The sequence below is a fragment of the Prenolepis imparis genome, unplaced genomic scaffold (assembly GCF_030444845.1).
Source record: "Prenolepis imparis isolate NDT839.2.m4 unplaced genomic scaffold, iyPreImpa1.0 SCAF_181, whole genome shotgun sequence".
NCBI lineage: Eukaryota > Metazoa > Arthropoda > Insecta > Hymenoptera > Formicidae > Prenolepis > Prenolepis imparis.
Genome location: NW_028141339.1, coordinates 1,128 through 73,216, shown reverse-complemented (window position 1 = coordinate 73,216; position 72,089 = coordinate 1,128). Strand labels below are relative to the sequence as shown.

General features: G+C 29.8%; 3 protein-coding genes, 1 non-coding gene and 2 pseudogenes across 4 annotated transcripts; 4 read left to right on the top strand and 2 right to left on the bottom strand.

Annotated features, from left to right (window-relative positions):
• Nucleotides 1-3,239: 3,239 nt before the first annotated feature.
• On the bottom strand, nt 3,240-6,243 carry LOC145947899 (uncharacterized; annotated as a pseudogene).
• A 13,518-nt stretch (nt 6,244-19,761) lies between these two features.
• Nucleotides 19,762-22,226, top strand: LOC145947903 (glutamyl aminopeptidase-like). Its single transcript, XM_083057673.1, has 4 exons — nt 19,762-19,777; nt 19,879-20,083; nt 21,475-21,664; nt 22,110-22,226. The coding sequence occupies exons 1-4, from the start codon at nt 19,762-19,764 to the stop codon at nt 22,224-22,226; spliced, it is 528 nt and encodes a 175-aa protein (XP_082913799.1).
• Nucleotides 20,338-20,411, bottom strand: Trnaa-ggc (transfer RNA alanine (anticodon GGC)). The gene has a single exon. It is a non-coding gene; the product is annotated as a tRNA-Ala (tRNA).
• Nucleotides 22,227-23,952: 1,726 nt separating the features above from the next.
• LOC145947902 (aminopeptidase N-like) lies at nt 23,953-28,041 on the top strand. Its single transcript, XM_083057672.1, has 5 exons — nt 23,953-24,229; nt 24,692-24,978; nt 25,480-25,679; nt 27,436-27,454; nt 27,997-28,041. Exons 1-5 carry the CDS (start codon nt 23,953-23,955, stop codon nt 28,039-28,041), a joined length of 828 nt encoding a protein of 275 aa, XP_082913798.1.
• Nucleotides 28,042-40,420: 12,379 nt separating this feature from the next.
• LOC145947901 (uncharacterized) lies at nt 40,421-41,130 on the top strand (annotated as a pseudogene).
• A 374-nt stretch (nt 41,131-41,504) lies between these two features.
• LOC145947900 (uncharacterized) lies at nt 41,505-42,284 on the top strand. The gene has a single exon (XM_083057671.1). The coding sequence runs from the start codon at nt 41,505-41,507 to the stop codon at nt 42,282-42,284; it is 780 nt and encodes a 259-aa protein (XP_082913797.1).
• Nucleotides 42,285-72,089: the final 29,805 nt, after the last annotated feature.

Genomic DNA, 72,089 nt, shown 5'->3' with positions numbered 1-72,089 from the left:
CAATATATGTTGAAATCTAAATCTGCAAAATATTCACGTAACTTATACATATATTTCTAAATGTTTTAAAATTAAATTCTGCCTTTCAAGCGAACATATACAATGGACATTCAAAATTGTTATTTACATTTTTCACCGTTAAGTGGAAAATTTTGTTAATTTTTTCAATTCAAAAAATTTGAAAATTAATTCGAATATAACTGATCATGAAGAAATTAACATTACCCGATCACGGCGAAAAGGCCACAAGCATGTTCGATGTAAACAAAGATTAAGCAGTCGTGCGCGGCTAATCCAGTCAGACCTATTTCCGCAGTAACAAACATATGGCAAAAAATATAATAGAAATATTGCTCCTCGTTAACAAAGTAATACGCCGGATATGGTAGCATTATTGGATGGGAAGTGTTCGAAGAAAATATGATGTCCAAGATGCGTGGTACGCAACCGGTTAATGAAAACATATGGCAATAGTTATATAAACAATATCTACAACGACAAAAAAATGAAATTCATCAAAAACAAAACTGAAAAACATTTCTTACATCTCTTTTTATATAATATTACTTTTCAAAAAATACATTATAAAATATTTTGCCAAAAGTCTAGATCTCTTTATTATACAACAGTCAAACAAAATAGCTGGCAAATTAAATTGTTTCATAACAAAATTAATTTTTAATCTTAAAACATATTAATTTACAGAGACATAATCTTCAAAAATAAAAATTTTTTTTTATGTATTAAATTTAAACTGGATTGTAAGATAATATGATTTATTTATACTTGAATACCAATTAAAATACATTAACAGCATATTTTTTAACATTAGAGAGAAAAAAGTTTCAAAATTACAAATTATTAAGTTCGAAGCATGAATTAAAAATACAAGAGATCCATCGTGTTTATATACCGAGAGATCCTCACACATAATAGTATTAATCCAGATTCTGCAATATTCAGTTATAAAAATATATTTAAATTCAGAAAAAAAGGATTACTTACAAGTATATGACAACGCGTACCATTTGCCAGTTTCAGCATATTTTTTCATTATTTTGCGTTCTTCATTCTCGAGCATAGCCCAGTTTATAAACAAGCGATCCGTAAGATCTTTAACCTGTAAATGTATCGACACACACACACAAGCGCGCGCGCGAGCAGTATAATTATAATATATATAGTATTTTATATATATGTATATACAGTAGATAATTAAAAGATCTGTGAACTCTTTTAAGAACAAAAAAATTATTAAAAATCACTAAAAATACGGTTTTTTGTTAATTTAGGGGTCGCGCATCATTTCAAAAAATCTGAAAAAATTTGTGTGTGAAAATTGAAATTACCAAAATATATTATTCACAAAAAAAATTAGGACCGAAACCCTTTCAAACACAAAAATACAATTGTTCACATTTAGGATTTTTTTTTTTAATAAAAAGGTCTCTCTCTCTCCCTCTCCCCCCCCCCCCTCTCTCTTTAAACGTTGAAAAATTTGTATTAATGCAGTTTTATTATATTTACAGACTCAATTTGTTTTATAATTTTTTCTTAGATAGAATTGGAGAAAAAAAATTTATTCATTGTGTTTGTGTGCAATTCGTACCTTCTGTTCATTATAATGCAATGTGAAATATTTCACCAATAACATTATTACTAACATGTGTGGAGATATAGTTTTATACATACACTCCATGTCTTTGCATATGAAAAATTGTGCCACCTGAGAAAGTGAAGTTATTCGCGTGAGAAAGAATGAAAATTGACAAAATACATTATCTTAAAAATTTGATAAATTGATTTATAGTTCGTTGTATGATATCAAACATATATGATATAAAACATAAGTCTCAAAAGTTTTTTTTAATAATAATTACCTGTGGTAACGTTCCGTTAGCTACAACTATGAGCGTGAAGATAAAGATAAACCGTTTCTCCTTCGGCTTTTGATACGGCCATTGACCGACAAACGACAACAATTTTCTATTGATCTCATAATAACCTATATTAGTGGATACCATACTTTGCGAAATAGTTTCCCTTCGACGCACAAATATCGTTTGAATATCCGAGAGAACCTTATCCTCGAAATTTTCCTCGGAGTAAAAAAAAGAATAAATTAATATTTTAATATTACTGTCTGTATTTTTGTACTTTTCTCTCTTTTCCGGAACGTCCGATATAACAATTGGACGGATTGCCGTGACTAACAGATAATTACGTGTCTCGAGATAAGTAAACCGTAGGTTTCCGGATTGATTGATTGTGACGAGCTGACCCTTTGAGAAATGTTTCTCAATTTGAATACAAGTATATTGAACAAGAGATGTGTTATATATTAATGCAACGAATAGTAGTAATTGAATCGAATAGTTAAATGATACTATATACTGACCCTGTAAATTCATAATACTTTTTTTTTTCTTTTTTTTTTTTTACAAAAGTACAGTGTGTTTACACATAGTAAAGTTCTGTGATAGACTTTGGCATATAGCTATTTCACTTTCAATCAAGTAATTCTGAATTTTATAAAAGTTTAGTGCACAACGTCGACTTCTATACTTATAAAGGCAGGTGGTGATTCATTAATTTAATTAATTTCTAGCAACTTACAAGTAAACCTACTCAAGTGTTACACTCAGATTTTTTTCAAATTTGGCACAAATGTAGTACTACCAAAAATATTTTACCCATATTTTTTTATTTGTGCCCATAAGCAATTTTACGGGTAGTTCATACACCTTCAATATTCAACCCTCTACCTTTATAAGTATAACAAAAATGCATAAGAAACAAAATTTAATGCAAAATATAGAAGCTTTTTGGATCGCTAATTATGAATGTGAAGTAAAATTTCTAAAATTATTTGTTTAAATAACAAATATTGAGATAAATTAGAGGGGACAAGTAGAGAGTTGAATATTGAAGGTGTATGAACTACCCGTAAAACTGCTTATGGGCACAAATAAAAAAATATGGGTCAAATATTTTTGGTAGTACTACATTTGTGCCAGAAAAAAATCGGAGTGTAACACTTGGGTAGGGTAGGTTTACTTGGTTTAGTAGTATATGCAAAATAAAACAAATATATATATATATATATAATTAATATTTATTTAATTAGCTTTAGATGATTTATATAATTCTTAACAAAATTTAGGACAAAATATTTTTATTTCGCATAATAGCGAAAAAATACATTTAAAAAATTAAAATATCTACACACATATAAAATAAATATCAGGATATACACATACAGTAGGACACATGCAGCATTATAAAATTATAAATATATATTTCTTGAATTCCGTTAACGATCGTCTGAAATAAGTCATATTTCATTATATTTTATACAAAAATTATTTTAAATTAGACAAAGTAATTCTTATAGATTTTTGGATGCAGAAAACAATGCCGCAAACAAATTTCACTAGCACGTCAGATTTCCAAAATAATTGAAGTTTAATGTGTAAAAAATGACTTTTTCCAGATAACGTTAACCTTTTTCACAAAAAAATCTCAAATATCGCCAAAAATGCCATTTTTTACACATCAAATTATTTTGGAAACCTGACGTGTTGATAAAAATTGACTTACGGCATCGTTTTCAATACTTATAATTCTATAAGAAACATCTTGTCTGATTTAAAATAATGAAAAAAATATTTTTTTGTAAATTAGTGTTATTATTATTATTTAAAAGATAATGTAAAAATTCTATCACAAATATCAAACATTGTTCATTATTTGTTATTAAGACTAATAAAGAAGACAACATAATTTTATTACTCACTTACTGCAAGACTCTTCGATGAGCGTGAATCGAAAACATAATATGTTTGCTATACACGTCATCCTGATGATTGTCATCATATTTTTTACATTATTATGTTTATAAAATATATGTTCAAATCGAAATCTGCAAATATTCGTGCAACTTATACACTTCTAAATTTTTTAAAATTAATTTGTATCTTTCAAGCAATCAGAAGCTTTAAAATTGTTGTTACGTTTCTTTTTTACTCTTTTTCACAGTGAGAAAAGAATTTTATTAATTATCTTAATTAATACAAAATTAGTTTTATTGCAATATAAATGTTCGGCAAAAAGATTACCCAATCACGACGAAAGGCCGCAAACGTGTTCTATGTAAACAAAGAGCATGCAGTCATGCGCGACTAATCCAGTCATACTTAATGCGGCAGTAATTAACATATGGCAAAAAATATAGTAGAAATATCGGTCCTCGTTAATGAAGAAATATGCCGGATATGCTAACATTATCGGACGAGAATTGTTCAAAGGGAACATGATGTCCAAGATGCGTGGCACGAGAGCGGTTGTTGTAAAAAAATTGTACTTATATATACATAGGCTATAACAAGAACAAAATGTATTAAAAACGGATATGTGCTTTAGAGCTCCGGGATCCTCGCCGCGGCCATGTTAGATTGTGACGTCAGAGGTGAGAAAGCACACGCCAAAATAAATGCCATTTTTAAATAAAAAGATATTTCGATGAAACACTATTTCAGATGGCTTTAGCACACTTTTAAAATACCTCGAAAACTATCATTTTCCCTTTATAATCAATCAACAGCTGTATAATGACTGTAATATGAGGCCCAGTCCATTTAATCTTTGCACATGCGCAATCATTCCGCATGACAAAGTCTGATATCACGATCATTTTACGGTTGTTGATTGACTGTCAAAGACTGTGCTGTTTCTTCAAAATATCTTTTTATTTTGAAATGGCATCTAAGAATTTTTACATCTGTTTTCTCGCCTCTGACGTCACAATCTAATAAGGCCGCGGCGAGGATTTAAGACTCAAAACAAATTTCTTACACATCTCTATTTGTAATATTTACTTTCCAAAAAATTTTGCTAAATTATTTCGTACTTTATTATCACACGCATGTGTTTATTTTTTTCAGGATATAACAGTTAAATAAAACAAAATCGACAAATTCAATTTTTTCATAAGAAAATGAATTTTTATCTTTACAGATTTCGACTTGCTATATGTATATTATCTTCAGAAAATAAATATTTTGTTGCAATATCAAATTTAAGTAAATTGTAAGATAATATAATTTTTTTATATTTGGCTGTAAGTTAATATGTATTAAGGCTCCTGGCTCCTTGCCGACCATGTCGAAATCGTGACGTCAGAGGCGAGAAAACACACGCTAAAATTTCTTAGATGCTATTTCGAAATAAAAATATATTTCGATGAAATAGCACTTCAGATGGCTTTAGCACACTCTTAAAAAACCCCGAAAACTATCCTTTCCCCTTTATAATCAATCAACAGCTATAAAATGTAATATTATGAAGCCCAATCCGTCTGGTCTTTGCACATGCGCAGTCATTCCGCATGTCAAAGTCTGATATCTGGATCATTTTACAGCTGTTGATTGATTATAAAGGGAAAAGGATAGTTTTCGGGGTTTTTTAGGAGTGTGCTAAAACCATCTGAAGTGTTGTTTAATCGAAATATCTTTTCATTAAAAAATGGCATCTAAGAATTTTCAGCGTGTGCTTTCTTGCTTCTGACATCACAATCCAATATGGCCGCGGTGAGCACCCAGGAGTCTTAACAGCATATTTGTGTTATTAGCAATGTCAAAAATGCTGAAAAATTATAAAAGTTATCAGAAGAATATATATACTTCATCAAGGATTATGCAAAATAAGAAATTATTTGATATAATTCGAAAAATATATACATTAAACTGACAATGACATAGTTTAAGAATTTTTTGACTAATTGTAAGTTCTCTAATATTAAGAAAACAGAAGAAGATAGATTTGAAAGAAGTAATGCGAGTTTAAGTCCGAGGCATGATTTTAAAATATAATAGATGCATATTGCATTTAACGGGGCAATATTTGATATATTATTTGATATATGCAGATTTAAAAAGACATAAGCAAATTTGTTTCTACAAAGATAGGCATAATAACATTAATCTCGATTCTAATATTTTTGACTATAAAATATATGTTTCAACTATAAAATGGAAAAAAATATATTTAAAAAATATATTTTAAAAAATATTTTATATATTATATAAATGTATTTAAAAAATATATATTACTTACAAGCGTATATTAATGTCAACCACCTGCCAGTCTCAGCTTATCTCTTCATAATCTCACGTTCATCTTCATTCACGAACATATCCCAGCCTATATGAATAAACGATCTGTAAGGATTTTAATCTGCAAGTATATTACCGATATATATAAAATCTCGGATACAGAATCAATATTGCCATAACAATATTTTAAGTTGAAATTTTGCAGGAAAATTTGGTTCATATACTGTCGCGCCTCGGTATAAATAATATTTCCAAATTTACACCGTGGTTTCGTATAGTCACTTTATGTATTGTTCGCGCACAGCCAATGAATAGACACTTGGTATTAATATTTCGATTCATTTATTGTTGATCGTCTTACACGTTTGCAAACACAGTTCGCGAGAGAACAGTTTGATTAATGTCTTTTTTATGTAAACGGCGACTTGGTCGCGCGCTCGGTTCCGTATTACGCCTAGGAGACTATGGCCTCCCAGATAACACAAACACTTTCTATAAACATTCTATAAATATTTGTCGAGAATATTAGAATATTCTTACAATGTACTAGAGGATGTTTTATAAATGTACACAGAACGTTGAAATGAGACCAATTTAAATATTCCAGGTAAGGTTAAAAGAATATTTTTTATCATATTCCAAGAATATTCAAAGAAGATGTTTAGGACAATCTAAATGAATATTTATGGAATATTTCAGAATTAAATTTTAATATTCTAAATATTTATGCAAATACATATGTTGATAGAAAGGAAATAAAAATGAGAGCAACAAAATATGTTTTATCATATATAATAAAAAAATATAATTGTGATATAGGATTATAATTTATATATATATTATATATTTGAGAAAAAATAATTTATCAAATACATATAAATATACATATAATTTTAATCCTCTATTACAATTATATAATAAAACATATTTTGTTGTTCTCATTTTTATTTCCTTTCTATCAACATATGTATTTGCATCTAATCTGATTGATCGATGATATGTAATAATAAAAACTTGTATGCATAATATAAATTTCAACTTTTTATTACATATATTAGTATTTATTACACGTACATGTTAGTATTTATTTCATGTACGTGTTAAACATGTTATTAAAAAAAATTCATACAATAAAAAAAAATTTGTGCAATAAAAAAAAAATTCGTATAATAAAATACCTAAGTATTGCACTTATATAAATGTTTCATAATACTCTATTATAATAATGCTATAATAAATACTAATGTTATAATAATAATTATTATAATAATAGTTTTATAATACTGTTATAATAAAATTTCATATTGCACTTAATATATGTATAGCGCTTATTGATTTGTTGCCTGTTTAGCATTTCTAAATTTTGCTTTTACAAGCCATGCCTTCATAACTGTTTCAATATCGCTTAATGTTATTGTATTGTGTGTTTTTTGCACTGCTTCTGTAAAATAAATTATGATATTATAGTTTTACATATATGTATATATATGCATGTGTATAAATTAAATTAATACTCACTTATTATAGCAGCAGAAATACGTAGTAAGGAAAATTTATTTTTTCCTTTAAATCCTATCCAACTATATTGTTCTGCCACTTCATTAGAAAATAATTGAATCATTATTCTTTTAATAGTATGTTTATACGTAGCTCCACCAATTTTTGATAATTCAATCACCTATTAATGTAAAATAATATATTTATAAAAATATTTATAAAAATTTCATTTTTTTTATTTATTTATTTAAATTCTATTTATACAAGCATATTAGTATTGTTTTCGTCCGTCAAATACTCTTCTATAGCATTTAATTCGCTAATGTTTTTCAAAGGAAAATCAAATTTTTTAAAAATACTATCTTCATCATCTCTTATTAATGTTCTATCCTCTTGTGTTCCAATCTTTCTTAAAATTATTTGCATATCTTCAGACATTTGCGATTATCTTAAATTAATAATATTTAATTGACGTAAGACTTGTCGTTTGAATGCAATATCTAAAAGAATATTTAAAAATGTTAAGTACATATTATAGAAAATGTTCGTCAATTAATAATAGCATTTCGGTTAGTGTATTTTGTGTGTGTGCGCGTGCGTACACGCGTGTGTATGTAAGTACAACAAAAGTTACTAAAAATACTTTACCATTATCAGGTTCATCAATATAACGAATATTTTCCTTAATTGTATCATCCTTAGAATACTGAGTTATATTTTTTTGCAATTTATTTGTGTTACTTGTAACGTTTACAGGTTTTACTGCATTTTCTTTATTGCTATCGCGAATAATTTTTTTTGCATTTGTTCCAAGTGGTTTTGCAGTTATGTACATATTCGCATCTATTTTTAAAATAATATTTAAAAATTTTTATTTTTAAAGATTATATATATTTATTTTTTAAATTATATGTACTTATTTTTAAAGATTATATATATTAATTTATTTATTTATAAAATGTTTTTTTTAATTCTGAATTGAAAAAGTATACCTGTACAATCAGATACAACAGGAAAGTGTGTAGAACATCCATCTTCATTGTTCGATGAAATTTCAGTAAACGATACATTTCGTGCTTCACTTGTACTGATAACAGATTTTTTTTTTGTCTTATTTATTTGTTCCTCGGGATTAGTATCAAAATCCTTTTCTTGTACTTTATTTATTATTTTACATGAAGGTCCTGGATTTATGCGTTTATTGACGTCCCTTTCTAAAACAAAATTATTTTTTTATTTTATTTTTTAAAAATATTTATGAGTGTCTCATAATTCATGCATTACACCATTCATAGACAAATAGAAAGGACTAAATTTAATCAAAAAGTTCTGTAACATTTTGTAATATTTATAATAATTAATGTATGTATTCATTTACAGATCTTTACATATAAATTAATTTCTCGTTAATTATTGCAAAAATTGCAAAATATTTTTCTAGTCAATTTAATCTATGTTTTTTACTGCATGAGTGGTGTGTTATTCCTTTATCAAACACTCTATGTGTACATACACACAGGATGTCTAATGAGATGTGTGTGTGTGTAAAATATTTTTTTCATGGATTTTGAAAACTTACTTGTGTTATCAGAATCAGGTAGAGTAGGAAAATCTGCTGAATTTGTGATTTCATCATCTGATGAACTTTCATTAGTTAATGAACTTCGTGATTCGTCTGTATCATAAAGATATTTTTTCTTTCTCCGAATTCTTTTTCCTTCAGGATCTGATGTCAAATCTGATGTGTCTTCTGCTGTACACGTCTTTGCTCTTGCTTTTACTAAATCAGCTATAACGAAAGAATGCAATATATAGTATGTAATAATTACTTATAAAACAAAAATAAATATTTTATAACAAATTTTATGACAAAAACTAAATGTTTTATAACAAATTAATTCTTTGAATATCACTTACTGTAGGTACGTCCATTCCCCACTTTTCGAATTCTAAATAATGGCCATACACCAAATACTGGTTTTTCACATACTGCGACAGAATGAATTAATTTTTTGCCAGTGTATGGTGGCCAATAACACATATCATCATGCAACCATGCGACCGGTACAGCTTCGACTAAATTTTCTTCTATAAAATGTACTACTATCCACTCCATTGGGCAACTATATATCTTATATTCTTATTGTTAGTCTGCAGTCGAAATAATTACAAAACTCTTTTCATTCTCATTTGGTTAACAAAGCTAAACATGCAACACAATAATACTTAATATACTATAACTACTTATATAATATTTAATATAGATTTCTTCTTAATATCGTATTTACATAAGACATATACATATAATTACATATACAGATACATATATATATACATATATACATTTATACATTTATATTATTAACACAATGTATGAAGGAGAGGAAACACAACATAAGTATTATTATATGGAAAAATTATCATTTTGTTGGAAATATCTTCCACTAGTGACATAGATAATTCTCCGAGTTCATGTACTGAAAATATATCAAAATTTGAAGATTGAAATGGTTCAGAAATAAAACTTGTTACATTAATAAATTTTTTTCCAATTAAGTAGTACTTATTATCTTTAATAGCAAAATTTTCTATCAACACAATACTCTTATCTTTTAAATAACAGCAATTATTTCCAAAATGTGTACTAAATGACATATTATTTACAATCAATTTTTTAAATTGAGCAAAAAAATGTGTGATAGGTAAAGGACCTTCATGATGTTCTTGTACCATTTGCAATTTTATTTTTTTTTTGACGGTTTAGTTATCAATATATTTTGTGACTCATGAATACGCTTTACAAGTTGTGCTAATGGATAATGAGATTTTCTAACTAATCGTTTTAGATATTGCATATAATTTTCAAAAGGAAATGCACTGTAAAGATCTAAAGGTCCAAAAACTCTGCAATCATCAACAACATGAATTAATCCATGCACATTGTGTGAAATGTATTCTGCTCCATAAATGACTTTAAATTGTTTCACAAAATATTTTAATAATGAGCATGCGTATTCTAAATACTTTGTATATAAATTAGCATTAATTAAAATTCTAACAGCAATATGTAAAGGTATAAAATGTAAGTATTTGTCAGATGATAAGATATTTTTTAAAATAACTGGACCACAATACAATAAAAGAAATCTAAACTCAGTTGCTTTCCAGCGTGCAATTTCATTTAAAGACCGGGTTTTTCTTACAAAATCAGGAGGAATACAAGATTTTATTTCAATGAGATAGCTTGAAATAGATTGTATGTTGGTTTTTGATAATCTATGTGAAATAGGTCCAAAAAGCCATATATTTATTAGTTTTTTTACTACGCCAAGGCATACTAAATGCATGTAGTCAAGAGGAAAACTTTTTACCATGTTAATCGAAGGTATTTTTTCTAAAATTGATGTTCCTGTATGGTGTTCAGGTTGAACTCTATTACGGAAATTTTCATCCGTTCTTTCAGAATAATTTATTTCAGGATAACACACTCTAGCTTTTATATATTTTCCTCTTTGCATACATTTTGTACATGCAAAAAATCCAGTGTGACCTTTGCAAGAAGTAATGAGTGATTTTGCTGGAGCATCACATACAAATGCTTTAATTGCAAATGGTATAGCATGATTATTATAAATAAAACCATCTTCTGATAACTTTATAGCTTCAACTGTAAAATCTTCTAAAAACAAATTAACATTATTAGGTTTTTCATAACCATGATAGATACCTATCACAGATACATATTGTGGATATTCAGATATTGAACATAATATTGGATATATCTGACTACTAGAACTTTTGCTTAAAGGCAAACCATCAATATTAATAAATAAATTAATTTTTTCTGGCTGTTTCTCTAACAAATTAATTAAATTTTGAACTGCAAATTGAATTCCCATGTGTACATAAGTGCCTGAACCTACAGATTTGTAGGGTACATGTCGAGGAGTACAAAGTAAAGTTCTGGGATCTTGAGGCAAAGAAATATTTGTTTCTAATTTTAATAAACTTAATAAACTTCGTAAGGCGTTATGTGAAATATTATACGATATTGCCCATGATCGTAATTCATTAATAAAATCATTACTTTGATTATGTAAATTTTGATTTTCTATATTTTGTTGTGATATTGGAGTATCACTTTCAATAACATTATCAGAGTTATCAGAAGATTGGCTATATGAGTCATGTGAAACATTAAAGCAATCTGTATTAAAACAATCCTCTGTTTTATTAGAAGTACTATTACATTGGAAATCTTCTGTATTTTTTGTAATTAAAACATTATCATTTATACAATCATATTTAGAATTATTACAATTCTCCTGTGATAATGTAAAACATGTTGCGCTTCCTCTTTTAACATTTCTATAAAAAGTCGCTTTACTACGACGTTTCATTATATTGTTCTTGGAAAAATTGATGTGAAATTCTTAATGATAAATTAATGATTAAAAGAGCTTGTAAGAAATCAAAGGTTAGAAAATCTATCACTGTAAGCAAATAATACAACGTGAGGAAATGATAATAATATTTATTGTTTTTGATAATAATATATATACTTACCTTCTCAATAAGAGCTTCTTTTTCTGTACAAGCTTACACACTTTTTACTTATCGTACACTATATATATACCATGAACGGACTCAACGGACTGTATACTTATTAATAAAAGCGGAAAAAAGATTGTTGGTTATGGGTAATGAGTGATTGTTCCATCTTTCTGAACGCCATCTACATCTTCAATACATTTGAATATTCTGTGAACATTTATGGAATATATAAACAATATATTCCTATAGCTGATTTTAACATGTTCTAGGTAGATTTATAGATTATTCTTTATAAACAAGGATATTCTATAGAGATGTATAGATGATGTCTTTGAGAATATTCTCAAAAAATATATTTGATGCTACATAGAATATTCATGCAATATTGTGTGTTATCTGGGCTGTTTCTACCAACGTCGGTTAATTTTAACCTACGGTTAAACTATATCTTTGTCTTTTTTCAGCTACGTTTTTAAAAAGAGACAAAGATAGTTTAACCGGAGGTATTAAAGTTAACCGATGTTGGTAGAAATGGGCCTATATGTCTCTGGATCTCGAACCGCGCCTAGGAGACGATGTGTCTGAATCCTTGACTACGCCTAGGAGACTATGTTTCTGGGTTTTGGACCGCGCCTTGGAGACGACGTCCCTGAGTCCTTTAATATTTAACAGATTCACTGTTTGATTTCTCATCGCATTTAAAACGTTTATACAGCACAATTCGCTCGGACGCGATCCGTCAACTAGGACGGTTTGACTTGTACTATGCTACTGTGTCTTTGTCCCTTCGTGCTTTGGAATTAGCAGACCTCGGTTAGGACCGCCTTCGATCTTATTTTATCTCCGAATAGGCGTTCGGCGGGTGATTGAACTCGCGATTCAAGTTGCGAACGCGCCGAAGACTCGAAATCAACAGGAGTGGAATTACGTGCACAATCGAATTCGATCAGTCGACTTCTAATGCGTTTCTGCTCTACAGTTTTCTTATAGTTCATGCTTATTTATCATAGGATTTTTCTCGTCAAAAATCCAATAATAAATAAGCATGAACTAAGAAAACTGTAGAGCAGAAACGCATTAGAAGTCGACTGATCGAATTCGATTGTGCATGTAATTCCACTCCAGAGTCCTCGCACCGCTGCCTTATTACAAAGGGATTGACTGCATGCAGGGAGAGAAAGACAGAAGAGAGAAAAGAGCGATAGAGACTCATGCGTGCGTGCGTGCGTGCGTGTGTGTGTGTGTGTGTGTGTGTGTGTGTGTGTGTGTGTGTGTGTGTGTGTGTGTGTGTGTGTGTGTGTGTATGAATATACGTGTGTGAGTATGTCCGAGCGATCTTATGCTATCGTTCTTATTTCGGTATAATATCGTGCACGACGTTTGAGCTCTGTACGCAACATATACAATAACTTTTGTTTAGACTTAAAAAGACAGTCAATATATATAAAATATTTTGACCAATACCATTATTGCTAACATGTATGGAGGTAAAGTTTGATAAATACACTGCGAATCTTCGCATATGAAAGAATGTGCTACCAGAAAAATAAAGTATTCGTGCGAAAAAGAATGAAAATTGAGAAAATACATTGTCTTCAAAATTTATTAAATCTATTCAGTTCGTTGTATGATACACTGAGAAAAAATTGTTAACTTGACTAAATCGTTCAATTAATTATTATTTTGTTAATTGAACATATAAAAGTATTTAATTTAAATACAACTTATTAAATCTGACATAATGTGTTTTGACTTAAATACTTATATATGTTCAATCAACAAAATAGTAATTAGTTGAATGATTAAGTCAAGTTAACAGTTTTTTTTTCAATGTATCAACGAAACATATATCTCTAAAAAAATTTTTTTAATAATAAATTAACGCTACCTGTGGAAACATCACGTTAGCTAAAAGCACAAGTATTAAAATCAAGAAGAATCTTTTCTCCTTCGGCTTCTGATAAGGCCACTGAACAAGAAACGACAATAATTTCCTATTGGTATAGTAATAGTAATCCACATTAAATTCCATACTTTGAGAGAGAAATAGTTTTTCCTTCGAGGCACAAATATCGTTTGAATGTCCGAGTGAAACCTTACCCTCTCACAATTTTTCTCGCGGTAGAAAATAAATTAATATTTAAATACTACTATCCTCTCTCTCTTTTTTCCTCCCTTTCCTCCCGGAACGTCTGGCATAATAATTGTATGAGTTTTCGTGACTGATAGATAATAATCAATACGTGTCTCGTGTAAGTATAATGTAAACGCGAATTGACAACGTTTCATTGATTGTGACAAGCTGATCCTTTGTAAAATGTTTTTCAATTTAAATATGAGTATATTGAATATGTCGAAAGATGTGTTAGAAGGTGTAACAAATAGTTGTACAAATCGAATCCGTAGACGAACTGTGTTGCAATATATAAATGTAAATTAATTACGAGAATGAAAGAAACCGGACCAAAGTGAGATGTGTAAATGCTGCCTCGAAAGTATTGTTTATTCAATAATATTCATTATTGATTATTAAAATATTGAATATTGACTACAATTAGTGATTTTTCTGGCGAAAAACTATGTGTGACTCAATTTATATATCTACATGTTTTCTTTTTTTTTATTCATCTTACATATCACGATCGATACGTGATTTCATATCAAAAAATAACATTATCAATCTGCTGACAATCTTTTCACTATCACTTTCTTTTTCATTTAAAATAAAATTATCGATAAAGACTATATGTATATATAATATATATATAAATATATACATATATACATACATGACTTTCAAGTGAAACACAGTAACGATAATAAAATATTGATAAACATAACTACAATAAGTCGAAGTCCGGTTATTAAAAGGAATTATTTTATACATTTTTGTGCTTATATACTATGCAAAACAATTAGGGGAGCGCTTTAAAACTACAAAATTTGATGATTTTTAAGAAGCCATATCTCGGCTTAGAAAGGTCGTAGAACAATGTTTCTGGGCGCATTTTAACGGGTGAAGCCTCAACTTTAAAGTGGGTAATATAGCATTATTCGTCTCATCGAACTGTTTTTCGTATGAGGCTTAAAATCAGATGGCGAAAAACTCTGAAAATTTCTTGACTTTGTAGTTGTCCATGGAAAAAGCAGGGATGGAACCATAAATGCCATCACATTGGCTTTGAAGTAGGAACCCTCGCCTTTAAAATGCCGCAAGAAACATTGCTCTATCATGTCTAGGAGCCGAGTTATCGCATTTCAAAGTTACCCCTGCATTTTGCAAGATTTTTAGCAATACCGCCGGCATTCGCGTTATCCAATGTGCACCATGGGGAAGTTGCTCGGTTGGATTTTGCATATCATGTGTATGGTGTATGTGTATGTACGTCAATGTAAGTGCGTGCGTGATGCGTGCGTGTGTATGTGTGTGTGTGTGGAGTCGTTAACTACTGCGAGAGTGACGAACCGTGGGATCTTTATCTCTGCTGACACACACACACCCACAAATACGCACACATACACGCATCACGCACGCACTTAACATTGACGTACACATACACCATACACATGATGTGCAAAATCCAACCGAGCAACCTCCCCGTGGTGCACATTGGATAACGCGAATGCCGGCGGTATTGCTAAAAATCTTGCAAAATGCAGGGGTAACTTTGAAATGCGATAACTCGGCTCCTAGACATGATAGAGCAATGTTTCTTGCGGTATTTTAAAGGCGAGGGTTCCAACTTCAAAGCCAATGTGATGGCATTTATGGTTCCATCCCTGCTTTTTCTATGGACAACTACAAAGTCAAGAAATTTTCAGAGTTTTTTCGCCATCTGATTTTAAGCCTCACACGAAAAACAGTTCGATGAGACGAATAATGCTATATTACCTACTTTAAAGTTGAGGCTTCACCCGTTAAAATGTGCCCAGAAACATTGTTCTACGACCTCTCTAACCCGAGATATGGCTTCTTAAAAATCATCAAATTTTGCTAGTTTTAAAGCGCTCCCCTAATTGTTTTGCGTAGTATATACGGGTGTCCCAGAATTCGCAGACACGGAATGCACAGCGTGATTTTTCGTGCTAAAAGAAACAACTTTTTCCTTTGACAAAATTGTGTCTGAACACTTTTTTTTAATGAGAGCAACTTAAAGCTAACGAATAAGCGGTCCAGATTACGCATAATTCAGGAGCGGTGCACGCACGGCGTGCGTAAACATGTACGTTATTTTACTAAAAATTTTATTAGAACTATTATAAAGTAAGTTATTAAAAAAGCGACATTTAAATATCATACATAATTCTTATAAAATCTTTAGTAAAATAGTAAAATAGCATACACGTTCACGCGTCACGCACGCCGTGTGCATGCCGCTCCTGATTCATGCGTAATCTAGAGCGCATATTCGTTAGCTTTAAGTTGCTCTCGTTTAGAAAATAGTGTTCAGACACAATTTTGTGAGAAGAAAAAGTTGTTTCTTTTAGCACGGACAATCACGCTGTGCATTCCGTATTCGCGAATTCTGGGACACCCTGTATATATATATATATATATATATATATATATATATATATATATTTTTAATTCAACATTTTTTTATGCTGTGTCTATCAACTTGTTTTGTTACGATATTACAATATACAATATGAGAGAAATATATTAAATTTAATTAAATTTAATTAAATTTTTTTATAAATTACACGAAAACAGTTAAAAATTTAGAAAAAAATTAAAAATTAAAACAGGTAAAAATTATAAATTGATTTAGACTCTTGCCCAAACTGAAGTATGTACATGTATTCAAGTTGTCAATTATTGTTACAACATGTAATCTAAATTGTGTATACTTCTACCTTCTTAATTTTCCTGAATTTCGACAATTTCAATGTCAACAGTGTCGATCAATTTATCGCGTAAAGAACGGCTTCTCATTTTAAATTGCTGTAATTACTTTTAATATGTTTTCCCTTTCTCTCACAATTGTTGAAAGTTTTGTGTTTTCTTTGTATTTACACTCTATTCTCTATTTCTATTTTTGTTCTATTTATTTTTATCAAAGAAATATTTTTGCAGATATTTTGCAGAAACAAGAACTGACATAATGTTTCTAAAATTGTCATCGAATGTTGCATTATGTATCGTTGTAATGGCAATGGCATTATCTGCCGATGAAAGTGCGATGATTAAATGGCACAATGCGATTAATTATCGTAGGTTGAACTGTTTGGTACCGCTTCATTATAACTTGAAGCTACAACTGATGCCACTAAGCGCTTACTTGGCGAATCCAATGTTATTATTAATATTAATTGTGCAATACAAAACATAATTTTACATCTATCAACTTATATACATGTAACGGGAATACAATTAAAACCGGCTAACAAGGAAATAATCTATAAACCGAAGAATATATATCATGGAGAGGAAACTCTTATTCTCGATTTCGGCAACCAATTTGAGTCTGTAAATAACTCAGAATATGGAATTTATATTCTGAATGTACATTATGCAAACTGGAACTTCACACTTGGACTACCTGAATATACAAGGAAGATTGCACAAATTATATACACAGACGAGGAAAAATATATCAGGTAAGTAATATAAGAATATACACTTCGCAAAATAATTAAGGGATCAAAGAAAATTGTCTAAAAAATAGGCACATTTTAAATAGCTGTAACTTTATTTCAAAAATGAGAATTTAATTTCTAAAAAAGAATTTCAAAGCTTGAAATCTCTACTTTTGAAAAATCACAGTTTTTTTTTATTTTCTTAAATTCTGGTATTTTTTATGTACAGAAAATGACGAACATGAATTGGAAAATTTTCTTCTTACTTTGTAGACGTGTTGCACAAAAATATTTCTAAAAATTTTTTGATTTTTCACGTTAAAGTCTGAAGTTTACCCTGCAAAATCATTTTTTAAAATTTAAATTTCCATTTTTTCTTATCAAGTTATCGAGAATTGAAAAGAGATGGTCATTTATAACTCCATTAAAAATCATTGTACAGCAATTTTAAAATTGGATTCTCAAAGCTGAATTTTTGCTCTATGATATATTATCCGAATTTTTTTTTACTCGTGAACTTTTTTACAAATAGGTGAATATAACGAAAAAATTCGTGAGTTTTCTCTTTTTTATTTAAATTTTGAAAAAAGTTACGCAAGGTGACTAAAAAAATTTTATGGACTGAAATTTTTGTGTCTCTTAATACCCCAAATTTGACGAAAAATCACAAACTTAATGTTATAACTTCTTTATAGTGTGATCCGTATGTTCAAAATGATTGATGCGTACAATATGTTAAAAAACTTAATTTGCTTTGATAAAAAATAAAAAAAAGTAAAATCTGTGGCAGAAAAATCTTTTCTTCACTTTCTAACATAATTTTTTTAACTTGCTTCAAAATAAAATTTAGAAAATTTAAAGTTGAATATTATTTCCAAAATTACCACCGACATCAGCTTCATCCAAAGCGCAAATCCAATCGTACAACCTCTACATGGTGAACTTTGAGTAAAGCTGATGTCGGTGGTAATTTTGGAAATGATATGCAACTTTAAATTTTCTAAATTTTATGTTGAGGCAAGTTAAAAAATTATGTTAGAAAGTGGAGAAAAGATTTTTCTGCCACAGATTTTACTTTTTTAAATTTTTTATCAAAGCAAATCAAGTTTTTTTAAGTTATTGTACGCATCGATTATTTTAAACATACGGATCACTATAAAAAAATTATCACAGCAAGTCTGTGTCTTTTCGTCAAATTTGGGGTACTAAGAGACAAAAATTTCAGTCCATAAAATTTTTTTTATCACCTTGCGTAATTTTTTTGAAAGTTAAACAAAAATGAGAAAACTCGCAAATTTTTTCGTTATTTTCACCTATTTGTAAAAAAGTTCACGAGTTGGAAAAAAATTTGGCAACTATATCATATTATAGGACAAAGATTCAGCTTTAAGAATCCAGTTTTAAAATTGCTGTACGATGGTTTTTAACGGAGTTATGAACGATCAAAGTAAAAATGATCACTTTCTCTTCAATTTTCGATAACTTGATAAGGAAAAATCAAAATTTAAATTTTAATAAACAATTTTGCAGAGAAAACTTCAGGCTTTAACGTGAAAAAGTCAAAAAAATTTTTCAAATTTTTTTGTGCATGCGACACGTCTACAAAATAAGAAGGAAATTTTTCATTTCGTTTTCGTCGTTTTCTATATATAAAAAATACCAGAATTTAAGAAAATGAAAAACAGATGTGACTTTTCGAAAGTAGAGATTTCAAGCTTTGAAACTCTTTTTTGGAAATTAAATTCTCATTTTTGAAACAAAGTTACAGCTATTTAAAATTTGCCTATTTTTTAGACAATTTTCTTTGATCTCTTAATCATTTTCTGGAGTGTATTAAAAATAAACAATTATGATTATTATTTGAAACATGTTGTTAAAATGTTGTAGGTGTTTGTTCACAAATGTAAACCAGCCGAGAAAAACCCGACAATTGTTTCCTTATCTTGTCGAGCCGAAATTACGTGCCACTTTTGACATTTCCGTAACTCATAATCTACATTACAAAGCTTTATCGAATATGCCGAAACGAGAATGTATCCCTATAAATAATTACGAGATACGTACAGTATTTCATACGACACCACCGATGTCTCCAAACGATGTAGCATATGTGGTATATGTAGGATTCTATCAGTTCTTAATTCTACGGAGAATGTCAATATTTGGTGTAGATCGCACTTGATTCCCTACTTGAGATTCGCTCAATATGTTGCTGAAAATGTGACTGTGTATCTAAGAAGCAAATGGAAGATTTTAAACAGCTTTCCAAAATTGGATTATGTCATTATTCCCAACTTCGAAGAGAGTGTCAAGCAAACTTGGGGTCTTATATTTCACAAGTAATATATATACATTCAAAAAATAATTATATAATAATATTATAATTATAGGTACCTATAATAATAATATAATAATTATAAATAAATAAATATGATGTTTTTAGAAGTCGGCCAATAGAGCCAAGCGCGAAAATTAATTTCTAATTTTTCGGAACAGTATCTCTTGGTTTGAGATCACTGAGTTCCATTGATTAATTATTAATTAACCTCGAACTTACAACGGAAACATAGGCGAGAAAAATATTGGTCCGAAAAGTCGCTGAAGCGGGAATTGAACCCGCGTCTATCGCTTGCCGGGCGACTGCTCTTACCACTAAGCTATTCAGACCCTTTCGATCCTATATTTTTCATTTGCCTTTCTAATAGATGTTAGTAAATAACGTCATGATTAGGCCCAGGCGTAAATAAATATATAACTTAAGAAATATTTCTTAAGTTATATATTTATTTATATATTTCTCGCCTATGTTTCCGTTGTAAGTTCGAGGTTAATTAATAATTAATCAATGGAACTCAGTGATCTCAAACCAAGAGATACTGTTCCGAAAAATTAGAAATTAATTTTCGCGCTTGGCTCTATTGGCCGACTTCTAAAAACATCATATTTATTTATTTATTAATATTAAGAGCCGATTAAAAAAATATTTCTTAAGTTATATAATAATTATAATTATAATTAATTATAATGTAACATTATTTTTAGATTTTAAAAAATCATAAAATACACAAAGATATGTGTGTGTGCTTTTCTTTATGCCTATTGTTAAAATTACATTAATTATAAAGATATATTTCTAACAAACATTTTTTTGAACATTTTAACATTTAAACTTCAGATTAAATTACATAATTCGCAATTTATGCTTATATTGATGCTTCAGTAAATTTTGGATAAATAATTTTAATAAATTTCGATAACAAATGTATTATGTACTAAATATTAGTTTTAATTTATTATTAAGTATTATGTATTAAATATTATAGAATAATAGTATAAAATTATAGAATAATTTACATTTATATTATGTAAAAGCCATTCGTACATTCAAAAACTTGTTTGTTATTATATCAAATCAAGAATTTAAAAAAATTATTAATTGATTTAGCAAAAGTTTTAATGTAAAGAATATAAATGTTTATATTCTTATCATTGATTTCATTAAATAAATTATTATTATTTATTTATCACATTATAAACATGGATCTTTTCATTGTATTAAATTTAATTGATCCATTCTGATGCATATTATAATTCTTTTCAAATTTTTGTTCTACAGTACTTGAACTATCTTCCTCTAATACGTGCAACATATTTAATTTTTTCATAAGTAAACTATGCAAGAGCTTATAACCAAGTGTTTCAATATAATCACATTATTCGTAATTTTCAGGGAAACAGATGATATCTACTATGAAGAATTATATTCTTCTACGTTTAATAAATTTATAATTATGCAATCAGTAACTCATGACATAATGTATCAATGGTTTGGTAATCTCTTCAATACATCTTGTTCACCATCTCAACAATGGTTAAAAGAGGGCTTTAATATGTACCTTGAAACCCATATTATTGACAAGGTAATTTTTCATTTCAAACGATAATTAATAAGAAATTTTTGTTTCGATAAATCGTGATAAGATAAATATTTTTTAAATTGACTTTCCATTTGTTAGAAATAGAAAAAGTGCAATAAATTTTTTTTTTTTTTTTATAATATCTTAACTATTTGAAAAAATATTATGAATTAGATAATTAGTGTGTTTAAATTATGTTATAAAATCTTGAAATTCTATTTTTTGAATAATTTTACTCATTTTTTTTATGTCAAATAATTACACACTAGTAAAAATACTGAATTCTTAATTATGTAGTATAAAAAAATTTTTTTTTTTAAATAGCTAATAACTTCACACATTATTATGTATTGCTAATGCAATCTTCTTTTTTTTATATATTATATATTTATTTATATATTTATAATATATTTATATATTTATTTGGATACATTCAATTTGTCTGCAGGCCTTATCAAACTCTCGGATAATGGATTTGTTCGTAGTTCAAGTTCAACAAGAATATTTTCGTCTAAACACTCATTTTACTATAAAGTATTTTATGGATTATACAAACAAGAACTAAAATTAATTTATATTTTCCATTTTCTTCCATTATAGGTATATATGTAATATATTTAAGCACACACACACACAAATCTCTGCGTAAAAATTTGTATTGTAAATATAATTATATAAACAATATAAACAATATAAACAATAAGTTTCATCAATTGCTACACATAAATATCTAAAACAAATTAAAATTCTTTATATTAAGATATATTTATAAACATCATGCTTTAAAATTTAAAGTACACATATATATAATTACATATATTTTATGTTTTTATTATAGGAGCAATAATGTGGCGAATGTTAGAAAATGTAATTCCCCATAATATATTTTGGATAAGTATCGAAAAATATTTAAATGCGCAGTAAGTAACCTACATTATAATATAATGATTAGATATATGCATATTATAACACACACACGCGCGCGCGCACGCACACACACACACACACACACACACACACACACGCACGCACGCACGCACGCGCGCGCGCGCTTACACATGCAGGAAATTAAATAATAAGAGCTAAGATGTATCCCTAAACAAATTTTAAATAAATTAAAAAACATATCCTAAGTACATGAGGGTGTATCCAATAAGTATACAAATCTGTGTATGTAACAGACAAAAGTTTAAAAAATAAAAAATTGATACATAAAATGTTAAAAAGTTTACTGTTAACAAAAAAGTAAATAAAAACAAATAAGATGAATAATATAATAAAAATGTACACATATACAGGAATATTCAAGTTATTAATAATAAAAGAATAAAAGTAATTAAATTAAGGATTAAAGTTATAGTAGGCATAATATTTATCTTCATTATTTTATTCTATTTATTGATGTGTACTTGATTTTGCAAAATTAAATTTATATACAGTAAAATATATATCAATCGATATAAAATATATTACACATGTTAGCAATATAATATACATCATATTATCAACAACAGCTTTTTCAGTTTTACATTTCAAATAAGTAATAAGTATCTAGAGAATCATTACATATATGACATATTTAATTAAATATTTTGCAATAATATTATCAAAGAAATTTATACGAGGTCTATTCTACATTGCTTTCAATGTGCTTGCAATATGATATCTATATAAATATGTGGTTTCATATGAGTTTGTAATTATTTAACGCAAAATAAGATTTAGTTGTATAGACAAAAATAATTCCTCAACATACACAAAAAATTACAAATCCATCAATGAAATCTTTGTCTACGTTTGAACACACTTAACATCAAAAGCTGCAAACATATAGAATTATTTATTATTATATGTATATATATTATTAATAATATTATTATTATATATAGTAAATATATAATTATAGACTTATATTAAAAACATTGTACAATATTACGGTGTGTAATTGTAAATATTATGGTACATTGTAAATATTATGGTGTATAAATATTAATAGAAAATTATTTCGTATTTTACATCATAATTTTTAAGAAAGTCATCTGTGACTGAAAGTAAAAGTCATATTCAAGCTAAATGCATTAAAATGAATAATTATGATTTTATCTTTCCTGATATGAATCAATTTTATCTATATGTATAGGTATATAGTGTTTATTTTATTGTCTCACAATGTTAAATTTTACAGATTTACTTACTTTAATACCACAATTCCCCATGATATGCGAAACATTATGCAGACTGCCATAAATAAATTGAATCCTAAGGAGTACGATCGGAACATAATACAGATTATGGATAATTGGATTATGCAGGAGCATTGTCCTGTGCTAAATGTGACACGAACTTATACTAGATCTGCTCACAGTTACGTGATGATATCAAAAGTGTTTCGTGACAAATTGGATCAGCAACCATATTTTATACCTGTGACTTATACCGATGAAAAGAACATCAATTTTAACATAACACCACCGAATATTCATCATTGTTTAACGCAGTCACGTCCAACATTGGAAATTGAAGTCAATTATGATTCTAATTGGGTTATTGTTAACATACAACAAATTGGTAAATATCAATAAAATATAATTATGTTTAAATATTTTTATCTTTTTATTACATAAAAATCGATTTTCATTACATATTTTTATTCTCATACTTTTTATAAGAATTAAAATTATATTTCACGTATTTATATTATACAAATAATAATATTGCATTAAATATACTGCAATATTGCCGCTAAAGTTAAGATTAAACATACTTTGCATAAGTATTATTTTTGTAAGTTGTAAAATCAATTTAAATTTAAACAAATTTGTACTTTGTTTAATTTTTCAATTTTTTAAAAATTTGTTTGACGGCGTAATATGATTTTGGAATTAATAATATATAAAAAATACGCTGAATTTTTAATACAATCTATACGTGCTTAAAATATGAAAAAATGAAATACACATATAATTCAAAATATTTCTTATTACATATATTGATAAAAATAATCGATAAAATATATTTATTTAATAATAGGTTATTATCGCGTCAACTATGATCCCGAGAATTGGCAAATTATTGCACGTTATTTAAAGTCTAAAAAATATACAAATATACATGTTCTCAATAGAGCGCAAATAATCGATGACGCCTTCAATCTTGCAATAGAGAAGAAACTTGATTTCTCCATATTCTGGGAACTCGCGAGCTATTTATGGCAAGAGAAAGATTACGTGGCATGGTATCCCATGATTAAAGTTTTTGAATACATAGCAAATATAATTGCATATTCAAAAATTTGGATACATCGTATGCATTTGAAGGTATTGTCTTGCATTGTTTATTATAAAGTTTTTAACATCAAGAAATAACGCATTATTTTTATAGTTATTTACGTTTGATAACAGTAGCGGTGAATATGATACATTTTTTGGTAATTTTCTTACTTAAAAAAATGATACATTTTATATGATAATTTTCTTACTTATAAAACCATTTATTTTATAACATCTTCGTTAACAAATTAAAAATTGTATACCTGTTATTTTCTTTGTGATGATCTAATAAAATGTTGAGTCACATAAGAAATAAACATATTTAAATTCTATGTATTTAAACAACATAAAAAATACTAAATTATCAAAAATTTGAAAATTATCAAAATTGATTAATCCGGAGTATATTTTAATCACTTACGGAAATGAAGTAGTTTTACTTAATAAGAATATATATTTTTTGCATAGGTGTGTGTGTGTGTGTGTTATATTGTATGTATAAATAATTTAATGACTGAACAGAAAAACTTAATTTTTTTTTAATTGTAGGAAGTTTTAGAGAAAATAGAACACCTGATTGAACATATAGAAGAGCTTACGTACGATCAAACGATACCCACCACCAACGATTCTGATAAACATCTAAAACAAGAACTTGCTAAATGGGGATGTCTTTTCGGTAATCCTTTATGCATGAAAATGGCTAAACGTCATTTCAAATTGTATACACAAAGTATTGAAGAAAATAAGTAAGTGTCTTTTAATTATTATATTTCTGAATAGACACTTTTTAAACTCTTGTATTATATTTGACATTACTGGGGAAAAAAAGGAGCCATATATAAATATATGTATATATTTATGTATAAAATATGTCTATATATATATATGGGTGATTGTACAAAAATAGGAATTATTTGATATTATTTTTATCCACATCCTTTTTAATATATTTAATGGATTATAACTGGCATATGATGTGAAACTAGGTATGTTATTATAGTTATAAAAGCGGCCAGTCAATAAAATATGTATTTAAGATTTTATGAGCATTTTTCCAAAACATATGGTCAGGAGACTGGGCAGATTTCCAAGAAACTAAGATTTAAATAAAATAATTAACGAATAAGTATTTAAAAATTTATATTGAAATTAAAAAATCTGGTATCTTTTTACAAAAAAAAATCTACAGTTCACAAAATTTCTTTTATAGGAGAATATTGAATAAGTAAGTAAAATAATAAAATAACTGCCAATAACTTTCAAGAAACAATGCGAAACGCTCTTTAAATACAAAGATACATTCGTTTCAATATACATTTATCAATCTCCCGGTTAGTGCCTAGTCTCCTGTCATATTGTTTTCCAAGGAACTGAGAATATAGGGACTGAAAACCAGGGGACTGAGAACCAGGGGACTGAGAATTTTGAGGTTTATAAATAAAAAATATCTCGTTTGAATTATATAGAGGTTTAAAGTTGAGGAAAACTTAAAAGTTAAACTTATATATAATTTACATTAAATAAAAGTTAATATAAAAACAATAAACTTTTAACATAACACTTACCAAGGGACTGAGAAGTTGACTGACCCAAAACGTATTCATTATAACAAATCACGCGAAATGAAATAAATAAAAATAAAAATAAATAAAAATGACTAACGTACGTTAACTTTACTTCAAACTCATTCATTCGGTACAAATAGCTATTTCGCTGAGACCGTATATGACTTTACAATGCAAATAATTTTAATGTCAGGGGACTGAGAATTAAATCTTGGGACAAAGTTGAATAACGTTGTTTATCAATAAAATAAAATTAAATAACATAAATAATACACAAGGTAGTTAAATTAATCGATCAAACTAGCCATTAAATTTGTCTAAGCTACGACTTTTATTGACCATGTGGTTGTGGTCCTTATAAAGTATAACTTAAAATATTAATTACAAATTTTTTCTTAAGCGAGAAAAATATTGGTCCGAAATAATTTTTCTCGCTTAAGAAAAAATTTGTAATTAATATTTTAAGTTATACTTTATAAGGACCACAACCACATGGTCGATAAAAGTCGTAGCTTAGACAAATTTAATGGCTAGTTTGGTCGATTAATTTAACTACCTTGTTGATTAATATACTAGCGATATAAAAATTAAAAAAAATAAAAAAAAACATATTTATAAATAATACAGTTGTTGATATCAGTGACTAATGTAAATTACAATAGTTATCACTTATCACACATAAAAATTTTATATAATTTTAAAATTATTTTGTGACAATGTATTATAATTTGCATTCTGGGTTTGTGACACACCAGGGAACTGAGAATTTCTTATTTATAAGATAAGTTTTGAAAATAAAAACATTACTTTACCTCTTTTTTATTATATGTCTATATGTATTCAAGTACTATCTTCATTTTAATTCAAAATAAAATCGAATTTAATGTTAATTTAAGTATAAAAATACAAGAGCCTCAAAAAATTCCTATTTTTGTAGAATCACCCATATATACATGGTAAGTCAGAAAAGAAATCGAAACTTGTATTTTCTTTTTAAATTATACTTTATATATTCCGCGTGATTACAAATTTTCACTGTTGTAAATTTTTTTCCCTACATATTTAATCTCATTAATTCTGCCAGATCACATGTTTCTTTTTTTTATACAATTTTTGTCCGTATACATATATGGAATAAATAACACAATGAAAATAATTGAAAAATATATATCATTTATATCTTCTTTTAGATTTCTTAATACTTTAGTTTTTTTTTATAAGAAGTTATAAAACATTTTTCTAATTACTTTTTTATTATTTCTCTTAATTTTTTCATTATTTTTTCTGTATATGCGGACAAAAACTATGCAAGAGAAAGAAAACATATACATACATATTTTATATATAATATATAATTATATACATTTATATTTGATTTTATATATAGACTTTATTTCTAAATATTTATTAATACAGAGACTATAAATATACATATAAGTATTGATAAGATATACGTAGTATATAAAAAAATAAAACACTTTTTTTCTGTATTTTGCAGATTTTCGGCGGCAATGATTTTGCGGCAAAAATGGGCTTACTGTAATGGTTTTAGGACTGTAAACTTTATTTTTTGGAATCAATTATGGCTCGAGATTCCAAACCAAAGAAATCTTAATAAGATATTGGAGTTTTTTACTTGTCTTGAAGATCCAAATATTCTCCTCAAGTACTTACAGTTTATACAGAAACTCCACAGCAACTTTTACATGCTGGTTGAAGAAAAACATCAACCTCTAATCGCTAATATTTTTCTTTCTATTCTTTCGAGACATGCTAAGAACACTAGAATATTTAAACAAATTTTGAAGAATTTTTCCTTAGGTATAAAGATCAGGTAAAAACATCTTTTTATAAAAATAAATTGCACATATTTATTATGTGTTAATTATAAAGCCATACGTACTCTTTTGTTTTCATAGCCATTCATAGTCAGTGAAAATGCAGCATTAATTGTGATTGTTAATAATGTGTATTCTTTCGCTCAAATTGACGAGGTAAAAATTTTATACTTTATTTATAAAAGTTTTTATTATAATATTTACTTTTATCAGAAATGTATTATAGACCAGCTGATTGAAGTTTGAAACGTTCCTGGAGCGAATATTAAAAACGCATATAATTAACAAAATACAATATATATATGTAGAATAGTACAGTATAGTACAGCAGAGAATATAATATTTTGATACACTCATCTGAAGACACCCATATACCTAAAAAACTGCCCCCAGATCACTAAAACAATCTGGTATCGTCAAAAATCATTTTTCCACCACTTCTACTACTACAAACGGCGACTTCTAAATGCCACGCATAAAATAGAACTATTACCGGTAAAATACACCTTATTGCGGAAGAACTCTTATATTTAAAAAACTGCACTGCAAAACACACAAAAAAATTCTGTTTTCGTCAAAAATCATTTCTCCCATTTCTGTGGCTACACACAGCGCTTTCTAAGAGTCACGCACAAAAGAGAATTAATACCGATACAATACACCCTGCAGAAGACACCCTTATACTCAAGAAACTGCTCCTCAGATCACAAAAAAAGTTCCACTTTTGTAAAATATCATTTCTTTCACTTCTCTACTACTACACATGGCGAAAGCAGAATTTGTGATCTGCGAAGCCGTTTTTGTGTATAAGAGTGTCTTTCGCAGGGTGTATTTCACCAGTATTAGTTCTGTTTTGTGCGTGGTACTTAGAAATCGCCATTTGTAGTAGTAAAGTGGGAGAAATGATATTTGACGAAAGTAGAATATTTTTTGTGATCTGAGAGGCAGTTTCTTGAGTATAAGGGTGTCTTCCGCAGGGTGTATTTCACCGGTATTAATTCTATTTTGTGCGTAACACTTAGAAGTTGCCGTTTGTAGTAGTACAAATGGGAGAAATGATATTTGACGAAAGTAGAATCTTTTTTGTGATCTGAGGGGCAGTTTTTTTAGTATAAGAGTGTCTTCCGCAGGGTGTATCAAAATATTATATTCTCCGCTGTATTATATTGTACTATTCTACATATACGTATTGTATTTTGTTCATTAGATGCGTTTTTAATAATCGCTCCAGGAACGTTCCAAACTTCAATCAGCTTATAGACCTTATATAATGTACGCATATTTTTCTCTTTCTTTCTTATTGTTAGATATCTTATATATTGATATAATTATGCTAACAATTTTTGAAAAATTCGCATATATAGATAGATAATTAATGATGAAATTACTGATTAATAAAGAATAAACATTAAAATAATATTTATTTCAGATATATGAATTCACAACACGTAATATGGCAAAATTACATTCAAATATTGTATATAAGTTATTTGTACGTTCTGAACAGTTATACCATCAAGTGAAATTTCTGAAAAGTTTACAACATTAATTAAAACAAAACATATTTAACTACAATATGTTTAACTGCAACACTATGACACGTTCAAGTGCAGAAAAATTAAAACTCCATCACATATATTTCACTCTGCAGTAATAAAAAGATTCAAATATTAAATATTAAATATAAAATTTAGCAATATTTTTTTCATATATTTATCATTTTATTATTTATTATATAATGTCTTTTATTATTTTTTCTCGAATGCTTCTGACTATATTGTAAATATGTAAAATTTATTTAATTATTGTTAAATTGATTCTTATATTATTTAGTTTTAATATTTATATAAACATTAATTAAATTTTTACTAAATGTTTATTATATATACATATATATATATATATATATATATATATATATGTATATATATATATATATACATATAATATGTATGTATATATAATATTATGTTAATTATTATTGTTTACACAACTTTATGTTATATAAATATTAAAACGCAGATATGTTAAAAATGGAATATTAAAGTTAATATATACAGAGTATTTCAAAAGTGGAAATCAATTGCTCGTAATTCAGGATCCAAAAGCATGTAAAAATATTATCATTAACATAGATCCTGAAATGCGTTGACTTTGGATAACGTCATTTTTAAGTTAAACTTTAAAATTGCTTTGGTTTCGAATTTTTTGTCAAAATTAAAAAAAAATGACAATTTTATGAGTTTTATAACATAATTAAAGTCAGATAAAAATTTCGGGCTGCTTAGCACTATTCAGGTGCATTTTATTATTTGATTGACATCACTTTTTTTAATTTTGACAAAAAATATCGAAAGTACAGCAATTAAAAATTTCAATATAAAAATGCTATCATTACCGCAAAATCAACGCATTGCCGGACCTGTATCAACTATTTTTATATCAACCATTTTTTTATTTCTGGATATCCAATCACCTTCCAATGAATTGATTCACTTTAGAAGAACCATGTATATAAGATATAAACATTAACATTTTGTAATGGTTACATTTTCTAATATTAATAATTAATTAATACACTTAATGTAATAGTTAAATATTAGCTTTACTATTTTACACTAATTTTTAAAATAATTATTATTTTATTATTAATATATTTGTAATATTATATATTAAGTATTTTGTAAAATAATAAAAATTTTAATAATGAACTTTAATGTAATTACAATTCCATGTCAAAAATGTTATTTTATGTTTATACATATTTCGTTATGTTTATACATTTTCTAAAAAATTCTTCTGTAATTTCTTAAATGTGTATAATATTGAGCAATAATATGAATTTATCTTTTATATTACAATTTTTTTAATGATATGATGAAATAAATACAATAAAATCAATAAAATGTGTAAATAAACATAATATATTTGTGTTAATGACGATTAGGTAATTTTATCTTATCTTTATTTAGAAGGAAAATAATACGAGAAAATATAATAAAATGAAGTAGAAAAAACTTTAAACATATTATATTGAATATATTTTTAAATTATAACTGAACATTTGCTGTGTGCAAAGTCTCAATTACAAATTTTCACATTCGTTTATTCTAACGATTTCTCATGTATTTTACGGTAATTAAGTATATATAGTGTATAATTATATATAATGTATAATTATATATAGTGTTAATTTATTAATCTTTTCATCATTTTCCATAAATAATGGTAATAATAATATAATATATAATATATAAAATGGTAACAAAATATATAAAATGGTATATATAATATATAATATTATTTGATGAGTTATTTTTATATCGCTAGTACATTAATCAACAGGGTAGTTGTAAATTAATCGACCAAACTAGCCAATAAATTTTGTTTATTTAATACAAGTTACGACGTTTCGACCATATGGTTGTGGTCCTTTTCAAATATAAAGTTCTTGTTAAAAAATACTTTACATATTTTAGTTACGAACGTAAAGAACTTTATACTTGAAATGGATCACAACCATATGGTCGAAACGTCGTAACTTGTATTAAATAAACAAAATTTATTGGCTAGTTTGGTCCATTAATTTACAACTACCCTGATAATATATAATATATAAAATGGTAACAAAATAATATAAAATGGTATATATAATATATAATATATAAAATGGTAACAGAACAAAGGAATGTGTATGTGTGTGTGTGGTGTGAAGATGTACAACACATTGTAGGAATGTATATAAATATTTATTAATACATAATCTCAATCCGTTTTTAAATTTTATGATTTAATTGTTATTCCAATGCCAATAATTCCAACGAATAGAAAACAATTAGAAAAAAAAATGTTTTTTTATAATTATAAATATTTCTATATAGATGCGACTGTTAGAAACTTTCCAAATTTTTGAAGGATTTGTTTGAGTTGTAGCAAACTTCTGTCAAAATGATTAGCATAAACGAGATTATAACAAAAAAAAAAAAAAACAAACAAACAAAAATACGGAATATCAATTATTAATCAAATATTACATAATAGACTTGTATGTTTATTAAATAAATTAAAAATGTATACTGCCATATTCTTATTTAATAATGCCATTTATTTTATTCATACAAATTGCATTAATTATATATTACTTTTATCATTTTTAATGCATCTCTCGAATGTATCAATTAATTATAAACGCAAAAATCTTCCTCTCGAAAATATTTTGGTTAATACTTTTTTAGAAGATTATTCTCACAGAATTTATAATAAATTCTTGCCTTTTTTCCTCTAATTTAGTATAATGTAATGTATGTAATATATATTTATAAAAAATTTTAGATATAAATAATACGAAAAATTTTTTTTTTATTATTTATTTTTGGCAATCCTTAATAAATGGATAGTTAACAAAATATGTGTTTATACAAAAGTATAATTTTGTATGCTAAATGTACAAGAGACAAAAGCAAATGATTGTTTATCAGAGGCTCCTTAATTTTTTCACTTCTTTGAGATTATTATTTAAGTCATTAACATTAAAACTCATACTATTGCAAATTGTAATAAATGTATGCAAGTGTTTGATATAGCAAAAGATCAATTTTATATTTCTCTTCTTACATTTATAGCATTGGCCGCATTCAGCAGACTCAACCGCTAAGTAGCAATCGAACGTGATTGGTTTCTACTTTCAGATCCAGCCAATCAGCATCGAATGACATCGGAAAATTGCTCAACTGTTGAGTCTGCTGAATGCGGCCATTGTATAAGAACACATATTTTTATTTGAATAAATTAAAATTTTATTTTTATAAAAAAATTTATATACATTATTAATATACTTTTTTTATTATATATTATCATATACATTATCATATACATTATTAATATACATTGTTATTAGTTATTATATCGTTATTATCAGTTAGTATATCGTTATTACTACATTTTATTATAATTATTTCTGTAGAATATATATAATTATCGAATATATAAAATATTTTATATGTACATAATTATTTATATAAACTATATTATAAATATGTTATATAAAATTTGATATATGTTATATAAAATATGTTATATAAAATATAAATATATTATATAAAATACATAAAAATGACAGATATCAAGATAAAAGACATTTTTTAATGTGTGGCTTAATTAGAAAATACAACATATACAGTTAACAAAACATATATGTTTGCAGATAATTTGATATAGTTATAAGATCATTTTACACTATATATATTATATTTCTATATATATTTTTGAATATATAATATTATAGGTTATGCAAGATACGTTATATAAAATACATACTAAATGACGGACATCTAGATAAAGACATTTATTAATGTGTGGCTATGCTTAATTAAGAAATAATTTTAAAAATATAAGTTTGCAGTTAATTTGATATAATTATAAGATCATTTACGCTAAATACATAAAGATAAAGCGATAAATTTGTCAAGGATGCCAGTTTTCGTTTTATTTTGTCAATGCTTAGTTTGTTCAGGAGACAATTTAAGTCATTAGAACATAAAGTTGTTATAATTGTTAATGTCCATGATAATGAATTATCCTCATAGTATTTCTTTCGAAACCTGTATCCATGTTGTTGAATCTTTAACTTGACAACTTGTTAACCTACATTTGCATACAAAATTAAATCAATATAAAAATTTGGAATAATTAATATTACAAAGTTCTTCTTTAATTATATGCATTGTTTAATATATTAACAGGTTCAAATTGTTATTATTAAACTTCATCTTATGATTCATATATTCGAAAGAATTCGAGAATACAAGTTTAAATATTTTACGGATCCCCAAAGAGAGATCCTTACTTAATATAAATATATATATTTTCACATTAGTGATTATATTTGAATTATAAATCAACAATTGTGACATATTTAAGTATAAAATTAGCTAAATACGGTTGATATTTAGACATTTATATTACATAATACTTTTAAAATACAAATTTATGCTATATAACTGATTCGATTATTTATAAATTTACAGTAAAGTGGTAACATTTCAATTTAATATGCGTATTATACATGAATAAAAGTGCATGCAAAAGTAATTGAGAAAAGATAAAAAAACAGTAATATTGTATTAATTATAAAACTTTAGTGCTATTTACCATCACATTGCTCTTACTCTAAATCTTACTCTTCGTGAAGGAACTAAGTTATGGTCAAAGATCAAATGCGCAAATAAAATTGAATCCTGTGTGCCTCTAAAATATATTTCTTCGCAATGTATACATCTTTTCACTCTTGGCCCCTTATTATCGGCGTATAATCTAGTTGTTTGATAGTGTTCCGCTAACCAATCGCCGACACTTTTATTCTCTCCATGGCACACATGCCTATATATTAAATGTTCCTTTATTTGCTTCAAAGCATTATTTGGTATACGATATATTCTATCACATAAGGAACACATTGCCTTATTATTTTCTGTTATATAGAAGTAACACCACACTAAATGTGTCCCGTTATGTTCTTGCCAGTATTTTGGATGTTTATTAATCATGTGTTGTTTGAAATGTCTTATTTTTTCAAATATTTGAAATTTTACACGACAAATATTGCATTTTGCACTTATAGTTTTTAATGTAAAATATCTCAATATCCAGTTCCTTTTTGCTTTCATTGTCAATGTGATGTACCCTTTACTATCACCTATCGTATTTTACGACGAGAAGATGTGTTTCCAATCGTGTGCGAGAAGTGATTCTAACTAAATAAAAGAAGAAGGTCGCGAACAGATGTATGTTTCTGTTGAAAATGACAAATATACACAGTTAAAATCTGATTAATGTCTCGAATTTCTCTATTATTTTTCATTATGTGGTCACAATAACATTTTATATATATATAGTGTGTTTAGTTAGAATTACTTATTTTTAGATTTGTCTTTAACGCATATGTAGACGCAGATTATATACATATTTTTGTAGATATATATATGTATATATATATATATATTTAATTTACCAGCAATTTTGTTATTCTTTTAGTATGTGATTATTGAAAATATATCGATCTGTGATGAATATTAATTAAATGTTCTATGATTGGCATGTAAAAATTATCTATTGTACATGTATAAATTCAGCATGTGTCTTTTCTCATGTATATTTATGTATATCTAAAAAATATTTCGACATTCAAATGTGGAGATACTTGTTGTATTTTCGTTAACTTTATGTATATTCTTTAAGTAATTTATAATATAATTCACATATCTATTATTATTACAACAAAAATGCAATCACAAAGCTTGCATGTCAAAACATTATTTTGTCTTGTACAAAATTCCCGTTCCCAGATGTGTTCTTTATTAATGTTTATAATTTGTTGTGAATCCTGTGTCCGATAACACTTCCGATTAAAGAAAAATCACGCAAAGATCTACACAGTTACAAATATTATGATAGACGCCAATATTATAACATGCTAATTCTCGCAGAGTATTTTGGAATTAGCTAACAATAAGATTAGTTTTATCAATTTTTCGGAAACCATTAGAACGTGAAGAAAAGAAAAATTAACAAAATTAATTAATCAAAGATTATATGAAATATTTAATGTGTTAAAATAATTATAAACTAACATAATAATATATCATATTTATTTAATAATAATACTTTATTTATGAAATTGAATCAATTTTATATCGTTTTTATTATAATCGATGAATATAAACATATTGAAAACAAATATAAAAATATTATATCTGTTTAAACATCTTTTTTAATATAATACTTTTGAAATATTATTCTTGCAGAATTAATAAAAAGTTTCTGTTAAATAATATACATATAATGTCTTAAGATAAATGTAAAAGAATTATTAATATAAATAAATTTAAATAACTGCCTGAGATAAATAGATAATGAACAAACTTTATGTTCGTAAAACAGTCAATATAATTATAATTTCGTGTTATTTTGTTTCATGGATACCCTCCGATCCCCGAGGAAGTAGCGCTGAACTCTTACCGGCAAAAACCCCGCGAATATCCTACTCGAACTTTGTTTGCGCGAGGTGCCCGGCACAATTTGCTCGCTTCGGGACACCTCCGCATTCAATGCAACATTCTTAAATAGAATTGCAACGGTTCGAATTGATAAAGATAGGAGATACACATTTTAAATCACAATTTGTCCTTAAAGAACCGACTTTGTTCAATTTGCGATAACTCAGCGAAAAATTATTGTATCGAATTCTGCCAAAGCGCATTTTAAAGAGAAAAGTTCAAATTTTTACGTGCTTTTTATCCCATTGAGCTACGTCAACTGATTTACGCCGTGCAATTCAGGAAAGTGGACCTTCTATTCATCAGTTTTGCAGGTTCACATTCTATCATTTGTCATTGCAAAACTGATCATTCCACGTAATCGGCATTAAAATTTTCTCAAACTACAGACTTTAAGCTTTATTTTCGTTTTTTAAACGCCTCGATATCATAATTATTTGCTGAGTTATAAATTCTTGAATTTTCACAATTTTTTACTACTTTTCAAGTGTACCGGTTTCTTTGGCCGAGTGTATATATTGCTAATTGGTTAATTAATTATTGTCTTTAATATTTATTTGTTTAAATAAGTTTTCATTATAACTATTAAGTTTGAGAACTTTGCATCTAAAATATTTGATAATGTATAAATACAAATAAAATTAATAAATAATAAAAGAGATAAAGATAATTTGTTGTATTTAAGATTATAAAATTTTCCTTTAATTGTGCATTCAATTATTAGAAATAAATTTAGTGTTATTATTAAACTTGCTATTATTAAACTTCATATTACCACAAATATTTTATAACTCAAAAGGATGCAAATATAAATACCATGCAGATACAAAAATTCTTGCCCTATTATTTACAATTAAATACAAACATGTTCAAATTATTATTTATATTTGAATAAATGTATTACATATTTGAGTTGTTTTATCTGATTCTTACATTCGCTAAACGAGATTGACATTAAATATGCTACATATTTCACAAATATATTTGTAACGATTAAATGTCAAACAATTGAAGTTTGTTTTGATTTGTACATCAAAGGACATATAAATATTTAAAGAATATAAATTAATATAATATTCATAAAAAAAATCGATATTTTTATTCCTTTTATATGATTTCTGAAGATATATCAATCTGTGATGAGTATTGATCAAATGTTCAATAGACAAATTATCTATTTTATAAGTATAAATGGCACAAATTCGGCATATGTCCTTTATCATGTAGGTATATTTATATACATCTAAATATTTCAACATCATTATGCAGAGATATTTGTTGTATTTTCGATAACTTTATGTACATTTGTTAAGTAATTTGTAATATAATTCATAACTATTATTATTAAAACAAACATGAATCACAAAATTTGCATATCAAAACGTCATTTTGTCTTGTACAAAATTTCCATTTTCAGATATCTTCTTTATTAATATTTATAATTTGTTGTGGATCTTGTATTTTTGAATTAGCTAAGATTAGTGCTGTCAATGCGGAAACCATTAGAGCGTGAAGAAACGGAAAATAAGCAAAATTTAATTAATCAAAGTTTGTAAGAAATTTTTGAATGTGTTTTAATTAATTATAAATTAAATAATAATATATCATTTTTATTCAATAATGCTACTGTATTTATGAATTTCGCGAAGAAGATTATAGATTGATATCAGTACTCAAATACAGAGCGTTGCGGTTTAGATATGTCCAAGGATCACATATTCACGGTAGTTTACGTATCAAAGTTACACATCATTGGTCGCGGTGCAGAGAAACAAATTCTTGATATCATCATAATCTTGTGCATTTACTCATGCCGTAAAATAAAAAAAACAGTCTCCATAACTGGAAGTTTCTTCCTTAGTAATAGCAATTCTTCCTTAATAACAGTAATTACTTATATAGATAATATAAAGTTTGTTTAAACTTGATTAATATTTTTTTACAGAAATCAGTTGATTAAAGCGTTAATTTGCTAATTAAATTTTAAAATAATAATATGGTAAAAGATTAAAATAATAATTTGTTTTAAATAATACGTTATAATTCTTTAAACTCGATTAATATTTTTGACAGTTATATCAGCTGATTTCTGTCAAATAATATTAATTGCAGATAAGGTATAGGTATTGTAACATATAATTTACGACATATTACTATTTTATTTTTTATAAATCTCAAGCGACGCGGTAGCGCAAGTATACAAATTCGATTAACGTCAAAGGTATATTTCTAGAACTAAAGCCATAATCAAAAATCTAACGGCATTTTGCTTATATAATACAAATATAAGCTTTCGATTGCGACCAGTTTAAAAATGATTGGTGCAGTCAATCCCGAGAACTGAAAAATTCGTACCCAAAAAAATAATATTTTCGCGTTTAAGACTTTTTTCAGATCTCATGTACATAACTTCGCACGCACACACGCAAAGCGAGTTTGTCCCTACTGGCATATTCGCAACGTTACGACTGACGCAACGTTCACAAGATATGTATGACTGCTTAGCCAGTTAGCCAATCCAAGATGTCCTTCAAACAGCCATTTTTTATATATCGGTGCTTCACATATTGATTGCCTCTTATATAAAAAAGATACAACCACAAAATGGATATTATTAAATGACATTATTGACAACGTAAGTACTATAATAAAAAAAAACCTTTTTTAAAAAAAAGGTAAAAAAAGGGCGCCAAGTTTACGTGTCATGTGAAAAGTGTTATACAAAAACAGTGTTTTTAAATTATTGTAAAAAAACAATATTTCTAAAAAAAATAATGATATCAAAAAATTGCGCCAAATTAATATAAATTTGTTTTATAAAAAAGAATTTGTCTTATTATTTTAAATATAAAAAAAAACTACTCAGCTAAATATAAATGTGTATTAATTTTGCACATTATTATCTGATCTGAAATATAAAATTTATCACAGTGTTACGTCCAGACTCACGGAAGGAAGGACGTAACTAAATTTACTTTCGAACGACGGCAGACTATCCGTCTGTTCGACCCGAACGAACGTGTTTAGGCCCAAATAGGTCAACGACTGGGAAAGTCGCTCTTACTCTATTTAAAGGGCCGTTCGCTCGGTGGTCCCTTTTCGGCAAGAGAATCTAATCTCTTTTGCTCGGGATGAGACCTTGTGCGATCTTGGATTACGGGAATGGAAGTAACGAGATCGGGTCTATTAATTAAAGAGTATTAGGCATCATATTAAAACAATTAATTTCTTTTGCTCTTAAAGAACGAGAAAAGAAGAATTAGATTCATAAGAATCATTATACTTATACATAATTATTATTATTATTATTTATTCTAATAGTGTAGCTCTCTTACAAAGAGAGTACCCCAACTGCCAACCGAGTTTTTTAATGAGCTTTGGTATGGTGATAATGGTGAGGAAAATATAAGATTACGCCTCCAACATTAGCCGTAGATATGTAGTAGTTTTCGAGAAATCAAGGGTTGAAATTAGGCGAGCACATTATGTATCTTAAATTAAGGATGTATAGGAGATACAATCGGAGACAAAAGTACCCGAAATTCGAAAATAACAAATATTTGCATTTTGCAAGTCTTAAATAAAGTCATAAGCAACTGAAAGGATAGTGACAGCTCTAAGTTTTAATTTAGAAGTGTAATTTTTTCATTCCGACTCTTTTTTTGGTTGCATTTGTTGATATTGTTATTTATGTAATAAAATTTTTGGAAGTGAATATTCCCTGAATTCAACTTGACGGAATAAATTTTTGAAATCATAAGTGAAGTTAATGATTGCTATAAAGTAATGAATTATGTTTAAATATTAATGAAAATGTAAGTATATATTATATTTATAAAAGTTATGACTATAAAATGTTATTATTCTTGATAATTGAGTGCTCTCTGAAAAGTGTTAAACGTGACAACACTGTCGCTTTTCATAAGCTGGCAGCTTTGCGCGCTGTCAATCTCACATGTCAAAGAAGATGTCAATTCACGCTGTGCATAATTAGAGGCTATCTATAGCTAAAAATTTTTCACGCGTTATTATGCCAAAAATAACGTATCGTTGGAAAGGAAAAATAATGTCTAAAAAAACTTATGAAAAAAGAATTGCTCAACGAAAAAGTGGCGAGAAGAGAAGAAAAATCTCAAAAGAGAATAAAGAAAAAGTAGAGAATGAAATTGAAGACGTTATTGAAGAACAGCCTGATTTTATAAACGGACGACGTATTGTTGAATTAAAAATTCTTGGTCGGCAATTGTGGTGTGTATCCTGCAAAGAAGCTTTATCTTTGGAATACATCGAAAATGAGAAACGCCGAGGATTGGGTTCACAACTCTCGGTGCGATGTCATAAATGTCTACTTCTCAATCAAATTAAAATACAGATAAAAAACTATTAGCATGTGACAAACGTAGTGTTCGTTTTGATATTAACTATAAAGCTGCTTTAGGAAAATTTTAATATTTAAATATACAAATTTAATTATTCTAATTTTAATTATATTTATATTTATTATTTTCTTGGATTATTTCCTTCTCAGGTGCTTTGCACAGTGGATTAGGATGGACACACCTCTCCAAATTATTCGCTTGTATGAATATCCCATGTTTTGATTTTAAAACCTATAAAAATTATGAACAGGAAGTTGGATTAGCAGCGGAAAAAGTGGCTAAAAACAGCTGCAAAGATGCGACAATGTTGGAAAGAAAATTGACATTGGAGCAAGCAGAAAACATCGCTAAATTATTGTAACTAATGAACGATTTTCTTACACCTATTTAAATTTAATAATCTTGATGGAAAAAAATCTCAAATTATTTTGTTATCTGAATACAGAAGATTTATTTTTTAATTCTTATATCTAATATCTCTATTTTTAAATCTTTTATCTAACAAATAATAAACAAATAAATAAATAAATAAATAATGCATTAAATCAATAGTAACAACAATAGTTAATCCTTACATTTTTTTACTTTATTTAGACCACAAGAATTCCAATCAGATTTCCTAATTCCTCGCCAATCACTGAATGAATCCACTACTACTAATTCACAAGAACTAGAATCTAATACTCAAGAATATCCTATTTCAATGATGTAATCAGAATTTTGGTTTCATACGACATGGGATGGAGTACACGAGGTACAGGACGAAATTACGACAGTTTGAATGGTTTCGGTGCTATTATTGGTTATTTAAGTGGTATGGTATTGGACTATTCAACATGTAATCGAAAATGCAAAAAATGTGGCAAAGATGATAAATCTCCAGAACACGACTGTCGTAAAAATTTTTACGGATCTGCGAAAGCTATGGAACCTCACATTGCCAAGAAACTTGTCATTGATAGTGCTATTCTTCAATCAGAAAATGTTGAAATTGGAGTATTAATAGGAGATGATGATAGCTCCACAATTACAGCATGTCGGGCAGCAAGCACTCATCCTATAATCAAGCAATCAGACGTCAATTATACATCAGAAGGAATCAAAAAGCATTTATACAGCATTCATAAAAGTCGGCAAGAATTAACCAAGGATCGTATAACATATTTACATCGATCTTTTATGTATGCTGTGGCTCAGAATCGAGGAAATAGTAAAGCAATGGCAGATTCAATCCGTTGTATTCCTTATCATGCATTTAATGATCACAGTAAATGTGGTAGATGGTGTGGCTACATTCAAGATAAAGAGAACTATGACCACAAAATAATTCCTGGTGGCTTTCATGATCAGCGATTGTTTACTGAACTTAGAGACATCTTTGAGAAAGTTGCTTCAAATGCAGAGAAATTTTCGAGCGGTGCTTCTAGTAATGTAAACGAAAGATTAAATGCCACAATGGCGAGTAAAGCTCCGCAGTCAAGATGCTATATCAAGATGCTTGACTGCATCGGCTAATTTCCGATTTGCATGTGCCGTTGGCCAAAAAAACATTGGAGAAGGATATACTCAAGAAATAATTAAAACAATCAATATGTCATCAGGAAAACATCTCTCACAACATATTTCAAAAACTAATGCAGCATTAATGAAAAGGCGAGAATTAATTAAATCTACCTCATTCAAAAAGAGACGTATGGAATTAAAAAAGCTTCGAACTGTTTTACGTCATAACAAAGAAAACGTTGAGGGTGTTACTTATAAAAGTAATTGTTCTCTTTTGAGTGAACCAGCAATACCGATCGATGAAGATGACGATGAGTCCAATTTCGAAGAAGATGATAACGAAATTCCTATTGTCTTGCTTGATTTAGAAACCTCAGGCTTTCAAAGAAATTGTGATATCTTACAGATCGCAGCAAAGTATGGAAAAAATAAATTTTCAATTTATGTTAATCCTACTCAAGAAATATCTGCAAATGCTACCGCAGCCAATGGTCTAGTAAACTGTTATGGAGATCTCATGTATCATGGTGTGAAAGTACAATCTTTCTCTATGAGAATAGCTTTGGCAAGTCTACAGGAATGGCTAAAATTATTTGAAAAGAAATGCTGCATTGCTACACATAATCTAATCTTCGACGGACCAAGATTATTTACAGTAATCACTAAATATTCTTTGATTGATGAATTTTCTGATGTAATCTATGGTTTCACAGATACATTAGAAGTAATCAGAAAAGTGACAGGTAAAAATGGTAAAGGTGCCTATACAATAAGTGGATTAGCAAATTCACTTAATATTAATACCTCTGGAACTCACAATATGCAATATACGATTGTGATATTCTTGCCAAAATTCTTCGCAAATTGAAAATAACAAGCAAAATTTTATTAAAAAGTTCAAAGACCTTTTCTGAAAAAACTAAGTACTGGACAACAGAGGAACGAGTTAGTGAAAATTTGTCAACTTTGATACCCTTGCAAGATATCATCGGAGTAACGATCCAAAAAATTAGCGATGGCCGGATTTAAAATGAAAACTCTAGAAAATATTTATAACGTTTCTGGCAAAGATGGCCTTCGTGAATTCTTCAAGGAAAAACTTCAAAAGAAAGTTTTGAAAGGATTATGTGAATCGACAGTTCAAAAAATTATCGATTGGTTCAACAAATAAATTTCAACATTTTTAATACTATATATATGATTATATTATTTTTATACTGTGTAAAAAAATTTTAATATGTAATAACTGTGCATTTTTTGTAAATATTTGATAATACGTTCAAATAAAACTGTTATTTTTCGCTATAAAAATGTATTTGTGTAATATTAATAATAAATTAATATAATAATAAATTAATTAATAATAATAATAATAAATAAATACTAATAAATAGTAATAAATTGGAAAAATTTATATAATACATATACATATATATATATATATATATGTATATTCAAAATAAAAATACTTCAAAATACTTCAAAATAAACATTTTTTTGTTAATACTAATTTTCTCTTTTATTTTAAAATATTTTTCTCTTTAAAGTTTGTCGGTCTAATTTTTTAACACTGTATATATAAATTTTGTGATATATATCTATATAGAGTTTCAGTTGTTTCCAGCGTTGCCGCACTTCTATAACCAACATCAGAGAAATCAGCGAAATAGCCAGAATTTCAATAAATTTCAATCATTTTAATCACTTTAATTATTATTTTCTTCTAAACGGTTTAGTGAATGTTAATGTAATTTTGCAAAAGTGTTCCTTGAAGTTTCAGTAACACATGTACAAAATTTGAAATATATGGTACCATTTTTTCGATATTTTTAACATAATACAATCGATCACAGTAACAAATCTTCATAAGATTATATGTAAAAGTAACAGAAATTTAAATTGCAATAACTTTTAAATGAGTTAGTGAATTAATTCCAAATTTTGACAGTAGCTTTAGTATCACAGTGGAAACGATCTATATAATTTTTATGAATTTTGTACCATTTTTAGATATCTCCCATCCTTAAAAGTTTTATCGCAGCATTCGGTTTTAAATTTAAGATACATAACGTGCTCGCCTAATTTCAATCCTCGATTTCTCGAAAACTACTGCGTATCTACGGCTAATGTTGGAGGCATAATATTATATTTTCCTCACCTACCACCACACCAAAGCTCATTAGAAAACTCGGTTGGTAGTTGGGGTACTCTCCTTGTTAGTCGGAGAAAAGAAATAGATACTCCTGTGTATGAGGGAGTGAGTGTGTATGGATCGCGGGTGATACATAAGTACAGAGGTCATCAACCGAGACATAGAGGGGGAAGTTATTGTAAAAAAAAAACTAGTGTCCCGGTTGGTTAGTACAATAATTTTAGTATATTCTTAATTTATATATATATATATATATATATATATATATACATGTAATTTTATTTTATTATATTTTATATTTTATTTATATAAATATGTTATTATTTACATACGTTTAATATCTGTATCCTGTGTACGGTGCGAGCACGTATCCTGGTTGTATGGGCGGTGCAGACACATATGCTGATTGTACAAGCGGTGCCGATATATATCCTGGTTGTACGGGCGCTATGTATCCTGGTTGTATGGGCGCTGCAGATACATATCCTGGTTGTATTTATGAATGGTGCGGATACATATCCTGGTTGTACAGGGTGTTTCTGCGACATACACATCAGTATGTCGGGTTGCCTATCTGCTTACAGACAGGGGCATGCTTTACTAGGCTCGCAGAATAAAATCAGAATGCAGAAGTCCGACGGGGAGTGAGAAAAGGGGATTCGGTTTTTATGACTCTAGCATATAGTATACAATTAAAATTTAATAATATAGATAAAATACATACACTTACTAACAAAAGTTAAGAAACAAAGTAATTAGTTGTGGTAACTATTTTATATCTTTATTTTCTGAGATACATATGTTGAGAGCAAAAATACTATAAAGAGATAACATATCATACATCAACAAACAAGTTTTTTTGATTATATTAACACAAAGTCAACAAATAAAATTGAGTCGAAAAAATCGAAAAAAAGTTTCGTGAGACATTAAGAAAAATAGTTTATTTTAATTATATTATCACTTTTTACAAAACTAACGGTTTGTAAGCATCTTTAATTTTCATAATAATTTAATAAAATGGTTGGTTTACGTTGGACGTCAATTGGGAAGTCATTCTTTTACTAATAAAATGGAATTGATGCAAAAGATCACGAAAATATAGTTTGAAATACAGGCTGAGTTTTGTACTCGATTAATCAAATTAATGCCACGCAAATGTTATGCAGTCATCAAATTCAAGGGTTATCCAACATCTTATTAAATTATTATGAAAATTAAAAACGCTTACAAATCGTTATTTTTATTAAAAGTGATTATATTAATTTAAATAAACTATGTTTCTTAACTTTTGTTACAAAAATTTTATTCGATTTTTTCGACTCAATTTTATTTATTGACTTTGTTAATATAATCGAAAAAGTTTGTAGTTTATTGATGTAGGATATGTTATATCTTTATAGCAGTTTTTCTCAAACTATGTATCTAAAAATATAAAGAATATAAAATAGTTACCAAATGATTACTTTTTGTTTCTTAATTTTTGTTAGTAAGTGTATTTAATAATATAGTTGACATAACATAAATAATATACAAATTTGAACAAAAATATTTTTAATTTTTAAATTACAATAAATTACAATAAATGTTCAATATGTCCACCATTTTCCTCTAAACATAACGCAATTCTACGCATAAAATTTTCTCTTACTCGTTTTAATATTAGAGGAGTGATTTCTGCGTTTTTAATTTTATTTTTTAACATTTCCGCATTTTCCGGCAGAGTTTCGTATATTTTATTTTTTAAGAAACCCCACATAAAAAATCCAAGGGTGTGAGATCCGGAGAACGTGGTGGCCATTCCCGAGGACCATGAAGTCCGATCCATCTCCCGGGAAATTTTTGATTTAAAACTGTTCTTGCCAAAATAGAAGTGTGGGCAGGATGTCCGTCTTGTTGGAACATCATTTCTATTCTATTAGCCAATGGCACATTCTCAAGAAGTTCATTCAGCCGATGTAGTAAAAAATTTGAATAATAATGTGCATTTACATTGCCTTGAATAAATTCGGGACCGATGATATGATCCCCTATTATTCCTATCCACACGTGCACAGTCCATCTGCCTTGAACATTTGTTTGTTTCATGCAATGTTTGATGCATGATTGTGCTCCGCATAATGATGCTCGTTATGCCTGTTTATGGATCCATCGCTTCCATAATTGCTTCATCAGACCAAAGAATATTTTTTAAAAATATGTCGTTTCCGGCATCATTGAAATTCACCTGCATAAATTAGTATGACGACAATTAACAAATATAATAAATGACAACAACGTCTGGTATGTTACTAAAGAATAGAAATAAATTTTTAAATAAACTTATGTGTTCAATAAGCCATTCACAAAAATTTAAATATATCACCAAGTATCAGCCTTTGTGTTGTATGCCATTTAAATGGATGCCAACCCAAAGAATGTTTAATAATTCTATGCACGGTAACATGGTTCATGTTTAAATCTGTGGCAATTGCTCTTGTGTTTGTATGAGGATTTTCCATAAGAGCTTCTTGAACAGCATCAATTTCCTCTTGTCTTCTTTGCGGAACATGGATGGGTCTGGTAGATTTATAAAACTGTCCATTTCTTTTTAATCTTTCGCAAAGACGGTGAAAGAAACCATGATCCACATGTCGTCTATCCGGAAATCTTTGAGCGTAAAGTGCAGCCGCTTGCCTTTGATTATTTCGACACTCGCCATAAATAAAGCAGTGGTATCAACGCAGAGTACTCGAATTCAACTTTCAGGTTCCATCGTAATCACTCAATATGACTTTCACGCCATTAACTTTTGTTAAACAAAAGATCGGAAAACTATAGAAACAGAAGCGCATTCCAGATACTCTAACATTCTTCTGTTTTTATTCTTTTTTTATCATCTTTGCAAAAGATTGAAAAGAAATAGACAATTTTATAAATCCACTAGATCCATCCACGTTTCGCAAAGGAAACAGGAGATAATTGATGTTGTTGATGAGGCTCATATGGAAAATCTTCATACAAGCACAAGAGAACATGCCACAGATTTGAACATGAGATCCGTTCATAAAATTATTAAACATTCTCTGGATTGGCATCCATTTAAACAGTATATAACACAAAGACCCATACCTGGTAATATGCCACAACGTTTAAATTTTTATAATAAATGGCTTATTGAACACAAAAGTTTATTTAAAAATATATTTTTATTTTTTTATTACAACATACCAGACGTTGTTGTCATTTACTTGTTAATTGTGTCGTCATACTAACTTACTCAGGTAAATTTCAATGATGCCGGAAACGATATATTTTTGAAAAATATTTTCCGGTCTGACGAAGCAGATTTTGAAAGTGATGAATCCATAAACAGATATAATGAGCATTACTATGCAAAGCATAATCCACATTGTGTGAAACAAACAAGATGGATTGTGAACGTGTGAATAGGAATAATAGAGGATCATATCATCGGTTCCGAATTTATTCAGGGCAATGTAAATGCACATTATTATTTTGCAAATTTTTTACTCCATCGGCTCCACGAACTTCTCGAGGATGAGCCACTGGCTAATAGAATGGAAATAATGTTTAACAGGATAGACATCTCGCCCACATATCTCTTTTAGCGAGAATCATTTAAATCAAAAATTTTCCGAGACATGAATTGGACTTCATGGTCTTCAGGAATGGCCACCATGCTTCCGGATCTCATGCTAATAGATTTTTTCGTGTGAGGTTTCTTAAAAAATAAAGATATATGAAACCCTGCCGGAAAATGCGGAAATTTAAAAAAATAGAATACAAAACGAATGTGCAGAGATTACTCCTCTCATATTAAAATGTGAAAGAAAATTTCGTGCGCAGAATTGCTCTATGTTTAGAAAAAAAATGGTGGCTACATTGAACATCTATTATAATTTATTATATTTAAAAATTAAAAATATTTTTGTTCAAATTTGTTTATTAAATTTTATTTATGTGATGTTATATATATTATTTAATATATATTTTATTTATATTATTAAATTTCACTATCCTAGAGTCATAAAAACCGATTTCTCTTTCCTCACTTCCCGTCAAACTTGCATTTAGATTTTATTCTGCGAGCCCAGTAAAGCCCAGTAAAGCCCAGTGCCCCTGTCGGTAAGCAGATAGGCAACCCGACATACTGATGTGTATGTCGCAGAAACACCCTGTACAGGCGCAGGCGGTGCGAGCGCATATTCTGGTTGTACAGGCTGTTGTAACCGTAAACACTATGACACAACCACGACCTAAAAACCACAAAAGAGAACGCAGAATCAGCATTTCGAAAGATATAGCGCGCGCCTCGAAATCGAAAACGCAACCGATTGCATATACGCGTTAAGACATCGCGACACATTCGAGATCGCAAAACGCAGACGATGCAAAACCGATTGCATACATGCGACACATTAACCGAAAAACAAAATCTACTTTCGGGTAATATAAGCGCGCCTGATTAACTCCTCGGGGCCGTATTTCGAACCGAAGAAGACAAGTAATTACATATAATCTACTGCGAGGACGCGCTGCGATTCGATATACCAAAGAATTGTACACGTGAGTTGGAATAAACTCTTCTCTTGTGACCAAAGTGTTCTGTTCACCACCCTCGACACTCGGATTCCCAAGACGAACGGACACCTCACAGTATCCTACAAATCCCGTTGTACCCTGAGAGGCACAACAAAATGGTGGCAGCGGTGGGATGCTGATACTGAGCAATAAAGGATATCTAACAATACAAGATTCCTGACAACAAGAGAGATCTGCCAAGTACGGATCTGCCAACATCGTCAGTGCTCGAGGACCTCAAACAGAAAACCGAGAGAAGCTGCAGCGGACCAGGACAGGAGTACGCAACCACAAAACAGCGCAAGAAAACGACCCCAGTAATTCGGGAACGCCGCGGAGTGCGACAGAAGACTCTCCGGCGCCGACCAACAGCTGACCGTGCGGGAACAACGAGCGAGCGAAAGAAGAATGCGTACCATCGTCATACTGTAAGTCAGCATAGTGTATAATAACATAGTCTGAATGTTGGCACCGTCAAAAAAGAAAGTCACGTTTCAACGACCCCGTTTTTTAAGCGCACCGGCGAAATTAGCAAATAGATTCGGCTTCGTAACGCCCGTGCAAGTAGTAGAAGAAGTGGCCCGCGATATTCGCGATAGCGTACGAAAGAATCTCGAATCCGAATACCCAGGCGTAAATCCGCGCGAATCGGAAGCTCGCAAACCCGAAACCCAAGGCGTAACGGACAACCAGTCCTCGCCGCATAATAATAACGAAGCAGGACCGAGCAATATCGATCGAACAACGGTTGATCGCGTTTCGGTAAGACGAAACTACTCCCCCGTGTCGTACGATAGTAGTATTTTTGAGATACCTGACGGAAACACTATGACACACCCCACGGTCCCGTCCGACGACATAGTTAGAGAAATCGAGCGTATGCGAACGCAGACTAGGCATGGCGCCGCCGCCCATTACGAGGATGCCGGACGTCCTAGCGAAGATCCGAGCAACGCGGTATTAGTCGAGGTTTTGCAGAAGTTCCGAGAAATGCAAGAGGAAATGAGACACCTTCGCGACCAGATGCAGGACCTACGTACTAACCGGGAAGACTTAAATAGAACGCGAATAATACACGAAAACCCCTATGCCGAAATCTCATATGGACGAACCGTGAGCGATGTGTGCAGGCAAACCGCACATCTGCATGGTTTCTTACGGCTGAAAGAAGCGCGGAACATGATACCTGAGTTCGACGGAACCTCCCAAGCCAGACTTAAAGAATTTCTAAGCGCCAGCTCCTACGCTATAAAAAACATTAACCCGGTAGACGAAAAGACGCTACTAGAAGTGATACTCTGCACCAAGTTAAAGGGGAAGACTATGCTCGACTTTGAAACACGCGACATAAACAACTTCGCCCAACTTAAAAGGGAACTGGAAATCTGCTATCTAAGCAAGAGGAGCACTACCCATCTCCAGGTGAAATTCAACACCCTGAAGCAAAAACCCGGCGAAAGCGCCCGGGAATACGGATTACGCGTCAATAATTTAGCCATGGAACTGTACGAATCCATGATCGAAGGGCAGGCTTTCGGCAGCGAGCGCAAGCGCATTATACTCGATACTCTTCAACAACAAGCCCTGAAGAACTTCCAGATAGGCCTCCAGGAAAACATCCAGCTGATGATACGATCACAGCATCACACGACGCTACAAGACGCCATCGCACAAGCCAGCGCGGAAGAGAAAGTGAAGGGCCCGACAGAGCAGACACTACGACCCCGGACCGACCAGACTGCTTCACACGCAGGACACATCAATAAAACTATACAGTGTCACAAATGCGGGAAGACATGACACCTCGGACGAGACTGTCGCACGAGCAGATACGCCAACAGATTCTCCTTGCCAAAACCACAAGGGAAAATCAACGCTGTTGAGAAACATTGCACCTACTGCAAAAAATCAGGTCACGGTCGTAACGAATGTTACGGAGTCTGCACGGACGCCCGGGAAATACGCGGACAAAGACAAACGGAAATAAGAGCACCCACGGCCATTCTAACACTAGTGGACAGCGAAAGAAACATACAACACCGGAGGATGAAGAAGACGAGGAAAACACGAAACGGCCGAGACCCGCGGCCGAGTATCAAATATCGCAAGTAATCACACAACTACCCACTACTACAGGTCTAGATCTAGTGATTCTGCCCATACAAGAGGCAAAGAAGGGAAGGTTAAATTTACTCTTCGACACCGGCGCAACCGTGACCTTAATTAAATTAAGAAATCTAAAAGGGGAAGCCATGATCTACGAAGAGAAAATGGCATTGACCGGAGTGACGGGACACCAGATCCAGACCATAGGAAAAATCAAGGCCACAATAACCTTGAAGGACCGAAAAATACGGCATCCTATCTACATCGTGAAGGACGATTTCCCCATCGACTACGAAGGAATCTTGGGAGTAGATTTCTTGCAAAAGCACAAGATAACGTGTGATTACGACAAAAAATAGCTACAACTAGCAGAGACAATATTAAAATTACGCCCGTACCGCGCGCTAATGCTGAAGCCGCGAAGCGAAACAATCGTCCGAGCCACCACCGACTCGAATAAGGTAGGCGTGGTACGCGCCGAGGAAATGCTGCCCGGAGTATTTATCGGACACTGTCTCGTAGAACCAGAAGAATTTTCATGCCCGATTAGCGTTATAAATACAACCGAAAAATACATTAAAATGTCAACTCCATGGGTAAACGTCGAGGAAATTACGAACACGGTGGCTCGAAGAGATAATGTCCCGCCCCCGCAGGAAGCGCCTACACTCTCCCGCAGAGAGCAAATAAAAAATTTACTCCGACTACAACATCTCAATCAAGAAGAAGTAAAAACATTGCTTCAAATCTGTGAGGAATTCGGTGACGTGTTTTACCTTAAAGGAGACGCGCTGACTTGCACTCCTACTACGTCACACGAAATCGCGCTCCGAGCTGACAGTGCACCTGTAAATGTACGCCCATACCGATTGCCGGAGAAACACAAAAAAGAGATAAATAAACAAATAGAGGGCATGTTGAAGGATAAGTTAATCCGACCTAGTAACAGCCAATGGAATGCGCCTTTACTTGTGGTCCCCAAAAAAGCGGATGCGGAAGGAAACCGAAAATTACGCATAGTTGTAGATTTCCGGAAACTTAATAATTTAACCATAGGCGATTCTTTTCCAATACCAAACATAACGGATATACTAGACCAACTGGGAAATGCAAAGTACTTCACCACCTTGGATCTAGCCTCGGGCTATCATCAGATACCCATGGCCGAGCCCGATAAATGCAAGACTGCATTTTCCACACCGTATGGACATTACGAGTTCAATCGAATGCCATTCGGGTTAACGAACGCGCCAGCTACATTCCAACGGTTAATGAACTCCGTGCTGACGGGACTACAAGGGATCAAATGTCTCGTATACTTGGACGATATAGTAATCATTAAAAAAACTTACCTTTTTAAAAAAAGGTAAAAAAAGGGCGCCAAGTCCACACGCCATGTGAAAAAGTGTTATACAAAAAACAGTGTTTTTAAATTATTGTAAAAAAACTTAATATTTCTAAAAAAAAATAATGATATCAAAAAATTGCGCCAAATAAATAAAAATTTATGTTTTATAAAAAATTTATTTGTTTTATTATTTTAAATATTTAAAAAAAGTTACTCAGCCAAATATAAATGTGTATTTTGCAGATTATTATCTGATCTGATATAAAATTTATCACAGAATCATCTTTGTATTTATAAGAATGATGCATCTGCACAGTCAAAACGATTTAGACCCGGTATTGAAACAATTAAAATGACGAACAAAAACTTGGCGTGCCCGGGTCGGGGCACTAAAATGACATAAATTTCGTAATAAGATTGCTTAAAAATTAGTTTATAAAATTTGTTTTTTAAAGTAATAATTTATTTTTAAAGTAATAATTTGTAAAGTAATATAATTAATGTAAGATTTCTTAAATTTTTTAAAAATATTCCACATTGAACGATGTAATTACGCTACTCGTCTCTTATAATTTTATATTTCAAACTTTATTTGTTAAGCTTGAAATATATTCTTACATTAAATTCTAGAATTTTAATTAATTTGTTGATATTTTACATTTTATGCTATATTATGCTAAGATTATGTATTTGTGATTAATTTTATATATATATATTTTATTTATATGCAGATACTTGAAGATTGCTTGTCAAATTTAATTTTAAAATATTTAATTTTTAATGCCCTGACCCGGGCATGCCAAGTTTTTGTTCGTCATTTTAATTGTTTCAATACCGGGTCTAAATCGTTTTGACTGTGCAGATGCATCATTCTTATAAATACAAAGATGATTCTGTGATAAATTTTATATCAGATCAGATAATAATCTGCAAAATACACATTTATATTTGGCTGAGTAACTTTTTTTAAATATTTAAAATAATAAAACAAATAAATTTTTTATAAAACATAAATTTTTATTTATTTGGCGCAATTTTTTGATATCATTATTTTTTTTAGAAATATTAAGTTTTTTTACAATAATTTAAAAACACTGTTTTTTGTATAACACTTTTTCACATGGCGTGTGGACTTGGCGCCCTTTTTTTACCTTATTTTAAAAAGGTAAGTTTTTTAAATGATATCATTCATTTTTGTAGTTTATATTTATTTATACATTTTTAAACAAAGAAGCAAAGATATGAGTTATTATCAAATTCGTATGATTTTTTCTTTACGTTTTTTATTTTACTAGACCAAAACAAACACGCGTTAAGCGCTTACAATTTTACATTCAAAAGAGTTATATTTAAAAAAAAATAATATAAAGTTTGTTGATAGAAATCAGTTGATAACTGTCAAAAAAATTAACCGAGTTTAAAATATTATAACATGTATATTATTTAAAATATATTATTTTAATTTTTATAACACATTATTTCAAAACTTAATTAGGAATTAACGTTTTAATCAACTGATTTCTGTCAAAAATATTAATAAAACGTTAATTTGCTAATTAAATTATAAAATAATAATACGTTAAAAATATAAAAATAGTTCTATGTTGTATATAATATGTCATAACACCTTATCTTCGATTATAATAATTTTTGACAGAAATTAAGAAGGAAAATATTCTAAGACTTATAGTTTTTTACATTTTAGAATTTCAATTTTGAAAGTTATTCACGAAAACTAAAAAACTTGCATGTATATATAGTTGTGCTCAATTCTACAATATTTGTTTATTTCAAAAAGAGCGTTAAAAATATTTCTAGCAAATAATTCAATTGTACACGCGAATATTTCGCATACCCCTATTAAGTTAGCCCCCCCACCAACGCAAAATTAATTTTTATCTTAATTAAAATTAAGTGCTAAATAAGTGCTAATTAGGTGCCGAAGTCCGAAATTAGGTGCTCGAACCGTTTGGCAGAAAATTAAATTTATATTGGGGGGGGGGCTGACTTAACATTAAGCTGGCCCCCCCATATAAAAAAATATATAAATAAAATAATTTAAAAAAGGACTAGTACATCTTTCTGTTTCGTTTGTACCTGTAAAGGTACATTTACAGGTACAAATATATCGAATGTTCAAAATTGATATTAGAGCTAATAATGTCATTTTTGGGATGTTTCAATTTTGTATACGGGTGCTATTTTGTAATTGACTGCAGACACTTGTACCGCTTTCCATTTTGTTCGTATCTATACAGTCATTTTTGAGATATTTCAATTCTGCATACGGGTGCTATTTTGTAATTGCCTGCAGACGTTTGTACCGCTTTCCATTTTGTTCGTATCTATACAGGTGTAAATATATCGAATTTTGTTAATTGATGTTACAGCTAATAATGAAGAAATTTTAATTTTGTAAACGCTGTTTTGTTACCGTCTGCTGACGTTTGTATTGCTTTCTGTTTTCTTTATACCCTTACAGGTGTAAATATACCGAATGTTTAAAATTGATATTAGAGCTAATAATATCATTTTTGTACCGCTTTTTTGCAAGGTTTTGCGAAGGGTGCTAAGTGTGGACAGTGCCACTAATAATGTCATTTTTGGGATATTTCAATTCTGCATACGGGTGCTGTTTTGTAATTGCCTGCAGACGTTTGTGCCGCTTTCCATTTTGTTCGTATCTATACAGGTGTAATTATACAGAATTTTTAAAATTGATGTTATAGCTAATAATGTCATTTTATGAGAAATTTTAATTCTGTAAACGCTTGTTACCGTCTGCTGACGTTTGTATTGCTTTTTGTTTTCTTTATACCCTTACAGGTGTAAATATACCGAATGTTCAAAATTGATATTAGAGCTAATAATGTCATTTTTGGGATATTTCAATTTTGTATACGGGTGCTGTTTTGTAATTGCCTGCAGACGTTTGTGACGCTTTCCGTTTCGTTTGTACTCCTATAGGTGTAAATATACCGAATGTTCAAAATTGATATTAGAGCTAATAATGTCATTTTTGGGATATTTCAATTTTGTATACGGGTGCTGTTTTGTTACCGTCTGCAGACGTTTGTATTGCTTTCTGTTTCGTTTGTACCTGTAAAGGTACCTTTACAGGTACAAATATATCGAATGTTCAAAATTGATATTAGAGCTAATAATGTCATTTTTGGGATGTTTCAATTTTGTATACGGGTGCTGTTTTGTAATTGCCTGCAGACGTTTGTACCTTTCCATTTTGTTCGTATCTATACATGTATAATTATACAGAATTTTTAAAATTGATGTTATAGCTAATAATGTCATTTTATGAGAAATTTTAATTCTGTAAACGCTGTTTTGTTACCGTCTGCTGACGTTTGTATTGCTTTCTGTTTTCTTTATACCCTTACAGGTGTAAATATACCGAATGTTCAAAATTGATATTAGAGCTAAAAATGTCATTTTTGGGATATTTCAATTTTGTATACGGGTGCTGTTTTGTAATTGCCTGCAGACGTTTGTACCGCTTTTCATTTTGTTCGTATCTATACAGTCATTTTTGAGATATATCAATTCTGCATACGGGTGCTATTTTGTAATTGCCTGCAGACGTTTGTACCGCTTTCCATTTTGTTCGTATCTATACAGGTGTAAATATATCGAATTTATTGATGTTACAGCTAATAATGAAGAAATTTTAATTCTGTAAACGCTGTTTTGTTACCGTCTGCTGACGTTTGTATTGCTTTCTGTTTTCTTTATATCCTTACAGGTGCAAATATACCGAATGTTCAAAATTGATATTAGAGCTAAAAATGTCATTTTTGGGATATTTCAATTTTGTATACGGGTGCTGTTTTGTAATTGCCTGCAGACGTTTGTACCGCTTTCCATTTTGTTCGTAACTATACAGGTGTAATTATACAGAATTTTTTAAGTTGATGTTACAGCTAATAATGTCATTTTTTGAGAAATTTTAATTCTGTAAACGCTGTTTTGTTACCGTCTGCAGACGTTTGTATTGCTTTCTGTTTTCTTTATACCCTTACAGGTGTAAATATACCGAATGTTCAAAATTGATATTAGAGCTAATAATGTCATTTTTGTACCGCTTTTTTGCAAGGTTTTGCGAAGGGTGCGGACAGTGCCACTAATAATGTCATTTTTGGGATATTTCAATTCTGCATACGGGTGCTGTTTTGTAATTGCCTGCAGATGTTTGTACCGCTTTCCATTTTGTTCGTATCTATACAGTGTAATTATACAGAATTTTTAAAATTGATTATAGCTAATAATGTCATTTTATGAAAAATTTTAATTCTGTAAACGCTGTTTTGTTACCGCCTGCTGACGTTTGTATTGCTTTCTGTTTTCTTTATACCCTTACAGGTGTAAATATACCGAATGTTCCAAATTGATATTAGAGCTAATAATGTCATTTTTGGGATATTTCAATTTTGTATACGGGTGCCGTTTTGTAATTGCCTGCAGACGTTTGTACCGCTTTCCGTTTCGTTTGTACCCCTACAGGTGTAAATACACCGAGTTTTAAAAATTGATGTTACAGCTAATAATGTCATTTTATGAGAAATTTTAATTCTGTAAACGCTGTTTTGTTACCGTCTGCAGACGTTTGTATTGCTTTCTGTTTCGTTTGTACCTGTAAAGGTACCTTTATAAGTACAAATATATCGAATGTCCAAAATTGATATTAGAGCTAATAATGTCATTTTTGGGATATTTCAATTTTCTATACGGGTGCCGTTTTATAATTGCCTGCAGACGTTTGTACCGCTTTCCGTTAAATTTGTACCACTACAGGTGTAAATATACCGAATGTTCAAAATTGATATTAGAGCTAATAATGTCATTTTTGGGATATTTCAATTTTGTATACGGGTGCTGTTTTGTAATTGCCTGCAGACGTTTGTATTGCTTTCCATTTTGTTCGTATCTATACAGGTGTAATTATACAGAATTTTTAAAATTGATGTTATAGCTAATAATGTCATTTTATGAGAAATTTTAATTCTGTAAAAGCTGTTTTGTTACCGTCTGCAGACGTTTGTATTGCTTTCTGTTTCGTTTGTACCTGTAAAGGTACCTTTACAGGTACAAATATATCGAATGTTCAAAATTGATATTAGAGCTAATAATGTCATTTTTGGGATGTTTCAATTTTGTATACGGGTGCTGTTTTGTAATTGACTGCAGACGCTTGTACCGCTTTCCATTTTGTTCATATCTATACAGTCATTTTTGAAATATTTCAATTCTGCATACGGATGCTATTTTGTAATTGCCTGCAGACGTTTGTACCGCTTTCCATTTTGTTCGTATCTATACAGGTGTAATTATACAGAATTTTTAAAATTGATGTTATAGCTAATAAATGTCATTTTATGAGAAATTTTAATTCTGTAAACGCTGTTTTGTTACCGTCTGCTTACGTTTGTATTGCTTTCTGTTTTCTTTATACCCTTACAGGTGTAAATATACCGAATGTTCAAAATTGATATTAGAGCTAAAAATGTCATTTTTGGGATATTTCAATTTTGTATACGGGTGCTGTTTTGTAATTGCCTGCAGACGTTTGTACCGCTTTCCATTTTGTTCGTAACTATACAGGTGTAATTATACAGAATTTTTTATGTTGATGTTACAGCTAATAATGTCATTTTTTGAGAAATTTTAATTCTGTAAACGCTGTTTTGTTACCGTTTGTTTGTATTGCTTTCCGTTTTGTTTGTACCCCTACAGGTATAAATACACCGAGTTTTAAAAATTGATGTTACAGCTAATAGTGTCATTTTTAAGATATTTTTATTCTGTAACGAATGTTGTTTTGTAATCGTCTGCAGACGTTTGTACCGCTTTTTGTTATGTTTGTATCCCTACAAATAAAAATATATCAAATCTAGGTCGCAGAAGCCCCCCCTCGTTGTCCGCCACCCTGACGTGCGGGGGCTCACCCTTCGCTAGAATTTGCGAAGAGTGCTAAGAGCGGACAGTGCCACTGATAATGTCATTTTTGAGATATTTCTATTCTGCATACGGGTGCTATTTTGTAATTGCCTGCAGACGTTTGTACCGCTTTCCATTTTGTTCGTATCTATACAGATGTAATTATACAGAATTTTTAAAATTGATGTTACAGCTAATTATCAGTCATTTTATGAGAAATTTTAATTCTGTAAACGCTGTTTTGTTACCGTCTGCAGACGTTTGTATTGCTTTCTGTTTTGTTTATACCCTTACAGGTGTAATATAATATACCGAATGTTCAAAATTGATATTAGAGCTAATAATGTCATTTTTGGGATGTTTCAATTTTGTATACGGGTGCTGTTTTGTAATTGACTGAAGCAGTGGTATCAACGCAGAGTACTGTTCATATCTATACAGTCATTTTTGAGATATTTCAATTCTGCATACGGATGCTATTTTGTAATTGCCTGCAGACGTTTGTACCACTTTCCATTTTGTATCTATACAGGTGTAATTATACAGAATTTTTAAAATTAATGTTATAGCTAATAATGTCATTTTATGAGAAATTTTAATTCTGTAAACGCTTGTTACCGTCTGCTGACGTTTGTATTGCATTCTGTTTTCTTTATACCCTTACAGGTGTAAATATACCGAATGTTCAAAATTGATATTAGAGCTAATAATGTCATTTTTGGGATATTTCAATTTTGTATACGGGTGCTGTTTTGTAATTGCCTGCAGACGTTTGTACCGCTTTCCGTTTCGTTTGTACCCCTACAGGTGTAAATATACCGAATGTTCAAAATTGATATTAGAGCTAATAATGTCATTTTTGGGATATTTCAATTTTGTATACGGGTGCTGTTTTGTTACCGTCTGCAGACGTTTGTATTGCTTTCTGTTTCGTTTGTACCTGTAAAGGTACCTTTACAGGTACAAATATATCGAATGTTCAAAATTGATATTAGAGCTAATAATGTCATTTTTGGGATGTTTCAATTTTGTATACGAGTGCTGTTTTGTAATTGACTGCAGACGTTTGTACCGCTTTCCATTTTGTTCGTATCTATACAGGTGTAAATATATCGAATTTTATTAATTGATGTTACAGCTAATAATGTCATTTTTTGAGAAATTTTAATTCTGTAAACAAGTGCTGTTTTGTTATCGTATGCAGACGATTGTATTGCTTTCCATTTTGTTTGTACCCTTACAGGTGTAAATATACCGATTGTTCAAAACTGATATTAGAGCTAATAATGTCATTTTTGGGATATTTCAATTTTGTATACGGGTGCTATTTTGTAATTGCTTGCAGACGTTTGTACCGCTTTCCATTTTGTTCGTATCTATACAGGTGTAAATATATCGAATTTTGTTAATTGATGTTACAGCTAATAATGAAGAAATTTTAATTTTGTAAACGCTGTTTTGTTACCGTCTGCTGACGTTTGTATTGCTTTCTGTTTTCTTTATACCCTTACAGGTGTAAATATACCGAATGTTCAAAATTGATATTAGAGCTAATAATGTCATTTTTATACCGCTTTTTTGCAAGGTTTTGCGAAGGGTGCTAAGTGCGGACAGTGCCACTAATAATGTCATTTTTGGGATATTTCAATTCTGCATACGGGTGCTGTTTTGTAATTGCCTGCAGACGTTTGTGCCGCTTTCCATTTTGTTCGTATCTATACAGGTGTAATTATACAGAATTTTTAAAATTGATGTTATAGCTAATAATGTCATTTTATGAGAAATTTTAATTCTGTAAACGCTTGTTACCGTCTGCTGACGTTTGTATTGCTTTTTGTTTTCTTTATACCCTTACAGGTGTAAATATACCGAATGTTCAAAATTGATATTAGAGCTAATAATGTCATTTTTGGGATATTTCAATTTTATATACGGGTGCTGTTTTGTAATTGCCTGCAGACGTTTGTGACGCTTTCCGTTTCGTTTGTACCCCTATAGGTGTAAATATACCGAATGTTCAAAATTGATATTAGAGCTAATAATGTCATTTTTGGGATATTTCAATTTTGTATACGGGTGCTGTTTTGTTACCATCTGCAGACGTTTGTATTGCTTTCTGTTTCGTTTGTACCTGTAAAGGTACCTTTACAGGTACAAATATATCGAATGTTCAAAATTGATATTAGAGCTAATAATATCATTTTTGGGATGTTTCAATTTTGTATACGGGTGCTGTTTTGTAATTGCCTGCAGACGTTTGTACCGCTTTCCATTTTGTTCGTATCTATACATATGTAATTATACTGAATTTTTAAAATTGATGTTATAGCTAATAATGTCATTTTATGAGAAATTTTAATTCTGTAAACGCTGTTTTGTTACCGTCTGCTAACGTTTGTATTGCTTTCTGTTTTCTTTATACCCTTACAGATGTAAATATACCGAATGTTCAAAATTGATATTAGAGCTAAAAATGTCATTTTTGGGATATTTCAATTTTGTATACGGGTGCTGTTTTGTAATTGCCTGCAGACGTTTGTACCGCTTTTCATTTTGTTCGTATCTATACAGTCATTTTTGAGATATATCAATTCTGCATACGGGTGCTATTTTGTAATTGCCTGCAGACGTTTGTACCGCTTTCCATTTTGTATCTATACAGGTGTAAATATATCGAATTTATTGATGTTACAGCTAATAATGAAGAAATTTTAATTCTGTAAACGCTGTTTTGTTACCGTCTGCTGACGTTTGCATTGCTTTCTGTTTTCTTTATACCCTTACAGGTGTAAATATACCGAATGTTCAAAATTGATATTAGAGCTAAAAATGTCATTTTTGGGATATTTCAATTTTGTATACGGGTGCTGTTTTGTAATTGCCTGCAGACGTTTGTACCGCTTTCCATTTTGTTCGTAACTATACAGGTGTAATTATACAGAATTTTTTAAGTTGATGTTACAGCTAATAATGTCATTTTTTAAGAAATTTTAATTCTGTAAACGCTGTTTTGTTACCATCTGCAGACGTTTGTATTGCTTTCTGTTTTCTTTATACCCTTACAGGTGTAAATATACCGAATGTTCAAAATTGATATTAGAGCTAATAATGTCATTTTTGTACCGCTTTTTTGCAAGGTTTTGCGAAGGGTGCGGACAGTGCCACTAATAATGTCATTTTTGGGATATTTCAATTCTGCATACGGGTACTGTTTTGTAATTGCCTGCAAATGTTTGTACCGCTTTCCATTTTGTTCATATCTATACAATGTAATTATACAGAATTTTTAAAATTGATTATAGCTAATAATGTCATTTTATGAAAAATTTTAATTCTGTAAACGCTGTTTTGCTACCGTCTGCTGACGTTTGTATTGCTTTCTGTTTTCTTTATACCCTTACAGGTGTAAATATACCGAATGTTCAAAATTGATATTAGAGCTAATAATGTCATTTTTGGGATATTTCAATTTTGTATACGGGTGCCGTTTTGTAATTGCCTGCAGACGTTTGTACCGCTTTCCGTTTCGTTTGTACCCCTACAGGTGTAAATACACCGAGTTTTAAAAATTGATGTTACAGCTAATAATGTCATTTTATGAGAAATTTTAATTCTGTAAACGCTGTTTTGTTACCGTCTGCAGACGTTTGTATTGCTTTCTGTTTCGTTTGTACCTGTAAAGGTACCTTTATAGGTACAAATATATCGAATGTTCAAAATTGATATTAGAGCTAATAATGTCATTTTTGGGATATTTCAATTTTCTATACGGGTGCCGTTTTATAATTGCCTGCAGACGTTTGTACCGCTTTCCGTTTAATTTGTACCCTTACAGGTGTAAATATACCGAATGTTCAAAATTGATATTAGAGCTAAAAATGTCATTTTTGGGATGTTTCAATTTTGTATACGGGTGCTGTTTTGTAATTGACTGCAGACGTTTGTACCGCTTTCCATTTTGTTCGTATCTATACAGGTGTAAATATATCGAATTTTGTTAATTGATGTTATAGCTAATAATGTCATTTTATGAGAAATTTTAATTCTATAAACGCTGTTTTGTTACCGTCTGCAGACGTTTGTATTGCTTTCTGTTTCGTTTGTACCTGTAAAGGTACCTTTACAGGTACAAATATATCGAATGTTCAAAATTGATATTAGAGCTAATAATGTCATTTTTGGGATGTTTCAATTTTGTATACGGGTGCTGTTTTGTAATTGACTGCAGACACTTGTACCGCTTTCCATTTTGTTCGTATCTATACAGTCATTTTTGAGATATTTCAATTCTGCATACGGGTGTTATTTTGTAATTGCCTGCAAACGTTTGTACCGCTTTCCATTTTGTTCATAACTATACAAGTGTAATTATACAGAATTTTTTAAGTTGTTACAGCTAATAATGTCATTTTTTGAGAAATTTTAATTCTGTAAACGCCGTTTTGTTACCGTCTGCAGACGTTTGTATTGCTTTCCATTTTGTTTGTACTCCTACAGGTATAAATACATCGAATGTTCAAAATTGATATTAGAGCTAATAATGTCATTTTTGGGATATTTCAATTTTGTATACGTGTGCTGTTTTGTAATTGAATGCAGACGTTTGTACGGCTTTCCATTTTGTTCGTATCTATACAGACATTTTTGAGATATTTCAATTCTGCATACAAGTGCTATTTTGTAATTGCCTGCAGACGTTTGTACCGCTTTCCATTTTGTTCGTATCTATACAGGTGTAAATATATCGAATTTTGTTAATTGATGTTACAGCTAATAATGTCATTTTTTGAGAAATTTTAATTCTGTAAACGCCGTTTTGTTACCGTCTGCAGACGTTTGTATTGCTTTCCGTTTTGTTTGTACCCCTACAGGTATAAATACACCGAATGTTCAAAATTGATATTAGAGCTAATAATGTCATTTTTGGGATATTTCAATTCTGCATACAAGTGCTATTTTGTAATTGCCTGCAGACGTTTGTACCGCTTTCCATTTTGTTCGTATCTATACAGGTGTAATTATACAGAATTTTTAAAATTGATGTTATAGCTAATAATGTCATTTTATGAGAAATTTTAATTCTGTAAACGCTGTTTTGATACCGTCTGCTGACGTTTGTATTGCTTTCTGTTTCGTTTGTACCTGTAAAGGTACCTTTACACGTACAAATATATCGAATGTTCAAAATTGATATTAGAGCTAATAATGTCATTTTTGGGTTTCAATTTTGTATACGGGTGCTGTTTTGTAATTGACTGCAGACGCTTGTACCGCTTTCCATTTTGTTCGTATCTATACAGTCATTTTTGAGATATTTCAATTCTGCATACGGGTGCTGTTTTGTAATTGCCTGCAGACGTTTGTACCGCTTTCCATTTTGTTCGTATCTATACAGGTGTAATTATACAGAATTTTTAAAATTGATGTTATAGCTAATAATGTCATTTTATGAGAAATTTTAATTCTGTAAACGCTGTTTTGTTACCATCTGCTGACGTTTGTATTGCTTTCTGTTTTTTTTATACCCTTACAGGTGTAAATATACCGAATGTTCAAAATTGATATTAGAGCTAAAAATGTCATTTTTGGGATATTTCAATTTTGTATACGGGTGCTGTTTTGTAATTGCCTGCAGACGTTTGTACCGCTTTCCATTTTGTTCGTAACTATACAGTCATTTTTGAGATATTTCAATTCTGCATACGGGTGCTATTTTGTAATTGCCTGCAGACGTTTGTACCGCTTTCCATTTTGTTCGTATCTATACAGGTGTAAATATATCGAATTTTGTTAATTAATGTTATAGCTAATAATGAAGAAATTTTAATTCTGTAAACGCTGTTTTGTTACCGTCTGCTGACGTTTGTATTGCTTTCTGTTTTCTTTATACCCTTACAGGTGTAAATATACCGAATGTTCAAAATTGATATTAGAGCTAATAATGTCATTTTTGTACCGCTTTTTTGCAAGGTTTTGCTAAGTGCGGACAGTGCCACTAATAATGTCATTTTTGGGATATTTCAATTCTGCATACGGGTGCTGTTTTGTAATTGCCTGCAGACGTTTGTACCGCTTTCCATTTTGTTCGTATCTATACAGGTGTAATTATACAGAATTTTTAAAATTGATGTTATAGCTAATAATGTCATTTTATGAGAAATTTTAATTCTGTAAACGCTTGTTACCGTCTGCTGACGTTTGTATTGCTTTTTGTTTTCTTTATACCCTTACAGGTGTAAATATACCGAATGTTCAAAATTGATATTAGAGCTAATAATGTCATTTTTGGGATATTTCAATTTTGTATACGGGTGCTGTTTTGTTACCGTCTGCAGACGTTTGTATTTCTTTCTGTTTCGTTTGTACCTGTAAAGGTACCTTTACAGGTACAAATATATCGAATGTTCAAAATTGATATTAGAGCTAATAATGTCATTTATGGGATGTTTCAATTTTGTATACGGGTGCTGTTTTGTAATTGCCTGCAGACGTTTGTACCGCTTTCCATTTTGTTCGTATCTATACATGTGTAATTATACAGAATTTTTAAAATCGATGTTATAGCTAATAATGTCATTTTATGAGAAATTTTAATTCTATAAACGCTGTTTTGTTACCGTCTGCAGACGTTTGTATTGCTTTCTGTTTCGTTTGTACCTGTAAAGGTATCTTTACAGGTACAAATATATCGAATGTTCAAAATTGATATTAGAGCTAATAATGTCATTTTTGGGATGTTTCAATTTTGTATACGGGTGCTGTTTTGTAATTGACTGCAGACACTTGTACCGCTTTCCATTTTGTTCGTATCTATACAGTCATTTTTGAGATATTTCAATTCTGCATACGGGTGCTATTTTGTAATTGCCTGCAGACGTTTGTACCGCTTTCCATTTTGTTCGTATCTATACAGGTGTAAATATATCGAATTTTGTTAATTGATGTTACAGCTAATAATGAAGAAATTTTAATTCTGTAAACGCTGTTTTGTTACCGTCTGCTGACGTTTGTATTGCTTTCTGTTTTTTTTATACCCTTACAGGTGTAAATATACCGAATGTTCAAAATTGATATTAGAGCTAAAAATGTCATTTTTGGGATATTTCAATTTTGTATATGGGTGCTGTTTTGTAATTGCCTGCAGACGTTTGTACCGCTTTCCATTTTGTTCGTAACTATACAGTCATTTTTGAGATATTTCAATTCTGCATTCGGGTGCTATTTTGTAATTGCCTGCAGACGTTTGTACCGCTTTCCATTTTGTTCGTATCTATACAGGTGTAAATATATCGAATTTTGTTAATTAATGTTACAGCTAATAATGAAGAAATTTTAATTCTGTAAACGCTGTTTTGTTACCGTCTGCTGACGTTTGTATTGCTTTCTGTTTTCTTTATACCCTTACAGGTGTAAATATACCGAATGTTCAAAATTGATATTAGAGCTAATAATGTCATTTTTGTACCGCTTTTTTGCAAGGTTTTGCGAAGGGTGCTAAGTGCGGACAGTGCCACTAATAATGTCATTTTTGGGATATTTCAATTCTGCATACGGGTGCTGTTTTGTAATTGCCTGCAGACGTTTGTACCGCTTTCCATTTTGTTCGTATCTATACAGGTGTAATTATACAGAATTTTTAAAATTGATGTTATAGCTAATAATGTCATTTTATGAGAAATTTTAATTCTGTAAACGCTTGTTACCGTCTGCTGACGTTTGTATTGCTTTCTGTTTTCTTTATACCCTTACAGGTGTAAATATACCGAATGTTCAAAATTGATATTAGAGCTAAAAATGTCATTTTTGGGATATTTCAATTTTGTATACGGGTGCTGTTTTGTAATTGCCTGCAGACGTTTGTACCGCTTTTCATTTTGTTCGTATCTATACAGTCATTTTTGAGATATATCAATTCTGCATACGGGTGCTATTTTGTAATTGCCTGCAGACGTTTGTACCGCTTTCCATTTTGTTCATATCTATACAGGTATAAATATATCGAATTTATTGATGTTACAGCTAATAATGAAGAAATTTTAATTCTGTAAACGCTGTTTTGTTACCGTCTGCTGACGTTTGTATTGCTTTCTGTTTTCTTTATACCCTTACAGGTGTAAATATACCGAATGTTCAAAATTGATATTAGAGCTAAAAATGTCATTTTTGGGATGTTTCGTATTTGGGATGTTTGTATTGCTTTCCGTTTTGTTTGTACCCCTACAGGTATAAATACACCGAATGTTCAAAATTGATATTAGAGCTAATAATGTCATTTTTGGGATATTTCAATTCTGCATACAAGTGCTATTTTGTAATTGCCTGCAGACGTTTGTACCGCTTTCCATTTTGTTCGTATCTATACAGGTGTAATTATACAGAATTTTTAAAATTGATGTTATAGCTAATAATGTCATTTTATGAGAAATTTTAATTCTGTAAACGCTGTTTTGATACCGTCTGCTGACGTTTGTATTGCTTTCTGTTTCGTTTGTACCTGTAAAGGTACCTTTACACGTACAAATATATCGAATGTTCAAAATTGATATTAGAGCTAATAATGTCATTTTTGGGTTTCAATTTTGTATACGGGTGCTGTTTTGTAATTGACTGCAGACGCTTGTACCGCTTTCCATTTTGTTCGTATCTATACAGTCATTTTTGAGATATTTCAATTCTGCATACGGGTGCTGTTTTGTAATTGCCTGCAGACGTTTGTACCGCTTTCCATTTTGTTCGTATCTATACAGGTGTAATTATACAGAATTTTTAAAATTGATGTTATAGCTAATAATGTCATTTTATGAGAAATTTTAATTCTGTAAACGCTGTTTTGTTACCATCTGCTGACGTTTGTATTGCTTTCTGTTTTTTTTATACCCTTACAGGTGTAAATATACCGAATGTTCAAAATTGATATTAGAGCTAAAAATGTCATTTTTGGGATATTTCAATTTTGTATACGGGTGCTGTTTTGTAATTGCCTGCAGACGTTTGTACCGCTTTCCATTTTGTTCGTAACTATACAGTCATTTTTGAGATATTTCAATTCTGCATACGGGTGCTATTTTGTAATTGCCTGCAGACGTTTGTACCGCTTTCCATTTTGTTCGTATCTATACAGGTGTAAATATATCGAATTTTGTTAATTAATGTTACAGCTAATAATGAAGAAATTTTAATTCTGTAAACGCTGTTTTGTTACCGTCTGCTGACGTTTGTATTGCTTTCTGTTTTCTTTATACCCTTACAGGTGTAAATATACCGAATGTTCAAAATTGATATTAGAGCTAATAATGTCATTTTTGTACCGCTTTTTTGCAAGGTTTTGCTAAGTGCGGACAGTGCCACTAATAATGTCATTTTTGGGATATTTCAATTCTGCATACGGGTGCTGTTTTGTAATTGCCTGCAGACGTTTGTACCGCTTTCCATTTTGTTCGTATCTATACAGGTGTAATTATACAGAATTTTTAAAATTGATGTTATAGCTAATAATGTCATTTTATGAGAAATTTTAATTCTGTAAACGCTTGTTACCGTCTGCTGACGTTTGTATTGCTTTCTGTTTTCTTTATACCCTTACAGGTGTAAATATACCGAATGTTCAAAATTGATATTAGAGCTAAAAATGTCATTTTTGGGATATTTCAATTTTGTATACGGGTGCTGTTTTGTAATTGCCTGCAGACGTTTGTACCGCTTTTCATTTTGTTCGTATCTATACAGTCATTTTTGAGATATATCAATTCTGCATACGGGTGCTATTTTGTAATTGCCTGCAGACGTTTGTACCGCTTTCCATTTTGTTCGTATCTATACAGGTGTAAATATATCGAATTTATTGATGTTACAGCTAATAATGAAGAAATTTTAATTCTGTAAACGCTGTTTTGTTACCGTCTGCTGACGTTTGTATTGCTTTCTGTTTTCTTTATACCCTTACAGGTGTAAATATACCGAATGTTCAAAATTGATATTAGAGCTAAAAATGTCATTTTTGGGATATTTCAATTTTGTATACGGGTGCTGTTTTGTAATTGCCTGCAGACGTTTGTACCGCTTTCCATTTTGTTCGTAACTATACAGGTGTAATTATACAGAATTTTTTAAGTTGATGTTACAGCTAATAATGTCATTTTTTGAGAAATTTTAATTCTGTAAACGCTGTTTTGTTACCATCTGCAGACGTTTGTATTGCTTTCTGTTTTCTTTATACCCTTACAGGTGTAAATATACCGAATGTTCAAAATTGATATTAGAGCTAATAATGTCTTTTTGTACCGCTTTTTTGCAAGGTTTTGCGAAGGGTGCGGACAGTGCCACTAATAATGTCATTTTTGGGATATTTCAATTCTGCATACGGGTACTGTTTTGTAATTGCCTGCAAATGTTTGTACCGCTTTCCATTTTGTTCGTATCTATACAGTGTAATTATACAGAATTTTTAAAATTGATTATAGCTAATAATGTCATTTTATGAAAAATTTTAATTCTGTAAACGCTGTTTTGTTACCGTCTGCTGACGTTTGTATTGCTTTCTGTTTTCTTTATACCCTTACAGGTGTAAATATACCGAATGTTCAAAATTGATATTAGAGCTAATAATGTCATTTTTGGGATATTTCAATTTTGTATACGGGTGCCGTTTTGTAATTGCCTGCAGACGTTTGTACCGCTTTCCGTTTCGTTTGTACCCCTACAGGTGTAAATACACCGAGTTTTAAAAATTGATGTTACAGCTAATAATGTCATTTTATGAGAAATTTTAATTCTGTAAACGCTGTTTTGTTACCGTCTGCAGACGTTTGTATTGCTTTCTGTTTCGTTTGTACCTGTAAAGGTACCTTTATAGGTACAAATATATCGAATGTTCAAAATTGATATTAGAGCTAATAATGTCATTTTTGGGATATTTCAATTTTCTATACGGGTGCCGTTTTATAATTGCCTGCAGACGTTTGTACCGCTTTCCGTTTAATTTGTACTACTACAGGTGTAAATATACCGAATGTTCAAAGTTGATATTAGAGCTAATAATGTCATTTTTGGGATATTTCAATTTTGTATACGGGTGCTGTTTTGTAATTGCCTGCAGACGTTTGTATTGCTTTCCATTTTGTTCGTATCTATACAGGTGTAATTATACAGAATTTTTAAAATTGATGTTATAGCTAATAATGTCATTTTATGAGAAATTTTAATTCTGTAAAAGCTGTTTTGTTACCGTCTGCAGACGTTTGTATTGCTTTCTGTTTCGTTTGTACCTGTAAAGGTACCTTTATATCAGGTACAAATATATCGAATGTTCAAAATTGATATTAGAGCTAATAATGTCATTTTTGGGATGTTTCAATTTTGTATACGGGTGCTGTTTTGTAATTGACTGCAGACGCTTGTACCGCTTTCCATTTTGTTCATATCTATACAGTCATTTTTGAGATATTTCAATTCTGCATACGGATGCTATTTTGTAATTGCCTGCAGACGTTTGTACCGCTTTCCATTTTGTTCGTATCTATACAGGTGTAATTATACAGAATTTTTAAAATTGATGTTATAGCTAATAATGTCATTTTATGAGAAATTTTAATTCTGTAAACGCTGTTTTGTTACCGTCTGCTTACGTTTGTATTGCTTTCTGTTTTCTTTATACCCTTACAGGTGTAAATATACCGAATGTTCAAAATTGATATTAGAGCTAAAAATGTCATTTTTGGGATGTTTCAATTTTGTATACGGGTGCTGTTTTGTAATTGACTGCAGACGTTTGTACCGCTTTCCATTTTGTTCGTATCTATACAGGTGTAAATATATCGAATTTTGTTAATTGATGTTATAGCTAATAATGTCATTTTATGAGAAATTTTAATTCTGTAAACGCTGTTTTGTTACCGTCTGCAGACGTTTGTATTGCTTTCTATTTCGTTTGTACCTGTAAAGGTACCTTTACAGGTACAAATACATCTAATGTTCAAAATTGATATTAGAGCTAATAATGTCATTTTTGGGATGTTTCAATTTTGTATACGGGTGCTGTTTTGTAATTGACTGCAGACGCTTGTACCGCTTTCCATTTTGTTTGTATCTATACAGTCATTTTTGAGATATATCAATTCTGCATACGGGTGCTATTTTGTAATTGTCTGCAGACGTTTGTACCGCTTTCCATTTTGTTCGTATCTATACAGGTGTAATTATACAGAATTTTTAAAATTGATGTTATAGCTAATAATGTCATTTTATGAGAAATTTTAATTCTGTAAACGCTGTTTTGTTACCGTCTGCAGACGTTTGTATTGCTTTCTGTTTCGTTTGTACCTGTAAAGGTACCTTTACAGGTACAAATATATCGAATGTTCAAAATTGATATTAGAGCTAATAATGTCATTTTTGGGATGTTTCAATTTTGTATACGGGTGCTATTTTGTAATTGACTGCAGACACTTGTACCGCTTTCCATTTTGTTCGTATCTATACAGTCATTTTTGAGATATTTCAATTCTGCATACGGGTGCTATTTTGTAATTGCCTGCAGACGTTTGTACCGCTTTCCATTTTGTTCGTATCTATACAGGTGTAAATATATCGAATTTTGTTAATTGATGTTACAGCTAATAATGAAGAAATTTTAATTCTGTAAACGCTGTTTTGTTACCGTCTGCTGACGTTTGTATTGCTTTCTGTTTTCTTTATACCCTTACAGGTGTAAATATACCGAATGTTCAAAATTGATATTAGAGCTAATAATGTCATTTTTGTACCGCTTTTTTGCAAGGTTTTGCGAAGGGTGCTAAGTGCGGACAGTGCCACTAATAATGTCATTTTTGGGATATTTCAATTCTGCATACGGGTGCTGTTTTGTAATTGCCTGCAGACGTTTGTACCGCTTTCCATTTTGTTCGTATCTATACAGGTGTAATTATACAGAATTTTTAAAATTGATGTTATAGCTAATAATGTCATTTTATGAGAAATTTTAATTCTGTAAACGCTTGTTACCGTCTGCTGACGTTTGTATTGCTTTTTGTTTTCTTTATACCCTTACAGGTGTAAATATACCGAATGTTCAAAATTGATATTAGAGCTAATAATGTCATTTTTGGGATATTTCAATTTTGTATACGGGTGCTGTTTTATTACCGTCTGCAGACGTTTGTATTTCTTTCTGTTTCGTTTGTACCTGTAAAGGTACCTTTACAGGTACAAATATATCGAATGTTCAAAATTGATATTAGAGCTAATAATGTCATTTATGGGATGTTTCAATTTTGTATACGGGTGCTGTTTTGTAATTGCCTGCAGACGTTTGTACCGCTTTCCATTTTGTTCGTATCTATACATGTGTAATTATACAGAATTTTTAAAATCGATGTTATAGCTAATAATGTTATTTTATGAGAAATTTTAATTCTATAAACGCTGTTTTGTTACCGTCTGCAGATGTTTGTATTGCTTTCTGTTTCGTTTGTACCTGTAAAGGTACCTTTACAGGTACAAATATATCGAATGTTCAAAATTGATATTAGAGCTAATAATGTCATTTTTGGGATGTTTCAATTTTGTATACGGGTGCTGTTTTGTAATTGACTGCAGATACTTGTACCGTTTTCCATTTTGTTCGTATCTATACAGTCATTTTTGAGATATTTCAATTCTGCATACGGGTGCTATTTTGTAA

What these genes read in the sequence shown, in the direction of transcription:
- LOC145947900 (XM_083057671.1), top strand. Translation starts at nt 41,505, where the DNA reads ATGGGATGGAGTACACGAGGTACAGGACGAAATTACGACAGTTTGAAT.
- LOC145947903 (XM_083057673.1), top strand. An exon ending in TGGGGTCTTATATTTCACAA is followed by an intron (nt 20,084 to 21,474) that starts GTAATATATATA and finishes CGTAATTTTCAG; the next exon opens with GGAAACAGATGATATCTACT. An exon ending in AAACCCATATTATTGACAAG is followed by an intron (nt 21,665 to 22,109) that starts GTAATTTTTCAT and finishes ATTTGTCTGCAG; the next exon opens with GCCTTATCAAACTCTCGGAT.
- LOC145947902 (XM_083057672.1), top strand. Translation starts at nt 23,953, where the DNA reads ATGGATAATTGGATTATGCAGGAGCATTGTCCTGTGCTAAATGTGACA. An exon ending in TGTTAACATACAACAAATTG is followed by an intron (nt 24,230 to 24,691) that starts GTAAATATCAAT and finishes ATTTAATAATAG; the next exon opens with GTTATTATCGCGTCAACTAT. An exon ending in TACATCGTATGCATTTGAAG is followed by an intron (nt 24,979 to 25,479) that starts GTATTGTCTTGC and finishes TTTTAATTGTAG; the next exon opens with GAAGTTTTAGAGAAAATAGA.